This window comes from Mesoplodon densirostris, chromosome 10, assembly GCF_025265405.1.
Source record: "Mesoplodon densirostris isolate mMesDen1 chromosome 10, mMesDen1 primary haplotype, whole genome shotgun sequence".
Classification (NCBI taxonomy): domain Eukaryota; kingdom Metazoa; phylum Chordata; class Mammalia; order Artiodactyla; family Ziphiidae; genus Mesoplodon; species Mesoplodon densirostris.
In genome coordinates this window covers 47,400,824-47,472,280 of record NC_082670.1, presented here as the reverse complement: position 1 = coordinate 47,472,280, position 71,457 = coordinate 47,400,824, and positions in this window count along the sequence as shown.

Here is a 71,457-nt window from a genome sequence, read left to right as displayed (position 1 = left end):
GTGCCTCTGCACTAGGATGCAACATGTAAACAACGGACTGCCTGACACTACTGGGACCTGTAAGCCACTTTGAGTTGAGGACAACTATATGCCAAAAGAAGGGCAATGGAGGCCTTCTTTCCTTAAGCCACTAGAACGGGTAAATGTGAACAGCAATAGTATCTCCCTTCTACCGCATCTGGGAAGTACAAAACTCAAAAGGAAAGTGCAGGGAGAATGCTCTGTGTTCCCTTTGGAAAAGAGAGCTTGAAGGGAACCTTTTTTCCTCACTGGGATTTAGAGCGTTGCAGGCTCAATTGTGGCAGGGAAACACTGTTGTTCCATATCTTCTCTTCTTAACACAATGCATTTCTCGTCACAGTAATAGGCAGGCCCCAGATCCAAGGCAGCCTGTGTCAAAGCGGTGCCTAAACTCCAGCAAGCGTTTATGGTGTCATAGGCCACTAGGCTGTGCACTAGATTCTAAGATGTAGGCGAAGGACTGCCTGTCAGTTCTGGGACCTGTAAGCCACGTTCAGTTGAGGAGAATTATATGCCAGAACAAGCGCAATGGAGTCCTTCTTTCCTTAAGCCACTAGAACGTGTAAATGTGAACAGCATATGTATCTCCCTTCTACCGCACCTGGGAAGTACAAAACTCAAAGGGAAAGTGCAGGGAGAATGCTCTGTGTCCCCTATGGAAAAGAGCTTGAAAGGAAACATTGTTTTCCTCACTGGAATTTACAGCGTTGCAGGCTCAATTGTGGCAGGGAAACACTGTTGTTCCATATCTTCTCTTCTTAACACAATCCATTTCTCGTCACAGAAATAGGCATGCCCCAGATCAAAGACAGCCTGTGTCAAAGCGGTGCTTAAACTCCAACAAGCGTTTATGGTGTCATAGGCCACTAGGCTGTGCACTAGATTCTAAGATGTAGGCGAAGGACTGCCCGTCAGTTCTGGGACCTGTAAGCCACGTTCAGTTGAGGAGAACTATATGCCAGGAGAAGCGCAATGGAGTCCTTCTTTCCTTAAGCCACTAGAACGTGTAAATGTGAACAGCAGATGTATCTCCCTTCTACCGCACCGGGGAAGTACAAAACTCAAAGGGAAAGTGCAGGGAGAATGCTCTGTGTCCCCTATGGAAAAGAGCTTGAAGGGAAACGTTGTTTTCCTCACTGGAATTTACAGCGTTGCAGGCTCAATGGTGGCAGGGAAACACTGTTGTTCCATATCTTCTCTTCTTAACACAATCCATTTCTCGTCAGAGAAACAGGCAGGCCCCAGGTCCAAGGCAGCCTGTGTCAATGCGGTTCTTAAACTCCAGCAAGCGTTTATGATGTCATAGGCCACTAGGCTGTGCACTAGATTCTAAGATGTAGGCGACGGGTGCCCGACACTTCTGGGCCGTGTAAGCCTGTTCAGTTGAGGAGAACTATATGCCAAAAGAAGGGCAATGGAGACCTTCTTTTCTTAAGCCACTAGAAGCTGTAAATGTGAACAGCAGATGTATCTCCCTTCTACCGCACCTGGGAAGTACAAAACACAGAACGAAGGCGCAGGGGGAATGCTCTGTGGTCCTTGTGGAGAAGAGGGCTTGAAAAGTGACCTGAAAACTTTCAGTGTTTTCGGAAGCCACCTGAAGGTGTCAATGTGAACAACACAAGTATCTATCTTCTACAGCACCCGGAAGCCCCAAAGACCACAGGAAGGCAAAGGGAGAGTGCTTTGTGGTCCCTTTGGAAAACAGGGTTTGAAGGGATTCACTAAGGATTGTTAGGGAATAGGTAAAACACATGGGACGACTAGCATCGAGCTCAAGCTCTCTGTTTCTCGTCACACAGAGAGGCAGGCCGCAGGTCCAAGGCAGCGTGTGTCAAAGCGGTGCTATAAATGCAGGAAGCTTTTACGGTGTCTTAGGCCATGTGCCTCTGCACTAGGATGCAACATGTAAACGACGGACTGCCTGACACTACTGGGACCTGTTAGCCACTTTGAGTTGAGGACAACTATATGCCAAAAGAAGGGCAATGGAGGCCTTCTTTCCTTAAGCCACTAGAACGGGTAAATGTGAACAGCAATAGTATCTCCCTTCTACCGCATCTGGGAAGTACAAAACTCAAAAGGAAAGTGCAGGGAGAATGCTCTGTGTTCCCTTTGGAAAAGAGAGCTTGAAGGGAAACTTTTTTCCTCACTGGGATTTAGAACGTTGCAGGCTCAATTGTGGCAGGGAAACACTGTTGTTCCATATCTTCTCTTCTAAACACAATGCATTTCTCGTCACAGTAATAGGCAGGCCCCAGATCCAAGGCAGCCTGTGTCAAAGCGCTGCCTAAACTCCAGCAAGCGTTTATGGTGTCATAGGACACAGGCTGTTCACTAGATTCTAAGATGTAGGCAAAGGACTGCCCGTCAGTTCTGGGACCTGTAAGCCACGTTCAGTTGAGGAGAAATATATGCCAGGAGAAGCGCAATGGAGTCCTTCTTTCCTTAAGCCACTAGAACGTGTAAATGTGAACAGCAGATGTATCTCTCTTCTTCCGCACCTGGGAAGTACAAAACTCAAAGGGAAAGTGCAGGGAGAATGCTCTGTGTTCCCTTTGGAAAAGAGCTTGAAGGGAAACGTTGTTTTCCTCACTGGAATTTACAGCGTTGCAGGCTCAATGGTGGCAGGGAAACACTGTTGTTCCATATCTTCTCTTCTTAACACAATCCATTTCTCGTCAGAGAAACAGGCAGGCCCCAGGTCCAAGGCAGCCTGTGTCAATGCGGTGCTTAAACTCCAGCAAGCGTTTATGATGTCATAGGCCACTAGGCTGTGCACTAGATTCTAAGATGTAGGCGACGGAGTGCCCGACACTTCTGGGACCTGTAAGCCTGTTGAGTTGAGGATAACTATATGCCAAAAGAAGGGCAATGGAGACCTTCTTTTCTTAAGCCACTAGAAGCTGTAAATGTGAACATCAGATGTATCTCCCTTCTACCGCACCTGGGAACTACAAAACACACAACGAAGGCGCAGGGGGAATGCTCTGGGTCCTTGTGGAGAAGAGGGCTTGAAAAGTGACCTGAAAATGTTCAGCGTTTTCGGAAGCCACCTGAAGGTGTCAATGTGAACAACAGAAGTATCTATCTTCTACAGCACCCGGAAGCCCCAAAGACCACAGGAAGGCAAAGGGAGAGTGCTTTGTGGTCCCTTTGGAAAACAGGGTTTGAAGGGATTCACTAAGGATTGTTAGGGAATAGGTAAAACACATGGGACGACAAGCATCGAGCTCAAGCTCTCTGTTTCTCGTCACACAGAGAGGCAGGCCGCAGGTCCAAGGCAGCGTGTGTCAAAGCGGTGCTATAAATGCAGGAAGCTTTTACGGTTTCTTAGGCCATGTGCCTCTGCACTAGGATGCAACATGTAAACGACGGACTGCCTGACACTACTGGGACCTGTAAGCCACTTTGAGTTGAGGACAACTATATGCCAAAAGAAGGGCAATGGAGGCCTTCTTTCCTTAAGCCACTAGAACGGGTAAATGTGAACAGCAATAGTATCTCCCTTCTACCGCATCTGGGAAGTACAAAACTTCAAAGGAAAGTGCAGGGAGAATGCTCTGTGTTCCCTTTGGAAAAGAGAGCTTGAAGGGAAACTTTTTTCCTCACTGGGATTTAGAGCGTTGCAGGCTCAATTGTGGAAGGGAAACACTGTTGTTCCATATCTTCTCTTCTTAACACAATGCATTTCTCGTCACAGTAATAGGCAGGCCCCAGATCCAAGGCAGCCTGTGTCAAAGCGGTGCCTAAACTCCAGCAAGCGTTTATGGTGTCATAGGCCACAGGCTGTGCACTAGATTCTAAGATGTAGGCGAAGGACTGCCCGTCCGTTCTGGGACCTGTAAGCCACGTTCAGTTGAGGAGAATTATATGGCAGAAGTAGCGCAATGGAGTCCTTCTTTCCTTAAGCCAGTAGAACGTGTAAATGTGAACAGCAGATGTATCTCCCTTCTTCCGCACCTGGGAAGTACAAAACTCAAAGGGAAAGTGCAGGGAGAATGCTCTGTGTCCCCTATGGAAAAGACCTTGAAGGGAAACGTTGTTTTCCTCACTGGAATTTACAGCGTTGCAGGCTCAATGGTGGCAGGGAAACACTGTTGTTCCATATCTTCTCTTCTTAACACAATCCATTTCTCGTCACAGAAATAGGCAGGCCCCAGATCAAAGACAGCCTGTGTCAAAGCAGTGCTTAAACTCCAGCAAGCGTTTATGATGTCATAGGCCACTAGGCTGTGCACTAGATTCTAAGATGTAGGCGACGGGTGCCCGACACTTCTGGGCCGTGTAAGCCTGTTCAGTTGAGGAGAACTATATGCCAAAAGAAGGGCAATGGAGACCTTCTTTTCTTAAGCCACTAGAAGCTGTAAATGTGAACAGCAGATGTATCTCCCTTCTACCGCACCTGGGAAGTACAAAACACAGAACGAAGGCGCAGGGGGAATGCTCTGTGGTCCTTGTGGAGAAGAGGGCTTGAAAAGTGACCTGAAAACTTTCAGCGTTTTCGGAAGCCACCTGAAGGTGTCAATGTGAACAACAGAAGTATCTATCTTCTACAGCACCCGGAAGCCCCAAAGACCACAGGAAGGCAAAGGGAGAGTGCTTTGTGGTCCCTTTGGAAAACAGGGTTTGAAGGGATTCACTAAGGATTGTTAGGGAATAGGTAAAACACATGGGACGACAAGCATCGAGCTCAAGCTCTCTGTTTCTCGTCACACAGAGAGGCAGGCCGCAGGTCCAAGGCAGCGTGTGTCAAAGCGGTGCTATAAATGCAGGAAGCTTTTACGGTGTCTTAGGCCATGTGCCTCTGCACTAGGATGCAACATGTAAACAACGGACTGCCTGACACTACTGGGACCTGTAAGCCACTTTGAGTTGAGGACAACTATATGCCAAAAGAAGGGCAATGGAGGCCTTCTTTCCTTAAGCCACTAGAACGGGTAAATGTGAACAGCAATAGTATCTCCCTTCTACCGCATCTGGGAAGTACAAAACTCAAAAGGAAAGTGCAGGGAGAATGCTCTGTGTTCCCTTTGGAAAAGAGAGCTTGAAGGGAACCTTTTTTCCTCACTGGGATTTAGAGCGTTGCAGGCTCAATTGTGGCAGGGAAACACTGTTGTTCCATATCTTCTCTTCTTAACACAATGCATTTCTCGTCACAGTAATAGGCAGGCCCCAGATCCAAGGCAGCCTGTGTCAAAGCGGTGCCTAAACTCCAGCAAGCGTTTATGGTGTCATAGGCCACTAGGCTGTGCACTAGATTCTAAGATGTAGGCGAAGGACTGCCTGTCAGTTCTGGGACCTGTAAGCCACGTTCAGTTGAGGAGAATTATATGCCAGAACAAGCGCAATGGAGTCCTTCTTTCCTTAAGCCACTAGAACGTGTAAATGTGAACAGCATATGTATCTCCCTTCTACCGCACCTGGGAAGTACAAAACTCAAAGGGAAAGTGCAGGGAGAATGCTCTGTGTCCCCTATGGAAAAGAGCTTGAAAGGAAACATTGTTTTCCTCACTGGAATTTACAGCGTTGCAGGCTCAATTGTGGCAGGGAAACACTGTTGTTCCATATCTTCTCTTCTTAACACAATCCATTTCTCGTCACAGAAATAGGCATGCCCCAGATCAAAGACAGCCTGTGTCAAAGCGGTGCTTAAACTCCAACAAGCGTTTATGGTGTCATAGGCCACTAGGCTGTGCACTAGATTCTAAGATGTAGGCGAAGGACTGCCTGTCAGTTCTGGGACCTGTAAGCCACGTTCAGTTGAGGAGAACTATATGCCAGGAGAAGCGCAATGGAGTCCTTCTTTCCTTAAGCCACTAGAACGTGTAAATGTGAACAGCAGATGTATCTCCCTTCTACCGCACCGGGGAAGTACAAAACTCAAAGGGAAAGTGCAGGGAGAATGCTCTGTGTCCCCTATGGAAAAGAGCTTGAAGGGAAACGTTGTTTTCCTCACTGGAATTTACAGCGTTGCAGGCTCAATGGTGGCAGGGAAACACTGTTGTTCCATATCTTCTCTTCTTAACACAATCCATTTCTCGTCAGAGAAACAGGCAGGCCCCAGGTCCAAGGCAGCCTGTGTCAATGCGGTTCTTAAACTCCAGCAAGCGTTTATGATGTCATAGGCCACTAGGCTGTGCACTAGATTCTAAGATGTAGGCGACGGGTGCCCGACACTTCTGGGCCGTGTAAGCCTGTTCAGTTGAGGAGAACTATATGCCAAAAGAAGGGCAATGGAGACCTTCTTTTCTTAAGCCACTAGAAGCTGTAAATGTGAACAGCAGATGTATCTCCCTTCTACCGCACCTGGGAAGTACAAAACACAGAACGAAGGCGCAGGGGGAATGCTCTGTGGTCCTTGTGGAGAAGAGGGCTTGAAAAGTGACCTGAAAACTTTCAGTGTTTTCGGAAGCCACCTGAAGGTGTCAATGTGAACAACACAAGTATCTATCTTCTACAGCACCCGGAAGCCCCAAAGACCACAGGAAGGCAAAGGGAGAGTGCTTTGTGGTCCCTTTGGAAAACAGGGTTTGAAGGGATTCACTAAGGATTGTTAGGGAATAGGTAAAACACATGGGACGACTAGCATCGAGCTCAAGCTCTCTGTTTCTTGTCACACAGAGAGGCAGGCCGCAGGTCCAAGGCAGCGTGTGTCAAAGCGGTGCTATAAATGCAGGAAGCTTTTACGGTGTCTTAGGCCATGTGCCTCTGCACTAGGATGCAACATGTAAACGACGGACTGCCTGACACTACTGGGACCTGTTAGCCACTTTGAGTTGAGGACAACTATATGCCAAAAGAAGGGCAATGGAGGCCTTCTTTCCTTAAGCCACTAGAACGGGTAAATGTGAACAGCAATAGTATCTCCCTTCTACCGCATCTGGGAAGTACAAAACTCAAAAGGAAAGTGCAGGGAGAATGCTCTGTGTTCCCTTTGGAAAAGAGAGCTTGAAGGGAAACTTTTTTCCTCACTGGGATTTAGAACGTTGCAGGCTCAATTGTGGCAGGGAAACACTGTTGTTCCATATCTTCTCTTCTAAACACAATGCATTTCTCGTCACAGTAATAGGCAGGCCCCAGATCCAAGGCAGCCTGTGTCAAAGCGCTGCCTAAACTCCAGCAAGCGTTTATGGTGTCATAGGACACAGGCTGTTCACTAGATTCTAAGATGTAGGCAAAGGACTGCCCGTCAGTTCTGGGACCTGTAAGCCACGTTCAGTTGAGGAGAAATATATGCCAGGAGAAGCGCAATGGAGTCCTTCTTTCCTTAAGCCACTAGAACGTGTAAATGTGAACAGCAGATGTATCTCTCTTCTTCCGCACCTGGGAAGTACAAAACTCAAAGGGAAAGTGCAGGGAGAATGCTCTGTGTTCCCTTTGGAAAAGAGCTTGAAGGGAAACGTTGTTTTCCTCACTGGAATTTACAGCGTTGCAGGCTCAATGGTGGCAGGGAAACACTGTTGTTCCATATCTTCTCTTCTTAACACAATCCATTTCTCGTCAGAGAAATAGGCAGGCCCCAGATCCAAGGCAGCCTGTGTCAAAGTGGTGCTTAAACTCCAGCAAGCGTTTATGATGTCATAGGCCACTAGGCTGTTCACTAGATTCTAAGATGTAGGCGAAGGACTGCCCGTCAGTTCTGGGCCCTGTAAGCCACGTTCAGTTGAGGAGAATTATATGCCAGAAGTAGCGCAATGGAGTCCATCTTTCCTTAAGCAAGTAGAACGAGTAAATATGAACAGCAGATGTATCTCTCTTCTTCCGCAGCTGGGAAGTACAAAACTCAAAGGGAAAGTGCAGGGAGAATGCTCTGTGTCCCCTATGGAAAAGAGCTTGAAGGGAAACGTTGTTTTCCTCACTGGAATTTACAGCGTTGCAGGCTCAATGGTGGCAGGGAAACACTGTTGTTCCATATCTTCTCTTCTTAACACAATCCATTTCTCGTCACAGAAACAGGCAGGCCCCAGGTCCAAGGCAGCCTGTGTCAATGCGGTGCTTAAACTCCAGCAAGCGTTTATGATGTCATAGGCCACTAGGCTGTGCACTAGATTCTAAGATGTAGGCGACGGCGTGCCCGACACTTCTCTGACCTGTAAGCCCGTTCAGTTGAGGAGAACTATATGCCAAAAGAAGGGCAATGGAGACCTTCTTTTCTTAAGCCACTAGAAGCTGTAAATGTGAACAGCAGATGTATCTCCCTTCTACCGCACCTGGGAAGTACAAAACACAGAACGAAGGCGCAGGGGGAATGCTCTGTGGTCCTTGTGGAGAAGAGGGCTTGAAAAGTGACCTGAAAACGTTCAGCGTTTTCGGAAGCCACCTGAAGGTGTCAATGTGAACAACAGAAGTATCTATCTTCTACAGCACCCGGAAGCCCCAAAGACCACACAGGAAGGCAAAGGGAGAGTGGTTTGTGGTCCCTTTGGAAAACAGGGTTTGAAGGGATTCACTAAGGATTGTTAAGGAATAGGTAAAACACATGGGACGACTAGCATCGAGCTCAAGCTCTCTGTTTCTCGTCACACAGAGAGGCAGGCCGCAGGTCCAAGGCAGCGTGTGTCAAAGCGGTGCTATAAATGCAGGAAGCTTTTACGGTGTCTTAGGCCATGTGCCTCTGCACTAGGATGCAACATGTAAACAACGGACTGCCTGACACTACTGGGACCTGTAAGCCACTTTGAGTTGAGGACAACTATATGCCAAAAGAAGGGCAATGGAGGCCTTCTTTCCTTAAGCCACTAGAACGGGTAAATGTGAACAGCAATAGTATCTCCCTTCTACCGCATCTGGGAAGTACAAAACTCAAAAGAAAAGTGCAGGGAGAACGCTCTGTGTTCCCTTTGGAAAAGAGAGCTTGAAGGGAAACTTTTTTTCCTCACTGGGATTTAGAGCGTTGCAGGCTCAATTGTGGCAGGGAAACACTGTTGTTCCATATCTTCTCTTCTTAACACAATGCATTTCTCGTCACAGTAATAGGCAGGCCCCAGATCCAAGGCAGCCTCTGTCAAAGGGGTGCCTAAACTCCAGCAAGCGTTTATGGTGTCATAGGCCACTAGGCTGTGCACTAGATTCTAAGATGTAGGCGAAGGACTGCCTGTCAGTTCTGGGACCTGTAAGCCACGTTCAGTTGAGGAGAATTATATGCCACAACAAGCGCAATGGAGTCCTTCTTTCCTTAAGCCACTAGAACGTGTAAATGTGAACAGCATATGTATCTCCCTTCTACCACACCTGGGAAGTACAAAACTCAAAGGGAAAGTGCAGGGAGAATGCTCTGTGTCCCCTATGGAAAAGAGCTTGAAAGGAAACATTATTTTCCTCACTGGAATTTACAGCGTTGCAGGCTCAATTGTGGCAGGGAAACACTGTTGTTCCATATCTTCTCTTCTTAACACAATCCATTTCTCGTCACAGAAATAGGCATGCCCCAGATCAAAGACAGCCTGTGTCAAAGCGGTGCTTAAACTCCAGCAAGTGTTTATGGTGTCATAGGCCACTAGGCTGTGCACTAGATTCTAAGATGTAGGCGAAGGACTGCCCGTCAGTTCTGGGACCTGTAAGCCACGTTCAGTTGAGGAGAACTATATGCCAGGAGAAGCGCAATGGAGTCCTTCTTTCCTTAAGCCACTAGAACGTGTAAATGTGAACAACAGAAGTATCTCCCTTCTACCGCACCGGGGAAGTACAAAACTCAAAGGGAAAGTGCAGGGAGAATGCTCTGTGTTCCCTTTGGAAAGGAGCTTGAAGGGAAACGTTGTTTTCCTCACTGGAATTTACAGCGTTGCAGGCTCAATGGTGGCAGGGAAACACTGTTGTTCCATATCTTCTCTTCTTAACACAATCCAGTTCTCGTCACAGAAATAAGCAGGCCCCAGGTCCAAGGCAGCCTGTGTCAATGCGGTGCTTAAACTCCAGCAAGCGTTTATGATGTCATAGGCCACTAGGCTGTGCACTAGATTCTAAGATGTAGGCGACGGAGTGCCCGACACTTCTGGGACCTGTAAGCCTGTTCAGTTGAGGAGAACTATATGCCACAAGAAGGGCAATGGAGACCTTCTTTTCTTAAGCCACTAGAAACTGTAATTGTGAACAGCAGATGTATCTCCCTTCTACCGCACCTGGGAAGTACAAAACACAGAACGAAGGCGCAGGGGGAATGCTCTGTGGTCCTTGTGGAGAAGAGGGCTTGAAAAGTGACCTGAAAACGTTCAGCGTTTTCGGAAGCCACCTGAAGGTGTCAATGTGAACAACAGAAGTATCTATCTTCTACAGCACCCGGAAGCCCCAAAGACCACAGGAAGGCAAAGGGAGAGTGCTTTGTGGTCCCTTTGGAAAACAGGGTTTGAAGGGATTCACTAAGGATTGTTAGGGAATAGGTAAAACACATGGGACGACAAGCATCGAGCTCAAGCTCTCTGTTTCTCGTCACACAGAGAGGCAGGCCGCAGGTCCAAGGCAGCGTGTGTCAAAGCGGTGCTATAAATGCAGGAAGCTTTTACGGTTTCTTAGGCCATGTGCCTCTGCACTAGGATGCAACATGTAAACGACGGACTGCCTGACACTACTGGGACCTGTAAGCCACTTTGAGTTGAGGACAACTATATGCCAAAAGAAGGGCAATGGAGGCCTTCTTTCCTTAAGCCACTAGAACGGGTAAATGTGAACAGCAATAGTATCTCCCTTCTACCGCATCTGGGAAGTACAAAACTCAAAAGGAAAGTGCAGGGAGAATGCTCTGTGTTCCCTTTGGAAAAGAGAGCTTGAAGGGAAACTTTTTTTCCTCACTGGGATTTAGAGCGTTGCAGGCTCAATTGTGACAGGGAAACACTGTTGTTCCATATCTCCTCTTCTTAACAAAATGCATTTCTCGTCACAGTAATAGGCAGGCCCCAGATCCAAGGCAGCCTGTGTCAAAGCGGTGCCTAAACTCCAGCAAGCGTTTATGGTGTCATAGGCCACAGGCTGTGCACTAGATTCTAAGATGTAGGCGAAGGACTGCCCGTCAGTTCTGGGACCTGTAAGCCACGTTCAGTTGAGGAGAATTATATGCCAGAACAAGCGCAATGGAGTCCTTCTTTCTTAAGCCACTAGAACGTGTAAATGTGAACAGCAGATGTATCTCCCTTCTACCGCACCGGGGAAGTACAAAACTCAAAGGGAAAGTGCAGGGAGAATGCTCTGTGTTCCCTTTGGAAAAGAGCTTGAAGGGAAACGTTGTTTTCCTCACTGGAATTTACAGCGTTGCAGGCTCAATGGTGGCAGGGAAACACTGTTGTTCCATATCTTCTCTTCTTAACACAATCCATTTCTCATCACAGAAATAGGCAGGCCCCAGATCCAAGGCAGCCTGTGTCAAAGCGGTGCTTAAACTCCAGCAAGCGTTTATGGTGTCATAGGCCACTAGGCTGTGCACTAGATTCTAAGATGTAGGCGAAGGACTGCCCGTCAGTTCTGGGCCCTGTAAGCCACGTTCAGTTGAGGAGAATTATATGCCAGAAGTAGCGCAATGGAGTCCTTCTTTCCTTAAGCCAGTAGAACGTGTAAATGTGAACAGCAGATGTATCTCCCTTCTTCCGCACCTGGGAAGTACAAAACTCAAAGGGAAAGTGCAGGGAGAATGCTCTGTGTCCCCTATGGAAAAGAGCTTGAAGGGAAACGTTGTTTTCCTCACTGGAATTTACAGCGTTGCAGGCTCAATGGTGGCAGGGAAACACTGTTGTTCCATATCTTCTCTTCTTAACACAATCCAGTTCTCGTCACAGAAACAGGCAGGCCCCAGGTCCAAGGCAGCCTGTGTCAATGCGGTGCTTAAACTCCAGCAAGCGTTTATGATGTCATAGGCCACTAGGCTGTGCACTAGATTCTAAGATGTAGGCGACGGAGTGCCCGACACTTCTGGGACCTGTAAGCCTGTTGAGTTGAGGAGAACTATATGCCAAAAGAAGGGCAATGGAGACCTTCTTTTCTTAAGCCACTAGATGCTGTAAATGTGAACAGCAGATGTATCTCCCTTCTACCGCACCTGGGAAGTACAAAACACAGAACGAAGGCGCAGGGGGAATGCTCTGTGGTCCTTGTGGAGAAGAGGGCTTGAAAAGTGACCTGAAAATGTTCAGCGTTTTCGGAAGCCACCTGAAGGTGTCAATGTGAACAACAGAAGTATCTATCTTCTACAGCACCCGGAAGCCCCAAAGACCACAGGAAGGCAAAGGGAGAGTGCTTTGTGGTCCCTTTGGAAAACAGGGTTTGAAGGGATTCACTAAGGATTGATAGAGAATAGGTAAAACACATGGGACGACAAGCATCGAGCTCAAGCTCTCTGTTTCTCGTCACACAGAGAGGCAGGCCGCAGGTCCAAGGCAGCGTGTGTCAAAGCGGTGCTATAAATGCAGGAAGCTTTTACGGTTTCTTAGGCCATGTGCCTCTGCACTAGGATGCAACATGTAAACGACGGACTGCCTGACACTACTGGGACCTGTAAGCCACTTTGAGTTGAGGACAACTATATGCCAAAAGAAGGGCAATGGAGGCCTTCTTTCCTTAAGCCACTAGAACGGGTAAATGTGAACAGCAATAGTATCTCCCTTCTACCGCATCTGGGAAGTACAAAACTTCAAAGGAAAGTGCAGGGAGAATGCTCTGTGTTCCCTTTGGAAAAGAGAGCTTGAAGGGAAACTTTTTTCCTCACTGGGATTTAGAGCGTTGCAGGCTCAATTGTGGCAGGGAAACACTGTTGTTCCATATCTCCTCTTCTTAACACAATGCATTTCTCGTCACAGTAATAGGCAGGCCCCAGATCCAAGGCAGCCTGTGTCAAAGCGGTGCTTAAACTCCAGCAAGCGTTTATGGTGTCATAGGACACAGGCTGTGCACTAGATTCTAAGATGTAAGCGAAGGACTGCCCGTCAGTTCTGGGACCTGTAAGCCACGTTCAGTTGAGGAGAACTATATGCCAGGAGAAGCGCAATGGAGTCCTTCTTTCCTTAAGCCACTAGAACGTGTAAATGTGAACAGCAGATGTATCTCCCTTCTACCGCACCAAGGAAGTACAAAACTCAAAGGGAAAGTGCAGGGAGAATGCTCTGTGTTCCCTTTGGAAAAGAGCTTGAAGGGAAACGTTGTTTTCCTCACTGGAATTTACAGCGTTGCAGGCTCAATGGTGGCAGGGAAACACTGTTGTTCCATATCTTCTCTTCTTAACACAATCCATTTCTCGTCACAGAAATAGGCAGGCCCCAGATCCAAGGCAGCCTGTGTCAAAGCGGTGCCTAAACTCCAGCAAGCGTTTATGGTGTCATAGGCCACTAGGCTGTGCACTAGATTCTAAGATGTAGGCGAAGGACTGCCCGTCAGTTCTGGGCCCTGTAAGCCACGTTCAGTTGAGGAGAATTATATGCCAGAAGTAGCGCAATGGAGTCCTTCTTTCCTTAAGCAAGTAGAACATGTAAATATGAACAGCAGATGTATCTCTCTTCTTCCGCACCTGGGAAGTACAAAACTCAAAGGGAAAGTGCAGGGAGAATGCTCTGTGTCCCCTATGGAAAAGAGCTTGAAGGGAAACGTTGTTTTCCTCCCTGGAATTTACAGCGTTGCAGGCTCAATGGTGGCAGGGAAACACTGTTGTTCCATAACTTCTCTTCTTAACACAATCCATTTCTCGTCACAGAAACAGGCAGGCCCCAGGTCCAAGGCAGCCTGTGTCAATGCGGTGCTTAAACTCCAGCAAGCGTTTATGATGTCATAGAGCACTAGGCTGTGCACTAGATTCTAAGATGTAGGCGACGGCGTGCCCGACACTTCTGGGACCTGTAAGCCCGTTCAGTTGAGGAGAACTATATGCCAAAAGAAGGGCAATGGAGACCGTCTTTTCTTAAGCTACTAGAAGCTGTAAATGTGAACAGCAGATGTATCTCCCTTCTACCGCACCTGGGAAGTGCAAAACTCAAAGGGAAAGTGCAGGGAGAATGCTCTGTGTTCCCTTTGGGAAAGAGCTTGAAGGGAAACGTTGTTTTCCTCATTGGAATTTACAGGGTTGCAGGCTCAATTGTGGCAGGGAAACACTGTTGTTCCATATCTTCTCTTCTTAACACAATCCATTTCTCGTCACAGAAAGAGGCAGGCCTCAGATCCAAGGCAGCCTGTGTCAAAGCGGTGCTTAAACTCCAGCAAGCGTTTATGGTGTCATAGGCCACTAGGCTGTGCACTAGATTCTAAGATGTAGGCGACGGACTGCCCGTCAGTTCTGGGACCTGTAAGCCACGTTCAGTTGAGGAGAACTATATGCCAAAAGAAGGGCAATGGAGACCTTCTTTTCTTAAGCCACTAGAAGCTGTAAATGTGAACAGCAGATGTATCTCCCTTCTACCGCACCTGGGAAGTACAAACCACAGAACGAAGGCGCAGGGGGAATGCTCTGTGGTCCTTGTGGAGAAGAGGGCTTGAAAAGTGACCTGAAAACGTTCAGCGTTTTCGGAAGCCACCTGAAGGTGTCAATGTGAACAACAGAAGTATCTATCTTCTACAGCACCCGGAAGCCCCAAAGACCACAGGAAGGCAAAGGGAGAGTGCTTTGTGGTCCCTTTGGAAAACAGGGTTTGAAGGGATTCACTAAGGATTGTTAGGGAATAGGTAAAACACATGGGACGACTAGCATCGAGCTCAAGCTCTCTGTTTCTCATCACACAGAGAGGCAGGCCGCAGGTCCAAGGCAGCGTGTGTCAAAGCGGTGCTATAAATGCAGGAAGCTTTTACGGTGTCTTAGGCCATGTGCCTCTGCACTAGGATGCAACATGTAAACAACGGACTGCCTGACACTACTGGGACCTATAAGCCACTTTGAGTTGAGGACAACTATATGCCAAAAGAAGGGCAATGGAGGCCTTCTTTCCTTAAGCCACTAGAACGGGTAAATGTGAACAGCAATAGTATCTCCCTTCTACCGCATCTGGGAAGTACAAAACTCAAAAGGAAAGTGCAGGGAGAATGCTCTGTGTTCCCTTTGGAAAAGAGAGCTTGAAGGGAAACTTTTTTTACTCACTGGGATTTAGAGCGTTGCAGGCTCAATGGTGGCAGGGAAACACTGTTGTTCCATATCTTCTCTTCTTAACACAATCCATTTCTCGTCACAGAAAGAGGCAGGCCCCAGATCAAAGACAGCCTGTGTCAAAGCGGTGCTTAAACTCCAGCAAGCGTTTATGGTGTCATAGGCCACTAGGCTGTGCACTAGATTCTAAGATGTAGGCGAAGGACTGCCCGTCAGTTCTGGGACCTGTAAGCCACGTTCAGTTGAGGAGAACTATATGCCAGGAGAAGCGCAATGGAGTCCTTCTTTCCTTAAGCCACTAGAACGTGTAAATGTGAACAGCAGATGTATCTCCCTTCTACCGCACCGGGGAAGTACAAAACTCAAAGGGAAAGTGCAGGGAGAATGCTCTGTGTTCCCTTTGGAAAAGAGCTTGAAGGGAAATGTTGTTTTCCTCACTGGAATTTACAGCGTTGCAGGCTCAATGGTGGCAGGGAAACACTGTTGTTCCATATCTTCTCTTCTTAACACAATCCATTTCTCGTCACAGAAATAGGCAGGCCCCAGATCCAAGATAGCCTGTGTCAAAGCGGTGCTTATACTCCAGCAAGCGTTTATGGTGTCATAGGCCACTAGGCTGTGCACTAGATTCTAAGATGTAGGCGAAGGACTGCCCGTCAGTTCTGGGCCCTGTAAGCCACGTATAGTTGAGGAGAATTATATGCCAGAAGTAGCGCAATGGAGTCCTTCTTTCCTTAAGCCAGTAGAACGTGTAAATGTGAACAGCAGATGTACCTCCCTTCTTCCGCACCTGGGAAGTACAAAACTCAAAGGGAAAGTGCAGGGAGAATGCTCTGTGTCTCCTATGGAAAAGAGCTTGAAGGGAAACGTTGTTTTCCTCACTGGAATTTACAGCGTTGCAGGCTCAATGGTGGCAGGGAAACACTGTTGTTCCATATCTTCTCTTCTTAACACAATCCATTTCTCGTCAGAGAAACAGGCAGGCCCCAGGTCCAAGGCAGCCTGTGTCAATGCGGTGCTTAAACTCCAGCAAGCGTTTATGATGTCATAGGCCACTAGGCTGTGCACTAGATTCTAAGATGTAGGCGACGGACTGCCCGTCAGTTCTGGGACCTGTAAGCCACGTTCAGTTGAGGAGAACTATATGCCAAAAGAAGGGCAATGGAGACCTTCTTTTCTTAAGCCACTAGAAGCTGTAAAGGTGAACAGCAGATGTATCTCCCTTCTACCGCACCTGGGAAGTACAAAACACAGAACGAAGGCGCAGGGGGAATGCTCTGTGGTCCTTGTGGAGAAGAGGGCTTGAAAAGTGACCTGAAAATGTTCAGCGTTTTCGGAAGCCACCTGAAGGTGTCAATGTGAACAACAGAAGTATCTATCTTCTACAGCACCCGGAAGCCCCAAAGACCACAGGAAGGCAAAGGGAGAGTGCTTTGTGGTCCCTTTGGAAAACAGGGTTTGAAGGGATTCACTAAGGATTGATAGAGAATAGGTAAAACACATGGGACGACAAGCATCGAGCTCAAGCTCTCTGTTTCTCGTCACACAGAGAGGCAGGCCGCAGGTCCAAGGCAGCGTGTGTCAAAGCGGTGCTATAAATGCAGGAAGCTTTTACGGTTTCTTAGGCCATGTGCCTCTGCACTAGGATGCAACATGTAAACGACGGACTGCCTGACACTACTGGGACCTGTAAGCCACTTTGAGTTGAGGACAACTATATGCCAAAAGAAGGGCAATGGAGGCCTTCTTTCCTTAAGCCACTAGAACGGGTAAATGTGAACAGCAATAGTATCTCCCTTCTACCGCATCTGGGAAGTACAAAACTTCAAAGGAAAGTGCAGGGAGAATGCTCTGTGTTCCCTTTGGAAAAGAGAGCTTGAAGGGAAACTTTTTTCCTCACTGGGATTTAGAGCGTTGCAGGCTCAATTGTGGCAGGGAAACACTGTTGTTCCATATCTCCTCTTCTTAACACAATGCATTTCTCGTCACAGTAATAGGCAGGCCCCAGATCCAAGGCAGCCTGTGTCAAAGCGGTGCCTAAACTCCAGCAAGCGTTTATGGTGTCATAGGACACAGGCTGTGCACTAGATTCTAAGATGTAGGCGAAGGACTGCCCGTCAGTTCTGGGACCTGTAAGCCACGTTCAGTTGAGGAGAACTATATGCCAGGAGAAGCGCAATGGAGTCCTTCTTTCCTTAAGCCACTAGAACGTGTAAATGTGAACAGCAGATGTATCTCCCTTCTACCGCACCAAGGAAGTACAAAACTCAAAGGGAAAGTGCAGGGAGAATGCTCTGTGTTCCCTTTGGAAAAGAGCTTGAAGGGAAACGTTGTTTTCCTCACTGGAATTTACAGCGTTGCAGGCTCAATGGTGGCAGGGAAACACTGTTGTTCCATATCTTCTCTTCTTAACACAATCCATTTCTCGTCACAGAAATAGGCAGGCCCCAGATCCAAGGCAGCCTGTGTCAAAGCGGTGCCTAAACTCCAGCAAGCGTTTATGGTGTCATAGGCCACTAGGCTGTGCACTAGATTCTAAGATGTAGGCGAAGGACTGCCCGTCAGTTCTGGGCCCTGTAAGCCACGTTCAGTTGAGGAGAATTATATGCCAGAAGTAGCGCAATGGAGTCCTTCTTTCCTTAAGCAAGTAGAACATGTAAATATGAACAGCAGATGTATCTCTCTTCTTCCGCACCTGGGAAGTACAAAACTCAAAGGGAAAGTGCAGGGAGAATGCTCTGTGTCCCCTATGGAAAAGAGCTTGAAGGGAAACGTTGTTTTCCTCCCTGGAATTTACAGCGTTGCAGGCTCAATGGTGGCAGGGAAACACTGTTGTTCCATAACTTCTCTTCTTAACACAATCCATTTCTCGTCACAGAAACAGGCAGGCCCCAGGTCCAAGGCAGCCTGTGTCAATGCGGTGCTTAAACTCCAGCAAGCGTTTATGATGTCATAGAGCACTAGGCTGTGCACTAGATTCTAAGATGTAGGCGACGGCGTGCCCGACACTTCTGGGACCTGTAAGCCCGTTCAGTTGAGGAGAACTATATGCCAAAAGAAGGGCAATGGAGACCGTCTTTTCTTAAGCTACTAGAAGCTGTAAATGTGAACAGCAGATGTATCTCCCTTCTACCGCACCTGGGAAGTGCAAAACTCAAAGGGAAAGTGCAGGGAGAATGCTCTGTGTTCCCTTTGGGAAAGAGCTTGAAGGGAAACGTTGTTTTCCTCATTGGAATTTACAGGGTTGCAGGCTCAATTGTGGCAGGGAAACACTGTTGTTCCATATCTTCTCTTCTTAACACAATCCATTTCTCGTCACAGAAAGAGGCAGGCCCCAGATCCAAGGCAGCCTGTGTCAAAGCGGTGCTTAAACTCCAGCAAGCGTTTATGGTGTCATAGGCCACTAGGCTGTGCACTAGATTCTAAGATGTAGGCGACGGACTGCCCGTCAGTTCTGGGACCTGTAAGCCACGTTCAGTTGAGGAGAACTATATGCCAAAAGAAGGGCAATGGAGACCTTCTTTTCTTAAGCCACTAGAAGCTGTAAATGTGAACAGCAGATGTATCTCCCTTCTACCGCACCTGGGAAGTACAAAACACAGAACGAAGGCGCAGGGGGAATGCTCTGTGGTCCTTGTGGAGAAGAGGGCTTGAAAAGTGACCTGAAAACGTTCAGCGTTTTCGGAAGCCACCTGAAGGTGTCAATGTGAACAACAGAAGTATCTATCTTCTACAGCACCCGGAAGCCCCAAAGACCACAGGAAGGCAAAGGGAGAGTGCTTTGTGGTCCCTTTGGAAAACAGGGTTTGAAGGGATTCACTAAGGATTGTTAGGGAATAGGTAAAACACATGGGACGACTAGCATCGAGCTCAAGCTCTCTGTTTCTCATCACACAGAGAGGCAGGCCGCAGGTCCAAGGCAGCGTGTGTCAAAGCGGTGCTATAAATGCAGGAAGCTTTTACGGTGTCTTAGGCCATGTGCCTCTGCACTAGGATGCAACATGTAAACAACGGACTGCCTGACACTACTGGGACCTATAAGCCACTTTGAGTTGAGGACAACTATATGCCAAAAGAAGGGCAATGGAGGCCTTCTTTCCTTAAGCCACTAGAACGGGTAAATGTGAACAGCAATAGTATCTCCCTTCTACCGCATCTGGGAAGTACAAAACTCAAAAGGAAAGTGCAGGGAGAATGCTCTGTGTTCCCTTTGGAAAAGAGAGCTTGAAGGGAAACTTTTTTTCCTCACTGGGATTTAGAGCGTTGCAGGCTCAATGGTGGCAGGGAAACACTGTTGTTCCATATCTTCTCTTCTTAACACAATCCATTTCTCGTCACAGAAAGAGGCAGGCCCCAGATCAAAGACAGCCTGTGTCAAAGCGGTGCTTAAACTCCAGCAAGCGTTTATGGTGTCATAGGCCACTAGGCTGTGCACTAGATTCTAAGATGTAGGCGAAGGACTGCCCGTCAGTTCTGGGACCTGTAAGCCACGTTCAGTTGAGGAGAACTATATGCCAGGAGAAGCGCAATGGAGTCCTTCTTTCCTTAAGCCACTAGAACGTGTAAATGTGAACAGCAGATGTATCTCCCTTCTACCGCACCGGGGAAGTACAAAACTCAAAGGGAAAGTGCAGGGAGAATGCTCTGTGTTCCCTTTGGAAAAGAGCTTGAAGGGAAATGTTGTTTTCCTCACTGGAATTTACAGCGTTGCAGGCTCAATGGTGGCAGGGAAACACTGTTGTTCCATATCTTCTCTTCTTAACACAATCCATTTCTCGTCACAGAAATAGGCAGGCCCCAGATCCAAGATAGCCTGTGTCAAAGCGGTGCTTATACTCCAGCAAGCGTTTATGGTGTCATAGGCCACTAGGCTGTGCACTAGATTCTAAGATGTAGGCGAAGGACTGCCCGTCAGTTCTGGGCCCTGTAAGCCACGTATAGTTGAGGAGAATTATATGCCAGAAGTAGCGCAATGGAGTACTTCTTTCCTTAAGCCAGTAGAACGTGTAAATGTGAACAGCAGATGTACCTCCCTTCTTCCGCACCTGGGAAGTACAAAACTCAAAGGGAAAGTGCAGGGAGAATGCTCTGTGTCTCCTATGGAAAAGAGCTTGAAGGGAAACGTTGTTTTCCTCACTGGAATTTACAGCGTTGCAGGCTCAATGGTGGCAGGGAAACACTGTTGTTCCATATCTTCTCTTCTTAACACAATCCATTTCTCGTCAGAGAAACAGGCAGGCCCCAGGTCCAAGGCAGCCTGTGTCAATGCGGTGCTTAAACTCCAGCAAGCGTTTATGATGTCATAGGCCACTAGGCTGTGCACTAGATTCTAAGATGTAGGCGACGGACTGCCCGTCAGTTCTGGGACCTGTAAGCCACGTTCAGTTGAGGAGAACTATATGCCAAAAGAAGGGCAATGGAGACCTTCTTTTCTTAAGCCACTAGAAGCTGTAAAGGTGAACAGCAGATGTATCTCCCTTCTACCGCACCTGGGAAGTACAAAACACAGAACGAAGGCGCAGGGGGAATGCTCTGTGGTCCTTGTGGAGAAGAGGGCTTGAAAAGTGACCTGAAAACGTTCAGCGTTTTCGGAAGCCACCTGAAGGTGTCAATGTGAACAACAGAAGTATCTATCTTCTACAGCACCCGGAAGCCCCAAAGACCACAGGAAGGCAAAGGGAGAGTGCTTTGTGGTCCCTTTGGAAAACAGGGTTTGAAGGGATTCACTAAGGATTGTTAGGGAATAGGTAAAACACATGGGACGACTAGCATCGAGCTCAAGCTCTCTGTTTCTCGTCACACAGAGAGGCAGGCCGCAGGTCCAAGGCAGCGTGTGTCAAAGCGGTGCTATAAATGCAGTAAGCTTTTACGGTGTCTTAGGCCATGTGCCTCTGCACTAGGATGCAACATGTAAACAACGGACTGCCTGACACTACTGGGACCTGTAAGCCACTTTGAGTTGAGGACAACTATATGCCAAAAGAAGGGCAATGGAGGCCTTCTTTCCTTAAGCCACTAGAACGTGTAAATGTGAACAGCAGATGTATCTCCCTTCTACCGCACCGGGGAAGTACAAAACTCAAAGGGAAAGTGCAGGGAGAATGCTCTGTGTTCCCTTTGGAAAGGAGCTTGAAGGGAAACGTTGTTTTCCTCACTGGAATTTACAGCGTTGCAGGCTCAATGGTGGCAGGGAAACACTGTTGTTCCATATCTTCTCTTCTTAACACAATGCATTTCTCGTCACAGAAATAGGCAGGCCCCAGATCCAAGGCAGCCTGTGTCAAAGCGGTGCTTAAACTCCAGCAAGCGTTTATGGTGTCATAGGCCACTAGGCTGTGCACTAGATTCTAAGATGTAGGCGAAGGACTGCCCATCAGTTCTGTGCCCTGTAAGCCACGTTCAGTTGAGGAGAATTATATGCCAGAAGTAGCGCAATGGAGTCCTTCTTTCCTTAAGCCAGTAGAACGTGTAAATGTGAACAGCAGATGTATCTCCCTTCTTCCGCACCTGGGAAGTACAAAACTCAAAGGGAAAGTGCAGGGAGAATGCTCTGTGTCCCATATGGAAAAGAGCTTGAAGGGAAACGTTGTTTTCCTAACTGGAATTTACAGCGTTGCAGGCTCAATGGTGCAGGGAAACACTGTTGTTCCATATCTTCTCTTCTTAACACAATCCAGTTCTCGTCACAGAAATAGGCAGGCCCCAGGTCCAAGGCAGCCTGTGTCAATGCGGTGCTTAAACTCCAGCAAGCGTTTATGATGTCATAGGCCACTAGGCTGTGCACTAGATTCTAAGATGTAGGCGACGGAGTGCCCGACACTTCTGGGACCTGTAAGCCTGTTGAGTTGAGGAGAACTATATGCCAAAAGAAGGGCAATGGAGACCTTCTTTTCTTAAGCCACTAGAAGCTGTAAATGTGAACAGCAGATGTATCTCCCTTCTACCGCACCTGGGAAGTACAAAACACAGAACGAAGGCGCAGGGGGAATGCTCTGTGGTCCTTGTGGAGAAGAGGGATTGAAAAGTGACCTGAAAACCTTCAGCGTTTTCGGAAGCCACCTGAAGGTGTCAATGTGAACAACAGAAGTATCTACCTTCTACAGCACCCGGAAGCCCCAAAGACCACAGGAAGGCAAAGGGAGAGTGCTTTGTGGTCCCTTTGGAAAACAGGGTTTGAAGGGATTCACTAAGGATTGTTAGGGAATAGGTAAAACACATGGGACGACAAGCATCGAGCTCAAGCTCTCTGTTTCTCGTCACACAGAGAGGCAGGCCGCAGGTCCAAGGCAGCGTGTGTCAAAGCGGTGCTATAAATGCAGGAAGCTTTTACGGTTTCTTAGGCCATGTGCCTCTGCACTAGGATGCAACATGTAAACGACGGACTGCCTGACACTACTGGGACCTGTAAGCCACTTTGAGTTGAGGACAACTATATGCCAAAAGAAGGGCAATGGAGGCCTTCTTTCCTTAAGCCACTAGAACGGGTAAATGTGAACAGCAATAGTATCTCCCTTCTACCGCATCTGGGAAGTACAAAACTCAAAAGGAAAGTGCAGGGAGAATGCTCTGTGTTCCCTTTGGAAAAGAGAGCTTGAAGGGAAACTTTTTTTCCTCACTGGGATTTAGAGCGTTGCAGGCTCAATTGTGGCAGGGAAACACTGTTGTTCCATATCTCCTCTTCTTAACACAATGCATTTCTCGTCACAGTAATAGGCAGGCCCCAGATCCAAGGCAGCCTGTGTCAAAGCGGTGCCTAAACTCCAGCAAGCGTTTATGGTGTCATAGGCCACAGGCTGTGCACTAGATTCTAAGATGTAGGCGAAGGACTGCCCGTCAGTTCTGGGACCTGTAAGCCACGTTCAGTTGAGGAGAACTATATGCCAGGAGAAGCGCAATGGAGTCCTTCTTTCCTTAAGCCACTAGAACGTGTAAATGTGAACAGCAGATGTATCTCCCTTCTACGGCACCAAGGAAGTACAAAACTCAAAGGGAAAGTGCAGGGAGAATGCTCTGTGTTCCCTTTGGAAAAGAGCTTGAAGGGAAACGTTGTTTTCCTCACTGGAATTTACAGCGTTGCAGGCTCAATGGTGGCAGGGAAACACTGTTGTTCCATATCTTCTCTTCTTAACACAATCCATTTCTCGTCAGAGAAATAGGCAGGCCCCAGATCCAAGGCAGCCTGTGTCAAAGTGGTGCTTAAACTCCAGCAAGCGTTTATGGTGTCATAGGCCACTAGGCTGTGCACTAGATTCTAAGATGTAGGCGAAGGACTGCCCGTCAGTTCTGGGACCTGTAATCCACGTTCAGTTGAGGAGAACTATATGCCAGGAGAAGCGCAATGGAGTCCTTCTTTCCTTAAGCCAGTAGAACGTGTAAATGTGAACAGCAGATGTATCTCCCTTCTTCCGCACCTGGGAAGTACAAAACTCAAAGGGAAAGTGCAGGGAGAATGCTCTGTGTCCCCTATGGAAAAGAGCTTGAAGGGAAACGTTGTTTTCCTCACTGGAATTTACAGCGTTGCAGGCTCAATGGTGGCAGGGAAACACTGTTGTTCCATATCTTCTCTTCTTAACACAATCCATTTCTCGTCACAGAAATAGGCATGCCCCAGATCAAAGACAGCCTGTGTCAAAGCGGTGCTTAAACTCCAGCAAGCGTTTATGGTGTCATAGGCCACTAGGCTGTGCACTAGATTCTAAGATGTAGGCGAAGGACTGCCCGTCAGTTCTGGGACCTGTAAGCCACGTTCAGTTGAGGAGAACTATATGCCAGGAGAAGCGCAATGGAGTCCTTCTTTCCTTAAGCCACTAGAACGTGTAAATGTGAACAGCAGATGTATCTCCCTTCTTCCGCACCTGGGAAGTACAAAACTCAAAGGGAAAGTGCAGGGAGAATGCTCTGTGTCCCCTATGGAAAAGAGCTTGAAGGGAAACGTTGTTTTCCTCACTGGAATTTACAGCGTTGCAAGCTCAATGGTGGCAGGGAAACACTGTTGTTCCATATCTTCTCTTCTTAACACAATCCATTTCTCGTCACAGAAAGAGGCAGGCCCCAGGTCCAAGGCAGCCTGTGTCAATGCGGTGCTTAAACTCCAGCAAGCGTTTATGATGTCATAGGCCACTAGGCTGTGCACTAGATTCTAAGATGTAGGCGACGGCGTGCCCGCCACTTCTGGGACCTGTAAGACCGTTCAGTTGAGGAGAACTATATGCCAAAAGAAGGGCAATGGAGACCTTCTTTTCTTAAGCCACTAGAAGCTGTAAATGTGAACAGCAGATGTATCTCCCTTCTACCGCACCTGGGAAGTACAAAACTCAAAGGGAAAGTGCAGGGAGAATGCTCTGTGTTCCCTTTGGAAAAGAGCTTGAAGGGAAACGTTGTTTTCCTCAGTGGAATTTACACCATTGCAGGCTCAATTGTGGCAGGGAAACACTGTTGTTCCATATCTACTCTTCTTAACACAATCCATTTCTCGTCACAGAAACAGGCAAGCCCCAGATCCAAGGCAGCCTGTGTCAAAGCGGTGCTTAAACTCCAGCAAGCGTTTATGGTGTCATAGGCCACTAGGCTGTGCACTAGATTCTAAGATGTAGGCGAAGGACTGCCCGTCAGTTCTGGGACCTGTAAGCCACGTTCAGTTGAGGAGAACTATATGCCAAAAGAAGGGCAATGGAGACCTTCTTTTCTTAAGCCACTAGAAGCTGTAAATGTGAACAGCAGATGTATCTCCCTTCTACCGCACCTGGGAAGTACAAAACACAGAACGAAGGCGCAGGGGTAAAGCTCTGTGGTCCTTGTGGAGAAGAGGGCTTGAAAAGTGACCTGAAAACGTTCAGCGTTTTCGGAAGCCACCTGAAGGTGTCAATGTGAACAACAGAAGTATCTATCTTCTACAGCACCCGGAAGCCCCAAAGACCACAGGAAGGCAAAGGGAGAGTGCTTTGTGGTCCCTTTGGAAAACAGGGTTTGAAGGGATTCACTAAGGATTGTTAGGGAATAGGTAAAACACATGGGACGACTAGCATCGAGCTCAAGCTCTCTGTTTCTCGTCACACAGAGAGGCAGGTCGCAGGTCCAAGGCAGCGTGTGTCAAAGCGGTGCTATAAATGCAGGAAGCTTTTGCGGTGTCTTAGGCCATGTGCCTCTGCACTAGGATGCAACATGTAAACAACGGACTGCCTGACACTACTGGGACCTGTAAGCCACTTTGAGTTGAGGACAACTATATGCCAAAAGAAGGGCAATGGAGGCCTTCTTTCCTTAAGCCACTAGAACGGGTAAATGTGAACAGCAATAGTATCTCCCTTCTACCGCATCTGGGAAGTACAAAACTCAAAACGAAAGTGCAGGGAGAACGCTCTGTGTTCCGTTTGGAAAAGAGAGCTTGAAGGGAAACTTTTTTTCCTCACTGGGATTTAGAGCGTTGCAGGCTCAATTGTGGCAGGGAAACACTGTTGTTCCATATCTTCTCTTCTTAACACAATGCATTTCTCGTCACAGTAATAGGCAGGCCCCAGATCCAAGGCAGCCTCTGTCAAAGGGGTGCCTAAACTCCAGCAAGCGTTTATGGTGTCATAGGCCACTAGGCTGTGCACTAGATTCTAAGATGTAGGCGAAGGACTGCCTGTCAGTTCTGGGACCTGTAAGCCACGTTCAGTTGAGGAGAATTATATGCCAGAACAAGCGCAATGGAGTCCTTCTTTCGTAAGCCACTAGAACGTGTAAATGTGAACAGCATATGTATCTCCCTTCTACCGCACCTGGGAAGTACAAAACTCAAAGGGAAAGTGCAGGGAGAATGCTCTGTGTCCCCTATGGAAAAGAGCTTGAAAGGAAACATTGTTTTCCTCACTGGAATTTACAGCGTTGCAGGCTCAATTGTGGCAGGGAAACACTGTTGTTCCATATCTTCTCTTCTTAACACAATCCATTTCTCGTCACAGAAATAGGCAGGCCCCAGATCAAAGACAGCCTGTGTCAAAGCGGAGCTTAAACTCCAGCAAGCGTTTATGGTGTCATAGGCCACTAGGCTGTGCACTAGATTCTAAGATGTAGGCGAAGGACTGCCCGTCAGTTCTGGGACCTGTAAGCCACGTTCAGTTGAGGAGAACTATATGCCAGGAGAAGCGCAATGGAGTCCTTCTTTCCTTAAGCCACTAGAACGTGTAAATGTGAACAGCAGATGTATCTCCCTTCTACCGCACCGGGGAAGTACAAAACTCAAAGGGAAAGTGCAGGGAGAATGCTCTGTGTTCCCTTTGGAAAAGAGCTTGAAGGGAAACGTTGTTTTCCTCACTGGAATTTACAGCGTTGCAGGCTCAATGGTGGCAGGGAAACACTGTTGTTCCATATCTTCTCTTCTTAAAACAATCCATTTCTCGTCACAGAAATAGGCAGGCCCCAGATCAAAGACAGCCTGTGTCAAAGCGGTGCTTAAACTCCAGCAAGCGTTTATGGTGTCATAGGCCACTAGGCTGTGCACTAGATTCTAAGATGTAGGCGAAGGACTGCCCGTCAGTTCCGGGCCCTGTAAGCCACGTTCAGTTGAGGAGAATTATATGCCAGAAGTAGCGCAATGGAGTCCTTCTTTCCTTAAGCCAGTAGAACGTGTAAATGTGAACAGCAGATGTATCTCCCTTCTTCCGCACCTTGGAAGTACAAAACTCAAAGGGAAAGTGCAGGGAGAATGCTCTGTGTCCCCTATGGAAAAGAGCTTGAAGGGAAACGTTGTTTTCCTCAATGGAATTTACAGCGTTGCAGGCTCAATGGTGGCAGGGAAACACTGTTGTTCCATATCTTCTCTTCTTAACACAATCCATTTCTCGTCACAGAAACAGGCAGGCCCCAGGTCCAAGGCAGCCTGTGTCAATGCGGTGCTTAAACTCCAGCTAGCGTTTATGATGTCATAGGCCACTAGGCTGTGCACTAGATTCTAAGATGTAGGCGACGGAGTGCCCGACAATTCTGGGCCCTGTAAGCCTGTTCAGTTGAGGAGAACTATATGCCAAAAGAAGGGCAATGGAGACCTTCTTTTCTTAAGCCACTAGAAACTGTAAAAGTGAACAGCAGATGTATCTCCCTTCTACCGCACCTGGGAAGTACAAAACCCAGAACGAAGGCGCAGGGGGAATGCTCTGTGGCCCTTGTGGAGAAGAGGGCTTGAATAGTGACCTGAAAACGTTCAGCGTTTTCGGAAGCCACCTAAAGGTGTTAATGTGAACAACAGAAGTATCTACCTTCTACAGCACCCGGAAGCCCCAAAGACCACAGGAAGGCAAAGGGAGAGTGCTTTGTGGTCCCTTTGGAAAACAGGGTTTGAAGGGATTCACTAAGGATTGTTAGGGAATAGGTAAAACACATGGGACGACTAGCATCGAGCTCAAGCTCTCTGTTTCTCGTCACACAGAGAGGCAGGCCGCAGGTCCAAGGCAGCGTGTGTCAAAGCGGTGCTATAAATGCAGGAAGCTTTTATGGTGTCTTAGGCCATGTGCCTCTGCACTAGGATGCAACATGTAAACAACGGACTGCCTGACACTACTGGGACCTGTAAGCCACTTTGAGTTGAGGACAACTATATGCCAAAAGAAGGGCAATGGAGGCCTTCTTTCCTTAAGCCACTAGAACGGGTAAATGTGAACAGCAATAGTATCTCCCTTCTACCGCATCTGGGAAGTACAAAACTCAAAAGGAAAGTGCAGGGAGAATGCTCTGTGTTCCCTTTGGAAAAGAGAGCTTGAAGGGAAACTTTTTTTCCTCACTGGGATTTAGAGCGTTGCAGGCTCAATTGTGGCAGGGAAACACTGTTGTTCCATATCTTCTCTTCTTAACACAATGCATTTCTCGTCACAGTAATAGGCAGGCCCCAGATCCAAGGCAGCCTCTGTCAAAGGGGTGCCTAAACTCCAGCAAGCGTTTATGGTGTCATAGGCCACTAGGCTGTGCACTAGATTCTAAGATGTAGGCGAAGGACTGCCTGTCAGTTCTGGGACCTGTAAGCCACGTTCAGTTGAGGAGAATTATATGCCAGAAGAAGCGCAATGGAGTCCTTCTTTCCTTAAGCCACTAGAACGTGTAAATGTGAACAGCAGATGTATCTCCCTTCTACCGCACCTGGGAAGTACAAAATTCAAAGGGAAAGTGCAGGGAGAATGCTCTGTGTCCCCTATGGAAAAGAGCTTGAAAGGAAACATTGTTTTCCTCACTGGAATTTACAGCGTTGCAGGCTCAATTGTGGCAGGGAAACACTGTTGTTCCATATCTTCTCTTCTTAACACAATCCATTTCTCGTCACAGAAATAGGCAGGCCCCAGATCAAAGACAGCCTGTGTCAAAGCGGTGCTTAAACTCCAGCAAGCGTTTATGGTGTCATAGGCCACTAGGCTGTGCACTAGATTCTAAGATGTAGGCGAAGGACTGCCCGTCAGTTCTGGGACCTGTAATCCACGTTCAGTTGAGGAGAACTATATGCCAGGAGAAGCGCAATGGAGACCTTCTTTCCTTAAGCCAGTAGAACGTGTAAATGTGAACAGCAGATGTATCTCCCTTCTTCCGCACCTGGGAAGTACAAAACTCAAAGGGAAAGTGCAGGGAGAATGCTCTGTGTCCCCTATGGAAAAGAGCTTGAAGGGAAACGTTGTTTTCCTCACTGGAATTTACAGCGTTGCAAGCTCAATGGTGGCAGGGAAACACTGTTGTTCCATATCTTCTCTTCTTAACACAATCCATTTCTCGTCACAGAAACAGGCAGGCCCCAGGTCCAAGGCAGCCTGTGTCAATGCGGTGCTCAAACTCCAGCAAGCGTTTATGATGTCATAGGCCACTAGGCTGTGCACTAGATTCTAAGATGTAGGCGACGGCGTGCCCGCCACTTCTGGGACCTGTAAGACCGTTCAGTTGAGGAGAACTATATGCCAAAAGAAGGGCAATGGAGACCTTCTTTTCTTAAGCCACTAGAAGCTGTAAATGTGAACAGCAGATGTATCTCCCTTCTACCGCACCTGGGAAGTACAAAACTCAAAGGGAAAGTGCAGGGAGAATGCTCTGTGTTCCCTTTGGAAAAGAGCTTGAAGGGAAACGTTGTTTTCCTCATTGGAATTTACAGGGTTGCAGGCTCAATTGTGGCAGGGAAACACTGTTGTTCCATATCTTCTCTTCTTAACACAATCCATTTCTCGTCACAGAAAGAGGCAGGCCCTAGGTCCAAGGCAGCCTGTGTCAAAGCGGTGCTTAAACTCCAGCAAGCGTTTATGGTGTCATAGGCCACTAGGCTGTGCACTAGATTCTAAGATGTAGGCGACGGACTGCCCGTCAGTTCTGGGACCTGTAAGCCACGTTCAGTTGAGGAGAACTATATGCCAAAAGAAGGGCAATGGAGACCTTCTTTTCTTAAGCCACTAGAAGCTGTAAATGTGAACAGCAGATGTATCTCCCTTCTACCGCACCTGGGAAGTACAAAACACAGAACGAAGGCGCAGGGGGAATGCTCTGTGGTCCTTGTGGAGAAGAGGGCTTGAAAATTGACCTGAAAATGTTCAGCGTTTTCGGAAGCCACCTGAAGGTGTCAATGTGAACAACAGAAGTATCTATCTTCTACAGCACCCGGAAGCCCCAAAGACCACAGGAAGGCAAAGGGAGAGTGCTTTGTGGTCCCTTTGGAAAACAGGGTTTGAAGGGATTCACTAAGGATTGTTAGGGAATAGGTAAAACACATGGGACGACTAGCATCGAGCTCAAGCTCTCTGTTTCTCGTCACACAGAGAGGCAGGCCGCAGGTCCAAGGCAGCGTGTGTCAAAGCGGTGCTATAAATGCAGGAAGCTTTTACGGTGTCTTAGGCCATGTGCCTCTGCACTAGGATGCAACATGTAAACGACGGACTGCCTGACACTACTGGGACCTGTAAGCCACTTTGAGTTGAGGACAACTATATGCCAAAAGAAGGGCAATGGAGGCCTTCTTTCCTTAAGCCACTAGAACGGGTAAATGTGAACAGCAATAGTATCTCCCTTCTACCGCATCTGGGAAGTACAAAACTCAAAAGGAAAGTGCAGGGAGAATGCTCTGTGTTCCCTTTGGAAAAGAGAGCTTGAAGGGAAACTTTTTTTCCTCACTGGGATTTAGAGCGTTGCAGGCTCAATTGTGGCAGGGAAACACTGTTGTTCCATATCTCCTCTTCTTAACACAATGCATTTCTCGTCACAGTAATAGGCAGTCCCCAGATCCAAGGCAGCCTCTGTCAAAGGGGTGCCTAAACTCCAGCAAGCGTTTATGGTGTCATAGGCCACTAGGCTGTGCACTAGATTCTAAGATGTAGGTGAAGGACTGCCTGTCAGTTCTGGGACCTGTAAGCCACGTTCAGTTGAGGAGAATTATATGCCAGAAGAAGCGCAATGGAGTCCTTCTTTCCTTAAGGCACTAGAACGTGTAAATGTGAACAGCATATGTATCTCCCTTCTACCGCACCGGGGAAGTACAAAACTCAAAGGGAAAGTGCAGGGAGAATGCTCTGTGTCCCCTATGGAAAAGAGCTTGAAGGGAAACGTTGTTTTCCTCACTGGAATTTACAGCGTTGCAGGCTCAATGGTGGCAGGGAAACACTGTTGTTCCATATCTTCTCTTCTTAACACAATCCATTTCTCGTCACAGAAAGAGGCAGGCCCCAGATCAAAGACAGCCTGTGTCAAAGCGGTGCTTAAACTCCAGCAAGCGTTTATGGTGTCATAGGCCACTAGGCTGTGCACTAGATTCTAAGATGTAGGCGAAGGACTGCCCGTCAGTTCTGGGACCTGTAAGCCACGTTCAGTTGAGGAGAACTGTATGCCAGGAGAAGCGCAATGGAGTCCTTCTTTCCTTAAGCCACTAGAACGTGTAAATGTGAACAGCAGATGTATCTCCCTTCTACCGCACCGGGGAAGTACAAAACTCAAAGGGAAAGTGCAGGGAGAATGCTCTGTGTTCCCTTTGGAAAAGAGCTTGAAGGGAAATGTTTTTTTCCTCACTGGAATTTACAGCGTTGCAGGCTCAATGGTGGCAGGGAAACACTGTTGTTCCATATCTTCCCTTCTTAACACAATCCATTTCTCGTCACAGAAATAGGCAGGCCCCAGATCCAAGATAGCCTGTGTCAAAGCGGTGCTTAAACTCCAGCAAGCGTTTATGGTGTCATAGGCCACTAGGCAGTGCACTAGATTCTAAGATGTAGGCGAAGGACTGCCCGTCAGTTCTGGGACCTGTAAGCCACGTATAGTTGAGGAGAATTATATGCCAGAAGTAGCGCAATGGAGTCCTTCTTTCCTTAAGCCAGTAGAACGTGTAAATGTGAACAGCAGATGTACCTCCCCTCTTCCGCACCTAGGAAGTACAAAACTCAAAGGGAAAGTGCAGGGAGAATGCTCTGTGTCTCCTATGGAAAAGAGCTTGAAGGGAAACGTTGTTTTCCTCACTGGAATTTACAGCGTTGCAGGCTCAATGGTGGCAGGGAAACACTGTTGTTCCATATCTTCTCTTCTTAACACAATCAATTTCTCGTCAGAGAAACAGGCAGGCCCCAGGTCCAAGGCAGCCTGTGTCAATGCGGTGCTTAAACTCCAGCAAGCGTTTATGATGTCATAGGCCACTAGGCTGTGCACTAGATTCTAAGATGTAGGCGGCGGAGTGCCCGACAATTCTGGGCCCTGTAAGCCTGTTCAGTTGAGGAGAACTATATGCCAAAAGAAGGGCAATGGAGACCTTCTTTTCTTAAGCCACTAGAAGCTGTAAATGTGAACAGCAGATGTATCTCCCTTCTACCGCACCTGGGAAGTACAAAACACAGAACGAAGGCGCAGGGGGAATGCTCTGTGGTCCTTGTGGAGAAGAGGGCTTGAAAAGTGACCTGAAAATGTTCAGCGTTTTCGGGAGCCACCTGAAGGTGTCAATGTGAACAACAGAAGTATCTATCTTCTACAGCACCCGGAAGCCCCAAAGACCACAGGAAGGCAAAGGGAGAGTGCTTTGTGGTCCCTTTGGAAAACAGGGTTTGAAGGGATTCACTAAGGATTGTTAGGGAATAGGTAAAACACATGGGACGACAAGCATCGAGCTCAAGCTCTCTGTTTCTCGTCACACAGAGAGGCAGGCCGCAGGTCCAAGGCAGCGTGTGTCAAAGCGGTGCTATAAATGCAGGAAGCTTTTACGGTTTCTTAGGCCATGTGCCTCTGCACTAGGATGCAACATGTAAACGACGGACTGCCTGACACTACTGGGACCTGTAAGCCACTTTGAGTTGAGCACAACTATATGCCAAAAGAAGGGCAATGGAGGCCTTCTTTCCTTAAGCCACTAGAACGGGTAAATGTGAACAGCAATAGTATCTCCCTTCTACCGCATCTGGGAAGTACAAAACTCAAAAGGAAAGTGCAGGGAGAATGCTCTGTGTTCCCTTTGGAAAAGAGAGCTTGAAGGGAAACTTTTTTTCCTCACTGGGATTTAGAGCGTTGCAGGCTCAATTGTGGCAGGGAAACACTGTTGTTCCATATCTCCTCTTCTTAACACAATGCATTTCTCGTCACAGTAATAGGCAGGCCCCAGATCCAAGGCAGCCTGTGTCAAAGCGGTGCCTAAACTCCAGCAAGCGTTTATGGTGTCATAGGCCACAGGCTGTGCACTAGATTCTAAGATGTAGGCGAAGGACTGCCCGTCAGTTCTGGGACCTGTAAGCCACGTTCAGTTGAGGAGAACTATATGCCAGGAGAAGCGCAATGGAGTCCTTCTTTCCTTAAGCCACTAGAACGTGTAAATGTGAACAGCAGATGTATCTCCCTTCTACGGCACCAAGGAAGTACAAAACTCAAAGGGAAAGTGCAGGGAGAATGCTCTGTGTTCCATTTGGAAAAGAGCTTGAAGGGAAACGTTGTTTTCCTCACTGGAATTTACAGCGTTGCAGGCTCAATGGTGGCAGGGAAACACTGTTGTTCCATATCTTCTCTTCTTAACACAATCCATTTCTCGTCAGAGAAATAGGCAGGCCCCAGATCCAAGGCAGCCTGTGTCAAAGTGGTGCTTAAACTCCAGCAAGCGTTTATGGTGTCATAGGCCACTAGGCTGTGCACTAGATTCTAAGATGTAGGCGAAGGACTGCCCGTCAGTTCTGGGACCTGTAATCCACGTTCAGTTGAGGAGAACTATATGCCAAGAGAAGCGCAATGGAGTCCTTCTTTCCTTAAGCCAGTAGAACGTGTAAATGTGAACAGCAGATGTATCTCCCTTCTTCCGCACCTGGGAAGTACAAAACTCAAAGGGAAAGTGCAGGGAGAATGCTCTGTGTCCCCTATGGAAAAGAGCTTGAAGGGAAACGTTGTTTTCCTCACTGGAATTTACAGCGTTGCAGGCTCAATGGTGGCAGGGAAACACTGTTGTTCCATATCTTCTCTTCTTAACACAATCCATTTCTCGTCACAGAAATAGGCATGCCCCAGATCAAAGACAGCCTGTGTCAAAGCGGTGCTTAAACTCCAGCAAGCGTTTATGGTGTCATAGGCCACTAGGCTGTGCACTAGATTCTAAGATGTAGGCGAAGGACTGCCCGTCAGTTCTGGGACCTGTAAGCCACGTTCAGTTGAGGAGAACTATATGCCAGGAGAAGCGCAATGGAGTCCTTCTTTCCTTAAGCCACTAGAACGTGTAAATGTGAACAGCAGATGTATCTCCCTTCTTCCGCACCTGGGAAGTACAAAACTCAAAGGGAAAGTGCAGGGAGAATGCTCTGTGTCCCCTATGGAAAAGAGCTTGAAGGGAAACGTTGTTTTCCTCACTGGAATTTACAGCGTTGCAAGCTCAATGGTGGCAGGGAAACACTGTTGTTCCATATCTTCTCTTCTTAACACAATCCATTTCTCGTCACAGAAAGAGGCAGGCCCCAGGTCCAAGGCAGCCTGTGTCAATGCGGTGCTTAAACTCCAGCAAGCGTTTATGATGTCATAGGCCACTAGGCTGTGCACTAGATTCTAAGATGTAGGCGACGGCGTGCCCGCCACTTCTGGGACCTGTAAGACCGTTCAGTTGAGGAGAACTATATGCCAAAAGAAGGGCAATGGAGACCTTCTTTTCTTAAGCCACTAGAAGCTGTAAATGTGAACAGCAGATGTATCTCCCTTCTACCGCACCTGGGAAGTACAAAACTCAAAGGGAAAGTGCAGGGAGAATGCTCTGTGTTCCCTTTGGAAAAGAGCTTGAAGGGAAACGTTGTTTTCCTCAGTGGAATTTACACCATTGCAGGCTCAATTGTGGCAGGGAAACACTGTTGTTCCATATCTTCTCTTCTTAACACAATCCATTTCTCATCACAGAAACAGGCAGGCCCCAGATCCAAGGCAGCCTGTGTCAAAGCGGTGCTTAAACTCCAGCAAGCGTTTATGGTGTCATAGGCCACTAGGCTGTGCACTAGATTCTAAGATGTAGGCGAAGGACTGCCCGTCAGTTCTGGGACCTGTAAGCCACGTTCAGTTGAGGAGAACTATATGCCAAAAGAAGGGCAATGGAGACCTTCTTTTCTTAAGCCACTAGAAGCTGTAAATGTGAACAGCAGATGTATCTCCCTTCTACCGCACCTGGGAAGTACAAAACACAGAACGAAGGAGCAGGGGTAAAGCTCTGTGGTCCTTGTGGAGAAGAGGGCTTGAAAAGTGACCTGAAAACGTTCAGCGTTTTCGGAAGCCACCTGAAGGTGTCAATGTGAACAACAGAAGTATCTATCTTCTACAGCACCCGGAAGCCCCAAAGACCACAGGAAGGCAAAGGGAGAGTGCTTTGTGGTCCCTTTGGAAAACAGGGTTTGAAGGGATTCACTAAGGATTGTTAGGGAATAGGTAAAACACATGGGACGACTAGCATCGAGCTCAAGCTCTCTGTTTCTCGTCACACAGAGAGGCAGGTCGCAGGTCCAAGGCAGCGTGTGTCAAAGCGGTGCTATAAATGCAGGAAGCTTTTGCGGTGTCTTAGGCCATGTGCCTCTGCACTAGGATGCAACATGTAAACAACGGACTGCCTGACACTACTGGGACCTGTAAGCCACTTTGAGTTGAGGACAACTATATGCCAAAAGAAGGGCAATGGAGGCCTTCTTTCCTTAAGCCACTAGAACGGGTAAATGTGAACAGCAATAGTATCTCCCTTCTACCGCATCTGGGAAGTACAAAACTCAAAAGGAAAGTGCAGGGAGAACGCTCTGTGTTCCGTTTGGAAAAGAGAGCTTGAAGGGAAACTTTTTTTCCTCACTGGGATTTAGAGCGTTGCAGGCTCAATTGTGGCAGGGAAACACTGTTGTTCCATATCTTCTCTTCTTAACACAATGCATTTCTCGTCACAGTAATAGGCAGGCCCCAGATCCAAGGCAGCCTCTGTCAAAGGGGTGCCTAAACTCCAGCAAGCGTTTATGGTGTCATAGGCCACTAGGCTGTGCACTAGATTCTAAGATGTAGGCGAAGGACTGCCTGTCAGTTCTGGGACCTGTAAGCCACGTTCAGTTGAGGAGAATTATATGCCAGAACAAGCGCAATGGAGTCCTTCTTTCGTAAGCCACTAGAACGTGTAAATGTGAACAGCATATGTATCTCCCTTCTACCGCACCTGGGAAGTACAAAACTCAAAGGGAAAGTGCAGGGAGAATGCTCTGTGTCCCCTATGGAAAAGAGCTTGAAAGGAAACATTGTTTTCCTCACTGGAATTTACAGCGTTGCAGGCTCAATTGTGGCAGGGAAACACTGTTGTTCCATATCTTCTCTTCTTAACACAATCCATTTCTCGTCACAGAAATAGGCAGGCCCCAGATCAAAGACAGCCTGTGTCAAAGCGGAGCTTAAACTCCAGCAAGCGTTTATGGTGTCATAGGCCACTAGGCTGTGCACTAGATTCTAAGATGTAGGCGAAGGACTGCCCGTCAGTTCTGGGACCTGTAAGCCACGTTCAGTTGAGGAGAACTATATGCCAGGAGAAGCGCAATGGAGTCCTTCTTTCCTTAAGCCACTAGAACGTGTAAATGTGAACAGCAGATGTATCTCCCTTCTACCACACCGGGGAAGAACAAAACTCAAAGGGAAAGTGCAGGGAGAATGCTCTGTGTTCCCTTTGGAAAAGAGCTTGAAGGGAAACGTTGTTTTCCTCACTGGAATTTACAGCGTTGCAGGCTCAATGGTGGCAGGGAAACACTGTTGTTCCATATCTTCTCTTCTTAACACAATCCATTTCTCGTCACAGAAATAGGCAGGCCCCAGATCAAAGACAGCCTGTGTCAAAGCGGTGCTTAAACTCCAGCAAGCGTTTATGGTGTCATAGGCCACTAGGCTGTGCACTAGATTCTAAGATGTAGGCGAAGGACTGCCCGTCAGTTCCGGGCCCTGTAAGCCACGTTCAGTTGAGGAGAATTATATGCCAGAAGTAGCGCAATGGAGTCCTTCTTTCCTTAAGCCAGTAGAACGTGTAAATGTGAACAGCAGATGAATCTCCCTTCTTCCGCACCTGGGAAGTACAAAACTCAAAGGGAAAGTGCAGGGAGAATGCTCTGTGTCCCCTATGGAAAAGAGCTTGAAGGGGAACGTTGTTTTCCTCAATGGAATTTACAGCGTTGCAGGCTCAATGGTGGCAGGGAAACACTGTTGTTCCATATCTTCTCTTCTTAACACAATCCATTTCTCGTCACAGAAACAGGCAGGCCCCAGGTCCAAGGCAGCCTGTGTCAATGCGGTGCTTAAACTCCAGCTAGCGTTTATGATGTCATAGGCCACTAGGCTGTGCACTAGATTCTAAGATGTAGGCGACGGAGTGCCCGACAATTCTGGGCCCTGTAAGCCTGTTCAGTTGAGGAGAACTATATGCCAAAAGAAGGGCAATGGAGACCTTCTTTTCTTAAGCCACTAGAAACTGTAAAAGTGAACAGCAGATGTATCTCCCTTCTACCGCACCTGGGAAGTACAAAACCCAGAACGAAGGCGCAGGGGGAATGCTCTGTGGCCCTTGTGGAGAAGAGGGCTTGAATAGTGACCTGAAAACGTTCAGCGTTTTCGGAAGCCACCTAAAGGTGTTAATGTGAACAACAGAAGTATCTACCTTCTACAGCACCCGGAAGCCCCAAAGACCACAGGAAGGCAAAGGGAGAGTGCTTTGTGGTCCCTTTGGAAAACAGGGTTTGAAGGGATTCACTAAGGATTGTTAGGGAATAGGTAAAACACATGGGACGACTAGCATCGAGCTCAAGCTCTCTGTTTCTCGTCACACAGAGAGGCAGGCCGCAGGTCCAAGGCAGCGTGTGTCAAAGCGGTGCTATAAATGCAGGAAGCTTTTACGGTGTCTTAGGCCATGTGCCTCTGCACTAGGATGCAACATGTAAACAACGGACTGCCTGACACTACTGGGACCTGTAAGCCACTTTGAGTTGAGGACAACTATATGCCAAAAGAAGGGCAATGGAGGCCTTCTTTCCTTAAGCCACTAGAACGGGTAAATGTGAACAGCAATAGTATCTCCCTTCTACCGCATCTGGGAAGTACAAAACTCAAAAGGAAAGTGCAGGGAGAATGCTCTGTGTTCCCTTTGGAAAAGAGAGCTTGAAGGGAAACTTTTTTTCCTCACTGGGATTTAGAGCGTTGCAGGCTCAATTGTGGCAGGGAAACACTGTTGTTCCATATCTTCTCTTCTTAACACAATGCATTTCTCGTCACAGTAATAGGCAGTACCCAGATCCAAGGCAGCCTCTGTCAAAGGGGTGCCTAAACTCCAGCAAGCGTTTATGGTGTCATAGGCCACTAGGCTGTGCACTAGATTCTAAGATGTAGGCAAAGGACTGCCTGTCAGTTCTGGGACCTGTAAGCCACGTTCAGTTGAGGAGAATTATATGCCAGAAGAAGCGCAATGGAGTCCTTCTTTCCTTAAGGCACTAGAACGTGTAAATATGAACAGCATATGTATCTCCCTTCTACCGCACCTGGGAAGTACAAAACTCAAAGGGAAAGTGCAGGGAGAATGCTCTGTGTCCCCTATGGAAAAGAGCTTGAAGGGAAACGTTGTTTTCCTCACTGGAATTTACAGCGTTGCAGGCTCAATGGTGGCAGGGAAACACTGTTGTTCCATATCTTCTCTTCTTAACACAATCCATTTCTCGTCACAGAAAGAGGCAGGCCCCAGATCAAAGACAGCCTGTGTCAAAGCGGTGCTTAAACTCCAGCAAGCGTTTATGGTGTCATAGGCCACTAGGCTGTGCACTAGATTCTAAGATGTAGGCGAAGGACTGCCCGTCAGTTCTGGGACCTGTAAGCCACGTTCAGTTGAGGAGAACTGTATGCCAGGAGAAGCGCAATGGAGTCCTTCTTTCCTTAAGCCACTAGAACGTGTAAATGTGAACAGCAGATGTATCTCCCTTCTACCGCACCGGGGAAGTACAAAACTCAAAGGGAAAGTGCAGGGAGAATGCTCTGTTTTCCCTTTGGAAAAGAGCTTGAAGGGAAATGTTGTTTTCCTCACTGGAATTTACAGCGTTGCAGGCTCAATGGTGGCAGGGAAACACTGTTGTTCCATATCTTCTCTTCTTAACACAATCCATTTCTCGTCACAGAAATAGGCAGGCCCCAGATCCAAGATAGCCTGTGTCACAGCGGTGCTTAAACTCCAGCAAGCGTTTATGGTGTCATAGGCCACTAGGCTGTGCACTAGATTCTAAGATGTAGGCGAAGGACTGCCCGTCAGTTCTGGGCCCTGTAAGCCACGTATAGTTGAGGAGAATTATATGCCAGAAGTAGCGCAATGGAGTCCTTCTTTCCTTAAGCCAGTAGAACGTGTAAATGTGAACAGCAGATGTACCTCCCTTCTTCCGCACCTGGGAAGTACAAAACTCAAAGGGAAAGTGCAGGGAGAATGCTCTGTGTCTCCTATGGAAAAGAGCTTGAAGGGAAACGTTGTTTTCCTCACTGGAATTTACAGCGTTGCAGGCTCAATGGTGGCAGGGAAACACTGTTGTTCCATATCTTCTCTTCTTAACACAATCCATTTCTCGTCAGAGAAACAGGCAGGCCCCAGGTCCTAGGCAGCCTGTGTCAATGCGGTGCTTAAACTCCAGCAAGCGTTTATGATGTCATAGGCCACTAGGCTGTGCACTAGATTCTAAGATGTAGGCGACGGAGTGCCCGACACTTCTGGGCCCTGTAAGCCTGTTCAGTTGAGGAGAACTATATGCCAAAAGAAGGGCAATGGAGACCTTCTTGTCTTAAGCCACTAGAAGCTGTAAATGTGAACAGCAGATGTATCTCCCTTCTACCGCACCTGGGAAGTACAAAACACAGAACGAAGGCGCAGGGGGAATGCTCTGTGTTCCTTGTGGAGAAGAGGGCTTGAAAAGTGACCTGAAAACGTTCAGCGTTTTCGGAAGCCACCTGAAGGTGTCAATGTGAACAACAGAAGTATCTACCTTCTACAGCACCCGGAAGCCCCAAAGACCACAGGAAGGCAAAGGGAGAGTGCTTTGTGGTCCCTTTGGAAAACAGGGTTTGAAGAGATTCACTAAGGATTGTTAGGGAATAGGTAAAACACATGGGATGACTAGCATCCAGCTCAAGCTCTCTGTTTCTCGTCACACAGAGAGGCAGGCCGCAGGTCCAAGGCAGCGTGTGTCAAAGCGGTGCTATAAATGCAGGAAGCTTTTACGGTGTCTTAGGCCATGTGCCTCTGCACTAGGATGCAACATGTAAACAACGGACTGCCTGACACTACTGGGACCTGTAAGCCACTTTGAGTTGAGGACAACTATATGCCAAAAGAAGGGCAATGGAGGCCTTCTTTCCTTAAGCCACTAGAACGGGTAAATGTGAACAGCAATAGTATCTCCCTTCTACCGCATCTGGGAAGTACAAAACTCAAAAGAAAAGTCCAGGGAGAATGCTCTGTGTTCCCTTTGGAAAAGAGAGCTTGAAGGGAAACTTTTTTCCTCACTGGGATTTAGAGCGTTGCAGGCTCAATTTTGGCAGGGAAACATTGTTGTTCCATATCTTCTCTTCTTAACACAATGCATTTCTCGTCACAGTAATAGGCAGGCCCCAGATCCAAGGCAGCCTGTGTCAAAGCGGTGCCTAAACTCCAGCAAGCGTTTATGGTGTCATAGGCCACTAGGCTGTGCACTAGGTTCTAAGATGTAGGCGAAGGACTGCCCGTCAGTTCTGGGCCCTGTAAGCCACGTTTAGTTGAGGAGAATTATATGCCAGAAGTAGCGCAATGGAGTCCTTCTTTCCTTAAGCAAGTAGAACGTGTAAATATGAACAGCAGATGTATCTCTCTTCTTCCGCACCTGGGAAGTACAAAACTCAAAGGGAAAGTGCAGGGAGAATGCTCTGTGTCCCCTATGGAAAAGAGCTTGAAGGGAAACGTTGTTTTCCTCACTGGAATTTACAGCGTTGCAGGCTCAATGGTGGCAGGGAAACACTGTTGTTCCATATCTTCTCTTCTTAACACAATCCATTTCTCGTCACAGAAATAGGCAGGCCCCAGATCCAAGGCAGCCTGTGTCAAAGCGGTGCTTAAACTCCAGCAAGCGTTTATGGTGTCATAGGCCACTAGGCTGTGCACTAGACTCTAAGATGTAGGCGAAGGACTGCCCGTCAGTTCTGGGCCCTGTAAGCCACGTTCAGTTGACGAGAATTATATGCCAGAAGTAGCGCAATGGAGTCCTTCTTTCCTTAAGCCAGTAGAACGTGTAAATGTGAACAGCAGATGTATCTCCCTTCTTCCGCACCTGGGAAGTACAAAACTCAAAGGGAAAGTGCAGGGAGAATGCTCTGTGTCCCCTATGGAAAAGAGCTTGAAGGGAAACGTTGTTTTCCTCACTGGAATTTACAGCGTTGCAGGCTCAATGGTGGCAGGGAAACACTGTTGTTCCATATCTTCTCTTCTTAACACAATCCATTTCTCGTCAGAGAAACAGGCAGGCCCCAGGTCCAAGGAAGCCTGTGTCAATGCGGTGCTTAAACTCCAGCAAGCGTTTATGATGTCATAGGCCACTAGGCTGTGCACTAGATTCTAAGATGTAGGCGACGGAGTGCCCGACACTTCTGGGACCTGTAAGCCTGTTCAGTTGAGGATAACTATATGCCAAAAGAAGGGCAATGGAGACCTTCTTTTCTTAAGCCACTAGAATCTGTAAATGTGAACAGCAGATGTATCTCCCTTCTACCGCACCTGGGAAGTACAAAACACAGAACGAAGGCGCTGGGGGAATGCTCTGTGGTCCTTGTGGAGAAGAGGGCTTGAAAAGTGACCTGAAAATGTTCAGCGTTTTAGGAAGCCACCTGAAGGTGTCAGTGTGAACAACAGAAGTATCTATCTTCTACAGCACCCGGAAGCCCCAAAGACCACAGGAAGGCAAAGGGAGAGTGCTTTGTGGTCCCTTTGGAAAACAGGGTTTGAAGGGATTCACTAAGGATTGTTAGGGAATAGGTAAAACACATGGGACGACAAGCATCGAGCTCAAGCTCTCTGTTTCTCGTCACACAGAGAGGCAGGCCGCAGGTCCAAGGCAGCGTGTGTCAAAGCGGTGCTATAAATGCAGGAAGCTTTTACGGTTTCTTAGGCCATGTGCCTCTGCACTAGGATGCAACATGTAAACGACGGACTGCCTGACACTACTGGGACCTGTAAGCCACTTTGAGTTGAGGACAACTATATGCCAAAAGAAGAGCAATGGAGGCCTTCTTTCCTTAAGCCACTAGAACGGGTAAATGTGAACAGCAATAGTATCTCCCTTCTACCGCATCTGGGAAGTACAAAACTTCAAAGGAAAGTGCAGGGAGAATGCTCTGTGTTCCCTTTGGAAAAGAGAGCTTGAAGGGAAACTTTTTTCCTCACTGGGATTTAGAGCGTTGCAGGCTCAATTGTGGCAGGGAAACACTGTTGTTCCATATCTTCTCTTCTTAACACAATGCATTTCTCGTCACAGTAATAGGCAGGCCTCAGATCCAAGGCAGCCTGTGTCAAAGCGGTGCCTAAACTCCAGCAAGCGTTTATGGTGTCATAGGCCACAGGCTGTGCACTAGATTCTAAGATGTAGGCGAAGGACTGCCCGTCCGTTCTGGGACCTGTAAGCCACGTTCAGTTGAGGAGAATTATATGCCAGAAGTAGCGCAATGGAGTCCTTCTTTCCTTAAGCCAGTAGAACGTGTAAATGTGAACAGCAGATGTATCTCCCTTCTTCCGCACCTGGGAAGTACAAAACTCAAAGGGAAAGTGCAGGGAGAATGCTCTGTGTCCCCTATGGAAAAGAGCTTGAAGGGAAACGTTGTTTTCCTCACTGGAATTTACAGCGTTGCAGGCTCAATGGTGGCAGGGAAACACTGTTGTTCCATATCTTCTCTTCTTAACACAATCCATTTCTCGTCACAGAAATAGGCAGGCCCCAGATCAAAGACAGCCTGTGTCAAAGCAGTGCTTAAACTCCAGCAAGCGTTTATGATGTCATAGGACACTAGGCTGTGCACTAGATTCTAAGATGTAGGCGACGGGTGCCCGACACTTCTGGGACCTGTAAGCCTGTTCAGTTGAGGAGAACTATATGCCAAAAGAAGGGCAATGGAGACCTTCTTTTCTTAAGCCACTAGAAGCTGTAAATGTGAACAGCAGATGTATCTCCCTTCTACCGCACCTGGGAAGTACAAAACACAGAACGAAGGCGCAGGGGGAATGCTCTGTGGTCCTTGTGGAGAAGAGGGCTTGAAAAGTGACCTGAAAACGTTCAGCGTTTTCGGAAGCCACCTGAAGGTGTCAATGTGAACAACAGAAGTATCTATCTTCTACAGCACCCGGAAGCCCCAAAGACCACAGGAAGGCAAAGGGAGAGTGCTTTGTGGTCCCTTTGGAAAACAGGGTTTGAAGGGATTCACTAAGGATTGTTAGGGAATAGGTAAAACACATGGGACGACAAGCATCGAGCTCAAGCTCTCTGTTTCTCGTCACACAGAGAGGCAGGCCGCAGGTCCAAGGCAGCGTGTGTCAAAGCGGTGCTATAAATGCAGGAAGCTTTTACGGTGTCTTAGGCCATGTGCCTCTGCACTAGGATGCAACATGTAAACAACGGACTGCCTGACACTACTGGGACCTGTAAGCCACTTTGAGTTGAGGACAACTATATGCCAAAAGAAGGGCAATGGAGGCCTTCTTTCCTTAAGCCACTAGAACGGGTAAATGTGAACAGCAATAGTATCTCCCTTCTACCGCATCTGGGAAGTACAAAACTCAAAAGGAAAGTGCAGGGAGAATGCTCTGTGTTCCCTTTGGAAAAGAGAGATTGAAGGGAACCTTTTTTCCTCACTGGGATTTAGAGCGTTGCAGGCTCAATTGTGGCAGGGAAACACTGTTGTTCCATATCTTCTCTTCTTAACACAATGCATTTCTCGTCACAGTAATAGGCAGGCCCCAGATCCAAGGCAGCCTGTGTCAAAGCGGTGCCTAAACTCCAGCAAGCGTTTATGGTGTCATAGGCCACTAGGCTGTGCACTAGATTCTAAGATGTAGGCGAAGGACTGCCTGTCAGTTCTGGGACCTGTAAGCCACGTTCAGTTGAGGAGAATTATATGCCAGAACAAGCGCAGTGGAGTCCTTCTTTCCTTAAGCCACTAGAACGTGTAAATGTGAACAGCATATGTATCTCCCTTCTACCGCACCTGGGAAGTACAAAACTCAAAGGGAAAGTGCAGGGAGAATGCTCTGTGTCCCCTATGGAAAAGAGCTTGAAAGGAAACATTGTTTTCCTCACTGGAATTTACAGCGTTGCAGGCTCAATTGTGGCAGGGAAACACTGTTGTTCCATATCTTCTCTTCTTAACACAATCCATTTCTCGTCACAGAAGTAGGCATGCCCCAGATCAAAGACAGCCTGTGTCAAAGCGGTGCTTAAACTCCAGCAAGCGTTTATGGTGTCATAGGCCACTAGGCTGTGCACTAGATTCTAAGATGTAGGCGAAGGACTGCCCGTCAGTTCTGGGACCTGTAAGCCACGTTCAGTTGAGGAGAACTATATGCCAGGAGAAGCGCAATGGAGTCCTTCTTTCCTTAAGCCACTAGAACGTGTAAATGTGAACAGCAGATGTATCTCCCTTCTACCGCACCAAGGAAGTACAAATCTCAAAGGGAAAGTGCAGGGAGAATGCTCTGTGTCCCCTATGGAAAAGAGCTTGAAGGGAAACGTTGTTTTCCTCACTGGAATTTACAGCGTTGCAGGCTCAATGGTGGCAGGGAAACACTGTTGTTCCATATCTTCTCTTCTTAACACAATCCATTTCTCGTCAGAGAAACAGGCAGGCCCCAGGTCCAAGGCAGCCTGTGTCAATGCGGTGCTTAAACTCCAGCAAGCGTTTATGATGTCATAGGCCACTAGGCTGTGCACTAGATTCTAAGATGTAGGCGACGGGTGCCCGACACTTCTGGGCCGTGTAAGCCTGTTCAGTTGTGGAGAACTATATGCCAAAAGAAGGGCAATGGAGACCTTCTTTTCTTAAGCCACTAGAAGCTGTAAATGTGAACAGCAGATGTATCTCCCTTCTACCGCACCTGGGAAGTACAAAACACAGAACGAAGGCGCAGGGGGAATGCTCTGTGGTCCTTGTGGAGAAGAGGGCTTGAAAAGTGACCTGAAAACGTTCAGTGTTTTCGGAAGCCACCAGAAGGTGTCAATGTGAACAACAGAAGTATCTATCTTCTACAGCACCCGGAAGCCCCAAAGACCACAGGAAGGCAAAGGGAGAGTGCTTTGTGGTCCCTTTGGAAAACAGGGTTTGAAGGGATTCACTAAGGATTGTTAGGGAATAGGTAAAACACATGGGACGACTAGCATCGAGCTCAAGCTCTCTGTTTCTCGTCACACAGAGAGGCAGGCCGCAGGTCCAAGGCAGCGTGTGTCAAAGCGGTGCTATAAATGCAGGAAGCTTTTACGGTGTCTTAGGCCATGTGCCTCTGCACTAGGATGCAACATGTAAACGACGGACTGCCTGACACTACTGGGACCTGTTAGCCACTTTGAGTTGAGGACAACTATATGCCAAAAGAAGGGCAATGGAGGCCTTCTTTCCTTAAGCCACTAGAACGGGTAAATGTGAACAGCAATAGTATCTCCCTTCTACCGCATCTGGGAAGTACAAAACTCAAAAGGAAAGTGCAGGGAGAATGCTCTGTGTTCTCTTTGGAAAAGAGAGCTTGAAGGGAAACTTTTTTCCTCACTGGGATTTAGAACGTTGCAGGCTCAATTGTGGCAGGGAAACACTGTTGTTCCATATCTTCTCTTCTAAACACAATGCATTTCTCGTCACAGTAATAGGCAGGCCCCAGATCCAAGGCAGCCTGTGTCAAAGCGGTGCTAAACTCCAGCAAGCGTTTATGGTGTCATAGGACACAGGCTGTTCACTAGATTCTAAGATGTAGGCAAAGGACTGCCCGTCAGTTCTGGGACCTGTAAGCCACGTTCAGTTGAGGAGAAATATATGCCAGGAGAAGCGCAATGGAGTCCTTCTTTCCTTAAGCCACTAGAACGTGTAAATGTGAACAGCAGATGTATCTCCCTTCTACCGCACCAAGGAAGTACAAAACTCAAAGGGAAAGTGCAGGGAGAATGCTCTGTGTCCCCTATGGAAAAGAGCTTGAAGGGAAACGTTGTTTTCCTCACTGGAATTTACAGCGTTGCAGGCTCAATGGTGGCAGGGAAACACTGTTGTTCCATATCTTCTCTTCTTAACACAATCCAATTCTCGTCACAGAAACAGGCAGGCCCCAGGTCCAAGGCAGCCTGTGTCAATGCGGTGCTTAAACTCCAGCAAGCGTTTATGATGTCATAGGCCACTAGGCTGTGCACTAGATTCTAAGATGTAGGCGACGGCGTGCCCGACACTTCTGGGACCTATAAGCCCGTTCAGTTGAGGAGAACTATATGCCAAAAGAAGGGCAATGGAGACCTTCTTTTCTTAAGCCACTAGAAGCTGTAAATGTGAACAGCAGATGTATCTCCCTTCTACCACACCTGGGAAGTACAAAACACAGAACGAAGGCGCAGGGGGAATGCTCTGTGGTCCTTGTGGAGAAGAGGGCTTGAAAAGTGACCTGAAAACGTTCAGCGTTTTCGGAAGCCACCTGAAGGTGTCAATGTGAACAACAGAAGTATCTATCTTCTACAGCACCCGGAAGCCCCAAAGACCACACAGGAAGGCAAAGGGAGAGTGCTTTGTGGTCCCTTTGGAAAACAGGGTTTGAAGGGATTCACTAAGGATTGTTAAGGAATAGGTAAAACACATGGGACGACTAGCATCGAGCTCAAGCTCTCTGTTTCTCGTCACACAGAGAGGCAGGCCGCAGGTCCAAGGCAGCGTGTGTCAAAGCGGTGCTATAAATGCAGGAAGCTTTTACGGTGTCTTAGGCCATGTGCCTCTGCACTAGGATGCAACATGTAAACAACGGACTGCCTGACACTACTGGGACCTGTAAGCCACTTTGAGTTGAGGACAACTATATGCCAAAAGAAGGGCAATGGAGGCCTTCTTTCCTTAAGCCACTAGAACGGGTAAATGTGAACAGCAATAGTATCTCCCTTCTACCGCATCTGGGAAGTACAAAACTCAAAAGAAAAGTGCAGGGAGAACGCTCTGTGTTCCCTTTGGAAAAGAGAGCTTGAAGGGAAACTTTTTTTCCTCACTGGGATTTAGAGCGTTGCAGGCTCAATTGTGGCAGGGAAACACTGTTGTTCCATATCTTCTCTACTTAACACAATGCATTTCTCGTCACAGTAATAGGCAGGCCCCAGATCCAAGGCAGCCTCTGTCAAAGGGGTGCCTATACTCCAGCAAGCGTTTATGGTGTCATAGGCCACTAGGCTGTGCACTAGATTCTAAGATGTAGGCGAAGGACTGCCCGTCAGTTCTGGGCCCTGTAAGCCACGTTCAGTTGACGAGAATTATATGCCAGAAGTAGCGCAATGGAGTCCTTCTTTCCTTAAGCCAGTAGAACGTGTAAATGTGAACAGCAGATGTATCTCCCTTCTTCCGCACCTGGGAAGTACAAAACTCAAAGGGAAAGTGCAGGGAGAATGCTCTGTGTCCCCTATGGAAAAGAGCTTGAAGGGAAACGTTGTTTTCCTCACTGGAATTTACAGCGTTGCAGGCTCAATGGTGGCAGGGAAACACTGTTGTTCCATATCTTCTCTTCTTAACACAATCCATTTCTCGTCAGAGAAACAGGCAGGCCCCAGGTCCAAGGAAGCCTGTGTCAAAGGGGTGCCTAAACTCCAGCAAGCGTTTATGGTGTCATAGGCCACTAGGCTGTGCACTAGATTCTAAGATGTAGGCGACGGAGTGCCCGACACTTCTGGGACCTGTAAGCCCGTTCAGTTGAGGAGAACTATATGCCAAAAGAAGGGCAATGGAGACCTTCTTTTCTTAAGCCACTAGAATCTGTAAATGTGAACAGCAGATGTATCTCCCTTCTACCGCACCTGGGAAGTACAAAACACAGAACGAAGGCGCTGGGGGAATGCTCTGTGGTCCTTGTGGAGAAGAGGGCTTGAAAAGTGACCTGAAAATGTTCAGCGTTTTAGGAAGCCACCTGAAGGTGTCAATGTGAACAACAGAAGTATCTATCTTCTACAGCACCCGGAAGCCCCAAAGACCACAGGAAGGCAAAGGGAGAGTGCTTTGTGGTCCCTTTGGAAAACAGGGTTTGAAGGGATTCACTAAGGATTGTTAGGGAATAGGTAAAACACATGGGACGACAAGCATCGAGCTCAAGCTCTCTGTTTCTCGTCACACAGAGAGGCAGGCCGCAGGTCCAAGGCAGCGTGTGTCAAAGCGGTGCTATAAATGCAGGAAGCTTTTACGGTTTCTTAGGCCATGTGCCTCTGCACTAGGATGCAACATGTAAACGACGGACTGCCTGACACTACTGGGACCTGTAAGCCACTTTGAGTTGAGGACAACTATATGCCAAAAGAAGAGCAATGGAGGCCTTCTTTCCTTAAGCCACTAGAACGGGTAAATGTGAACAGCAATAGTATCTCCCTTCTACCGCATCTGGGAAGTACAAAACTTCAAAGGAAAGTGCAGGGAGAATGCTCTGTGTTCCCTTTGGAAAAGAGAGCTTGAAGGGAAACTTTTTTCCTCACTGGGATTTAGAGCGTTGCAGGCTCAATTGTGGCAGGGAAACACTGTTGTTCCATATCTTCTCTTCTTAACACAATGCATTTCTCGTCACAGTAATAGGCAGGCCTCAGATCCAAGGCAGCCTGTGTCAAAGCGGTGCCTAAACTCCAGCAAGCGTTTATGGTGTCATAGGCCACAGGCTGTGCACTAGATTCTAAGATGTAGGCGAAGGACTGCCCGTCCGTTCTGGGACCTGTAAGCCACGTTCAGTTGAGGAGAATTATATGCCAGAAGTAGCGCAATGGAGTCCTTCTTTCCTTAAGCCAGTAGAACGTGTAAATGTGAACAGCAGATGTATCTCCCTTCTTCCGCACCTGGGAAGTACAAAACTCAAAGGGAAAGTGCAGGGAGAATGCTCTGTGTCCCCTATGGAAAAGAGCTTGAAGGGAAACGTTGTTTTCCTCACTGGAATTTACAGCGTTGCAGGCTCAATGGTGGCAGGGAAACACTGTTGTTCCATATCTTCTCTTCTTAACACAATCCATTTCTCGTCACAGAAATAGGCAGGCCCCAGATCAAAGACAGCCTGTGTCAAAGCAGTGCTTAAACTCCAGCAAGCGTTTATGATGTCATAGGCCACTAGGCTGTGCACTAGATTCTAAGATGTAGGCGACGGGTGCCCGACACTTCTGGGCCGTGTAAGCCTGTTCAGTTGAGGAGAACTATATGCCAAAAGAAGGGCAATGGAGACCTTCTTTTCTTAAGCCACTAGAAGCTGTAAATGTGAACAGCAGATGTATCTCCCTTCTACCGCACCTGGGAAGTACAAAACACAGAACGAAGGCGCAGGGGGAATGCTCTGTGGTCCTTGTGGAGAAGAGGGCTTGAAAAGTGACCTGAAAACGTTCAGCGTTTTCGGAAGCCACCTGAAGGTGTCAATGTGAACAACAGAAGTATCTATCTTCTACAGCACCCGGAAGCCCCAAAGACCACAGGAAGGCAAAGGGAGAGTGCTTTGTGGTCCCTTTGGAAAACAGGGTTTGAAGGGATTCACTAAGGATTGTTAGGGAATAGGTAAAACACATGGGACGACAAGCATCGAGCTCAAGCTCTCTGTTTCTCGTCACACAGAGAGGCAGGCCGCAGGTCCAAGGCAGCGTGTGTCAAAGCGGTGCTATAAATGCAGGAAGCTTTTACGGTGTCTTAGGCCATGTGCCTCTGCACTAGGATGCAACATGTAAACAACGGACTGCCTGACACTACTGGGACCTGTAAGCCACTTTGAGTTGAGGACAACTATATGCCAAAAGAAGGGCAATGGAGGCCTTCTTTCCTTAAGCCACTAGAACGGGTAAATGTGAACAGCAATAGTATCTCCCTTCTACCGCATCTGGGAAGTACAAAACTCAAAAGGAAAGTGCAGGGAGAATGCTCTGTGTTCCCTTTGGAAAAGAGAGATTGAAGGGAACCTTTTTTCCTCACTGGGATTTAGAGCGTTGCAGGCTCAATTGTGGCAGGGAAACACTGTTGTTCCATATCTTCTCTTCTTAACACAATGCATTTCTCGTCACAGTAATAGGCAGGCCCCAGATCCAAGGCAGCCTGTGTCAAAGCGGTGCCTAAACTCCAGCAAGCGTTTATGGTGTCATAGGCCACTACGCTGTGCACTAGATTCTAAGATGTAGGCGAAGGACTGCCTGTCAGTTCTGGGACCTGTAAGCCACGTTCAGTTGAGGAGAATTATATGCCAGAACAAGCGCAATGGAGTCCTTCTTTCTTAAGCCAGTAGAACGTGTAAATATGAACAGCAGATGTATCTCCCTTCTACCGCACCTGGGAAGTACAAAACTCAAAGGGAAAGTGCAGGGAGAATGCTCTGTGTCCCCTATGGAAAAGAGCTTGAAGGGAAACGTTGTTTTCCTCACTGGAATTTACAGCGTTGCAGGCTCAATGGTGGCAGGGAAACACTGTTGTTCCATATCTTCTCTTCTTAACACAATCCATTTCTCGTCACAGAAAGAGGCAGGCCCCAGATCAAAGACAGCCTGTGTCAAAGCGGTGATTAAACTCCAGCAAGCGTTTATGGTGTCATAGGCCACTAGGCTGTGCACTAGATTCTAAGATGTAGGCGAAGGACTGCCCGTCAGTTCTGGGACCTGTAAGCCACGTTCAGTTGAGGAGAACTATATGCCAGGAGAAGCGCAATGGAGTCCTTCTTTCCTTAATCCACTAGAACGTGTAAATGTGAACAGCAGATGTATCTCCCTTCTACCGCACCAAGGAAGTACAAAACTCAAAGGGAAAGTGCAGGGAGAATGCTCTGTGTCCCCTATGGAAAAGAGCTTGAAGGGAAACGTTGTTTTCCTCACTGGAATTTACAGCGTTGCAGGCTCAATTGTGGCAGGGAAACACTGTTGTTCCATATCTTCTCTTCTTAACACAATCCATTTCTCGTCAGAGAAACAGGCAGGCCCCAGGTCCAAGGCAGCCTGTGTCAATGCGGTGCTTAAACTCCAGCAAGCGTTTATGATGTCATAGGCCACTAGGCTGTGCACTAGATTCTAAGATGTAGGCGACGGGTGCCCGAGACTTCTGGGCCGTGTAAGCCTGTTCAGTTGTGGAGAACTATATGCCAAAAGAAGGGCAATGGAGACCTTCTTTTCTTAAGCCACTAGAAGCTGTAAATGTGAACAGCAGATGTATCTCCCTTCTACCGCACCTGGGAAGTACAAAACACAGAACGAAGGCGCAGGGGGAATGCTCTGTGGTCCTTGTGGAGAAGAGGGCTTGAAAAGTGACCTGAAAACGTTCAGTGTTTTCGGAAGCCACCTGAAGGTGTCAATGTGAACAACAGAAGTATCTATCTTCTACAGCACCCGGAAGCCCCAAAGACCACAGGAAGGCAAAGGGAGAGTGCTTTGTGGTCCCTTTGGAAAACAGGGTTTGAAGGGATTCACTAAGGATTGTTAGGGAATAGGTAAAACACATGGGACGACTAGCATCGAGCTCAAGCTCTCTGTTTCTCGGCACACAGAGAGGCAGGCCGCAGGTCCAAGGCAGCGTGTGTCAAAGCGGTGCTATAAATGCAGGAAGCTTTTACGGTGTCTTAGGCCATGTGCCTCTGCACTAGGATGCAACATGTAAACGACGGACTGCCTGACACTACTGGGACCTGTTAGCCACTTTGAGTTGAGGACAACTATATGCCAAAAGAAGGGCAATGGAGGCCTTCTTTCCTTAAGCCACTAGAACGGGTAAATGTGAACAGCAATAGTATCTCCCTTCTACCGCATCTGGGAAGTACAAAACTCAAAAGGAAAGTGCAGGGAGAATGCTCTGTGTTCCCTTTGGTAAAGAGAGCTTGAAGGGAAACTTTTTTCCTCACTGGGATTTAGAACGTTGCAGGCTCAATTGTGGCAGGGAAACACTGTTGTTCCATATCTTCTCTTCTAAACACAATGCATTTCTCGTCACAGTAATAGGCAGGCCCCAGATCCAAGGCAGCCTGTGTCAAAGCGGTGCCTAAACTCCAGCAAGCGTTTATGGTGTCATAGGACACAGGCTGTTCACTAGATTCTAAGATGTAGGCAAAGGACTGCCCGTCAGTTCTGGGACCTGTAAGCCACGTTCAGTTGAGGAGAAATATATGCCAGGAGAAGCGCAATGGAGTCCTTCTTTCCTTAAGCCACTAGAACGTGTAAATGTGAACAGCAGATGTATCTCCCTTCTACCGCACCAAGGAAGTACAAAACTCAAAGGGAAAGTGCAGGGAGAATGCTCTGTGTCCCCTATGGAAAAGAGCTTGAAGGGAAACGTTGTTTTCCTCACTGGAATTTACAGCGTTGCAGGCTCAATGGTGGCAGGGAAACACTGTTGTTCCATATCTTCTCTTCTTAACACAATCCAATTCTCGTCACAGAAACAGGCAGGCCCCAGGTCCAAGGCAGCCTGTGTCAAAGCGGTGCTTAAACTCCAGCAAGCGTTTATGATGTCATAGGCCACTAGGCTGTGCACTAGATTCTAAGATGTAGGCGACGGCGTGCCCGACACTTCTGGGACCTATAAGCCCGTTCAGTTGAGGAGAACTATATGCCAAAAGAAGGGCAATGGAGACCTTCTTTTCTTAAGCCACTAGAAGCTGTAAATGTGAACAGCAGATGTATCTCCCTTCTACCACACCTGGGAAGTACAAAACACAGAACGAAGGCGCAGGGGGAATGCTCTGTGGTCCTTGTGGAGAAGAGGGCTTGAAAAGTGACCTGAAAACGTTCAGCGTTTTCGGAAGCCACCTGAAGGTGTCAATGTGAACAACAGAAGTATCTATCTTCTACAGCACCCGGAAGCCCCAAAGACCACACAGGAAGGCAAAGGGAGAGTGCTTTGTGGTCCCTTTGGAAAACAGGGTTTGAAGGGATTCACTAAGGAGTGTTAAGGAATAGGTAGAACACATGGGACGACTAGCATCGAGCTCAAGCTCTCTGTTTCTCGTCACACAGAGAGGCAGGCCGCAGGTCCAAGGCAGCGTGTGTCAAAGCGGTGCTATAAATGCAGGAAGCTTTTACGGTGTCTTAGGCCATGTGCCTCTGCACTAGGATGCAACATGTAAACAACGGACTGCCTGACACTACTGGGACCTGTAAGCCACTTTGAGTTGAGGACAACTATATGCCAAAAGAAGGGCAATGGAGGCCTTCTTTCCTTAAGCCACTAGAACGGGTAAATGTGAACAGCAATAGTATCTCCCTTCTACCGCATCTGGGAAGTACAAAACTCAAAAGAAAAGTGCAGGGAGAACGCTCTGTGTTCCCTTTGGAAAAGAGAGCTTGAAGGGAAACGTTTTTTCCTCACTGGGATTTAGAGCGTTGCAGGCTCAATTGTGGCAGGGAAACACTGTTGTTCCATATCTTCTCTACTTAACACAATGCATTTCTCGTCACAGTAATAGGCAGGCCCCAGATCCAAGGCAGCCTCTGTCAAAGGGGTGCCTAAACTCCAGCAAGCGTTTATGGTGTCATAGGCCACTAGGCTGTGCACTAGATTCTAAGATGTAGGCGAAGGACTGCCTGTCAGTTCTGGGACCTGTAAGCCACGTTCAGTTGAGGAGAATTATATGCCAGAACAAGCGCCATGGAGTCCTTCTTTCCTTAAGCCACTAGAACGTGTAAATGTGAACAGCATATGTATCTCCCTTCTACCACACCTGGGAAGTACAAAACTCAAAGGGAAAGTGCAGGGAGAATGCTCTGTGTCCCCTATGGAAAAGAGCTTGAAAGGAAACATTGTTTTCCTCACTGGAATTTACAGCGTTGCAGGCTCAATTGTTGCAGGGAAACACTGTTGTTCCATATCTTCTCTTCTTAACACAATCCATTTCTCGTCACAGAAATAGGCATGCCCCAGATCAAAGACAGCCTGTGTCAAAGCGGTGCTTAAACTCCAGCAAGTGTTTATGGTGTCATAGGCCACTAGGCTGTGCACTAGATTCTAAGATGTAGGCGAAGGACTGCCCGTCAGTTCTGGGACCTGTAAGCCACGTTCAGTTGAGGAGAACTATATGCCAGGAGAAGCGCAATGGAGTCCTTCTTTCCTTAAGCCACTAGAACGTGTAAATGTGAACAGCAGAAGTATCTCCCTTCTACCGCACCGGGGAAGTACAAAACTCAAAGGGAAAGTGCAGGGAGAATGCTCTGTGTTCCCTTTGGAAAGGAGCTTGAAGGGAAACGTTGTTTTCCTCACTGGAATTTACAGCGTTGCAGGCTCAATGGTGGCAGGGAAACACTGTTGTTCCATATCTTCTCTTCTTAACACAATCCAGTTCTCGTCACAGAAATAAGCAGGCCCCAGGTCCAAGGCAGCCTGTGTCAATGCGGTGCTTAAACTCCAGCAAGCGTTTATGATGTCATAGGCCAGTAGGCTGTGCACTAGATTCTAAGATGTAGGCGACGGAGTGCCCGACACTTCTGGGACCTGTAAGCCTGTTCAGTTGAGGAGAACTATATGCCAAAAGAAGGGCAATGGAGACCTTCTTTTCTTAAGCCACTAGAAACTGTAATTGTGAACAGCAGATGTATCTCCCTTCTACCGCACCTGGGAAGTACAAAACACAGAACGAAGGCGCAGGGGGAATGCTCTGTGGTCCTTGTGGAGAAGAGGGCTTGAAAAGTGACCTGAAAACGTTCAGCGTTTTCGGAAGCCACCTGAAGGTGTCAATGTGAACAACAGAAGTATCTATCTTCTACAGCACCCGGAAGCCCCAAAGACCACAGGAAGGCAAAGGGAGAGTGCTTTGTGGTCCCTTTGGAAAACAGGGTTTGAAGGGATTCACTAAGGATTGTTAGGGAATAGGTAAAACACATGGGACGACAAGCATCGAGCTCAAGCTCTCTGTTTCTCGTCACACAGAGAGGCAGGCCGCAGGTCCAAGGCAGCGTGTGTCAAAGCGGTGCTATAAATGCAGGAAGCTTTTACGGTTTCTTAGGCCATGTGCCTCTGCACTAGGATGCAACATGTAAACGACGGACTGCCTGACACTACTGGGACCTGTAAGCCACTTTGAGTTGAGGACAACTATATGCCAAAAGAAGGGCAATGGAGGCCTTCTTTCCTTAAGCCACTAGAACGGGTAAATGTGAACAGCAATAGTATCTCCCTTCTACCGCATCTGGGAAGTACAAAACTCAAAAGTAAAGTGCAGGGAGAATGCTCTGTGTTCCCTTTGGAAAAGAGAGCTTGAAGGGAAACTTTTTTTCCTCACTGGGATTTAGAGCGTTGCAGGCTCAATTGTGGCAGGGAAACACTGTTGTTCCATATCTCCTCTTCTTAACACAATGCATTTCTCGTCACAGTAATAGGCAGGCCCCAGATCCAAGGCAGCCTGTGTCAAAGCGGTGCCTAAACTCCAGCAAGCGTTTATGGTGTCATAGGCCACAGGCTGTGCACAAGATTCTAAGATGTAGGCGAAGGACTGCCCGTCAGTTCTGGGACCTGTAAGCCACGTTCAGTTGAGGAGAATTATATGCCAGAACAAGCGCAATGGAGTCCTTCTTTCTTAAGCCACTAGAACGTGTAAATGTGAACAGCATATGTATCTCCCTTCTACCGCACCGGGGAAGTACAAAACTCAAAGGGAAAGTGCAGGGAGAATGCTCTGTGTCCCCTATGGAAAAGAGCTTGAAAGGAAACATTGTTTTCCTCACTGGAATTTACAGCGTTGCAGGCTCAATTGTGGCAGGGAAACACTGTTGTTCCATATCTTCTCTTCTTAACACAATGCATTTCTCGTCACAGAAATAGGCAAGCCCCAGATCAAAGACAGCCTGTGTCAAAGCGGAGCTTAAACTCCAGCAAGCGTTTATGGTGTCATAGGCCACTAGGCTGTGCACACTAGATTCTAAGATGTAGGCGAAGGACTGCCCGTCAGTTCTGGGACCTGTAAGCCACGTTCAGTTGAGGAGAACTATATGCCAGGAGAAGCGCAATGGAGTCCTTCTTTCCTTAAGCCACTAGAACGTGTAAATGTGAACAGCAGATGTATCTCCCTTCTACCGCACCAAGGAAGTACAAAACTCAAAGGGAAAGTGCAGGGAGAATGCTCTGTGTTCCCTTTGGAAAAGAGCTTGAAGGGAAACGTTGTTTTCCTCACTGGAATTTACAGCGTTGCAGGCTCAATGGTGGCAGGGAAACACTGTTGTTCCATATCTTCTCTTCTTAACACAATCCATTTCTCGTCACAGAAATAGGCAGGCCCCAGATCCAAGGCAGCCTGTGTCAAAGCGGTGCCTAAACTCCAGCAAGCGTTTATGGTGTCATAGGCCACTAGGCTGTGCACTAGATTCTAAGATGTAGGCGAAGGACTGCCCGTCAGTTCTGGGCCCTGTAAGCCACGTTCAGTTGAGGAGAATTATATGCCAGAAGTAGCGCAATGGAGTCCTTCTTTCCTTAAGCAAGTAGAACATGTAAATATGAACAGCAGATGTATCTCTCTTCTTCCGCACCTGGGAAGTACAAAACTCAAAGGGAAAGTGCAGGGAGAATGCTCTGTGTCCCCTATGGAAAAGAGCTTGAAGGGAAACGTTGTTTTCCTCCCTGGAATTTACAGCGTTGCAGGCTCAATGGTGGCAGGGAAACACTGTTGTTCCATATCTTCTCTTCTTAACACAATCCATTTCTCGTCACAGAAACAGGCAGGCCCCAGGTCCAAGGCAGCCTGTGTCAATGCGGTGCTTAAACTCCAGCAAGCGTTTATGATGTCATAGAGCACTAGGCTGTGCACTAGATTCTAAGATGTAGGCGACGGTGTGCCCGACACTTCTGGGACCTGTAAGCCCGTTCAGTTGAGGAGAACTATATGCCAAAAGAAGGGCAATGGAGACCGTCTTTTCTTAAGCCACTAGAAGCTGTAAATGTGAACAGCAGATGTATCTCCCTTCTACCGCACCTGGGAAGTACAAAACTCAAAGGGAAAGTGCAGGGAGAATGCTCTGTGTTCCCTTTGGAAAAGAGCTTGAAGGGAAACGTTGTTTTCCTCAGTGGAATTTACACCATTGCAGGCTCAATTGTTGCAGGGAAACACTGTTGTTCCATATCTTCTCTTCTTAACACAATCCATTTCTCGTCACAGAAACAGGCAGGCCCCAGATCCAAGGCAGCCTGTGTCAAAGCAGTGCTTAAAATCCAGCAAGCGTTTATGGTGTCATAGGCCACTAGGCTGTGCACTAGATTCTAAGATGTAGGCGAAGGACTGCCCGTCAGTTCTGGGACCTGTAAGCCACGTTCAGTTGAGGAGAACTATATGCCAAAAGAAGGGCAATGGAGACCTTCTTTTCTTAAGCCACTAGAAGCTGTAAATGTGAACAGCAGATGTATCTCCCTTCTACCGCACCTGGGAAGTACAAAACACAGAACGAAGGCGCAGGGGGAATGCTCTGTGGTCCTTGTGGAGAAGAGGGCTTGAAAAGTGACCTGAAAACGTTCAGCGTTTTCGGAAGCCACCTGAAGGTGTCAATGTGAACAACAGAAGTATCTATCTTCTACAGCACCCGGAAGCCCCAAAGACCACAGGAAGGCAAAGGGAGAGTGCTTTGTGGTCCCTTTGGAAAACAGGGTTTGAAGGGATTCACTAAGGATTGTTAGGGAATAGGTAAAACATATGGGACGACTAGCATCGAGCTCAAGCTCTCTGTTTCTCGTCACACAGAGAGGCAGGCCGCAGGTCCAAGGCAGCGAGTGTCAAAGCGGTGCTATAAATGCAGGAAGCTTTTACGGTGTCTTAGGCCATGTGCCTCTGCACTAGGATGCAACATGTAAACAACGGACTGCCTGACACTACTGGGACCTGTAAGCCACTTTGAGTTGAGGACAACTATATGCCAAAAGAAGGGCAATGGAGGCCTTCTTTCCTTAAGCCACTAGAACGGGTAAATGTGAACAGCAATAGTATCTCCCTTCTACCGCATCTGGGAAGTACAAAACTCAAAAGTAAAGTGCAGGGAGAATGCTCTGTGTTCCCTTTGGAAAAGAGAGCTTGAAGGGAAACTTTTTTTCCTCACTGGGATTTAGAGTGTTGCAGGCTCAATTGTGGCAGGGAAACACTGTTGTTCCATATCTTCTCTTCTTAACACAATGCATTTCTCGTCACAGTAATAGGCAGGCCCCAGATCCAAGGCAGCCTGTGTCAAAGGTGTGCCTAAACTCCAGCAAGAGTTTATGGTGTCATAGGCCACTAGGCTGTGCACTAGATTCTAAGATGTAGGCGAAGGACTGCCTGTCAGTTCTGGGACCTGCAAGCCACGTTCAGTTGAGGAGAATTATATGCCAGAACAAGCGCAATGGAGTCCTTCTTTCCTTAAGCCACTAGAACGTGTAAATGTGAACAGCATATGTATCTCCCTTCTACCGCACCTGGGAAGTACAAAACTCAAAGGGAAAGTGCAGGGAGAATGCTCTGTGTCCCCTATGGAAAAGAGCTTGAAAGGAAACATTGTTTTCCTCACTGGAATTTACAGCGTTGCAGGCTCAATTGTGGCAGGGAAACACTGTTGTTCCATATCTTCTCTTCTTAACACAATCCATTTCTCGTCACTGAAATAGGCAGGCCCCAGATCAAAGACAGCCTGTGTCAAAGCGGTGCTTAAACTCCAGCAAGCGTTTATGGTGTCATAGGCCACTAGGCTGTGCACTAGATTCTAAGATGTAGGCGAAGGACTGCCTGTCAGTTCTGGGACCTGTAAGCCACGTTCAGTTGAGGAGAACTATATGCCAGGAGAAGCACAATGGAGTCCTTCTTTCCTTAAGCCACTAGAACGTGTAAATGTGAACAGCAGATGTATCTCCCTTCTACCGCACCGGGGAAGTACAAAACTCCAAGGGAAAGTGCAGGGAGAATGCTCTGTGTTCCCTTTGGAAAAGAGCTTGAAGGGAAACGTTGTTTTCCTCACTGGAATTTACAGCGTTGCAGGCTCAATGGTGGCAGGGAAACAGTGTTGTTCCATATCTTCTCTTCTTAACACAATCCATTTCTCGTCACAGAAACAGGCAGGCCCCAGGTCCAAGGCAGCCTGTGTCAATGCGGTGCTTAAACTCCAGCAAGCGTTTATGATGTCATAGGCCACTAGGCTGTGCACTAGATTCTAAGATGTAGGCGACGGCGTGCCCGACACTTCTGGGACCTGTAAGCCCGTTCAGTTGAGGAGAACTATATGCCAAAAGAAGGGCAATGGAGACCTTCTTTTCTTAAGCCACTAGAAGCTGTAAATGTGAACAGCAGATGTATCTCCCTTCTACCGCACCTGGGAAGTACAAAACACAGAACGAAGGCGCAGGGGGAATGCTCTGTGGTCCTTGTGGAGAAGAGGGCTTTAAAAGTGACCTGAAAACGTTCAGCGTTTTCGGAAGCCACCTGAAGGTGTCAATGTGAACAACAGAAGTATCTATCTTCTACAGCACCCGGAAGCCCCAAAGACCAGAGGAAGGCAAAGGCAGAGTGCTTTGTGGTCCCTTTGGAAAACAGGGTTTGAAGGGATTCACTAAGGATTGTTAGGGAATAGGTAAAACATATGGGACGACTAGCATCGAGCTCAAGCTCTCTGTTTCTCGTCACACAGAGAGGCAGGCCGCAGGTCCAAGGCAGCGAGTGTCAAAGCGGTGCTATAAATGCAGGAAGCTTTTACGGTGTCTTAGGCCATGTGCCTCTGCACTAGGATGCAACATGTAAACAACGGACTGCCTGACACTACTGGGACCTGTAAGCCACTTTGAGTTGAGGACAACTATATGCCAAAAGAAGGGCAATGGAGGCCTTCTTTCCTTAAGCCACTAGAACGGGTAAATGTGAACAGCAATAGTATCTCCCTTCTACCGCATCTGGGAAGTACAAAACTCAAAAGGAAAGTGCAGGGAGAATGCTCTGTGTTCCCTTTGGAAAAGAGAGCTTGAAGGGAAACTTTTTTCCTCACTGGGATTTAGAGCGTTGCAGGCTCAATTTTGGCAGGGAAACATTGTTGTTCCATATCTTCTCTTCTTAACACAATGCATTTCTCGTCACAGTAATAGGCAGGCCCCAGATCCAAGGCAGCCTGTGTCAAAGCGGTGCCTAAACTCCAGCAAGCGTTTATGGTGTCATAGGCCACTAGGCTGTGCACTAGATTCTAAGATGTAGGCGAAGGACTGCCCGTCAGTTCTGGGACCTGTAAGCCACGTTTAGTTGAGGAGAATTATATGCCAGAAGTAGCGCAATGGAGTCCTTCTTTCCTTAAGAAAGTAGAAAGTGTAAATATGAACAGCAGATGTATCTCTCTTCTTCCGCACCTGGGAAGTACAAAACTCAAAGGGAAAGTGCAGGGAGAATGCTCTGTGTCCCCTATGGAAAAGAGCTTGAAGGGAAACGTTGTTTTCCTCACTGGAATTTACAGCGTTGCAGGCTCAATGGTGGCAGGGAAACAGTGTTGTTCCATATCTTCTCTTCTTAACACAATCCATTTCTCGTCACAGAAACAGGCAGGCCCCAGGTCCAAGGCAGCCTGTGTCAATGCGGTGCTTAAACTCCAGCAAGCGTTTATGATGTCATAGGCCACTAGGCTGTGCACTAGATTCTAAGATGTAGGCGACGGCGTGCCCGACACTTCTGGGACCTGTAAGCCCGTTCAGTTGAGGAGAACTATATGCCAAAAGAAGGGCAATGGAGACCTTCTTTTCTTAAGCCACTAGAAGCTGTAAATGTGAACAGCAGATGTATCTCCCTTCTACCGCACCTGGGAAGTACAAAACACAGAACGAAGGCGCAGGGGGAATGCTCTGTGGTCCTTGTGGAGAAGAGGGCTTGAAAAGTGACCTGAAAACGTTCAGCGTTTTCGGAAGCCACCTGAAGGTGTCAATGTGAACAACAGAAGTATCTATCTTCTACAGCACCCGGAAGCCCCAAAGACCACAGGAAGGCAAAGGGAGAGTGCTTTGTGGTCCCTTTGGAAAACAGGGTTTGAAGGGATTCACTAAGGATTGTTAGGGAATAGGTAAAACATATGGGACGACTAGCATCGAGCTCAAGCTCTCTGTTTCTCGTCACACAGAGAGGCAGGCCGCAGGTCCAAGGCAGCGAGTGTCAAAGCGGTGCTATAAATGCAGGAAGCTTTTACGGTGTCTTAGGCCATGTGCCTCTGCACTAGGATGCAACATGTAAACAACGGACTGCCTGACACTACTGGGACCTGTAAGCCACTTTGAGTTGAGGACAACTATATGCCAAAAGAAGGGCAATGGAGGCCTTCTTTCCTTAAGCCACTAGAACGGGTAAATGTGAACAGCAATAGTATCTCCCTTCTACCGCATCTGGGAAGTACAAAACTCAAAAGTAAAGTGCAGGGAGAATGCTCTGTGTTCCCTTTGGAAAAGAGAGCTTGAAGGGAAACTTTTTTTCCTCACTGGGATTTAGAGTGTTGCAGGCTCAATTGTGGCAGGGAAACACTGTTGTTCCATATCTTCTCTTCTTAACACAATGCATTTCTCGTCACAGTAATAGGCAGGCCCCAGATCCAAGGCAGCCTGTGTCAAAGGGGTGCCTAAACTCCAGCAAGAGTTTATGGTGTCATAGGCCACTAGGCTGTGCACTAGATTCTAAGATGTAGGCGAAGGACTGCCTGTCAGTTCTGGGACCTGCAAGCCACGTTCAGTTGAGGAGAATTATATGCCAGAACAAGCGCAATGGAGTCCTTCTTTCCTTAAGCCACTAGAACGTGTAAATGTGAACAGCATATGTATCTCCCTTCTACCGCACCTGGGAAGTACAAAACTAAAAGGGAAAGTGCAGGGAGAATGCTCTGTGTCCCCTATGGAAAAGAGCTTGAAAGGAAACATTGTTTTCCTCACTGGAATTTACAGCGTTGCAGGCTCAATTGTGGCAGGGAAACACTGTTGTTCCATATCTTCTCTTCTTAACACAATCCATTTCTCGTCACTGAAATAGGCAGGCCCCAGATCAAAGACAGCCTGTGTCAAAGCGGTGCTTAAACTCCAGCAAGCGTTTATGGTGTCATAGGCCACTAGGCTGTGCACTAGATTCTAAGATGTAGGCGAAGGACTGCCTGTCAGTTCTGGGACCTGTAAGCCACGTTCAGTTGAGGAGAACTATATGCCAGGAGAAGCACAATGGAGTCCTTCTTTCCTTAAGCCACTAGAACGTGTAAATGTGAACAGCAGATGTATCTCCCTTCTACCGCACCGGGGAAGTACAAAACTCCAAGGGAAAGTGCAGGGAGAATGCTCTGTGTTCCCTTTGGAAAAGAGCTTGAAGGGAAACGTTGTTTTCCTCACTGGAATTTACAGCGTTGCAGGCTCAATGGTGGCAGGGAAACAGTGTTGTTCCATATCTTCTCTTCTTAACACAATCCATTTCTCGTCACAGAAACAGGCAGGCCCCAGGTCCAAGGCAGCCTGTGTCAATGCGGTGCTTAAACTCCAGCAAGCGTTTATGATGTCATAGGCCACTAGGCTGTGCACTAGATTCTAAGATGTAGGCGACGGCGTGCCCGACACTTCTGGGACCTGTAAGCCCGTTCAGTTGAGGAGAACTATATGCCAAAAGAAGGGCAATGGAGACCTTCTTTTCTTAAGCCACTAGAAGCTGTAAATGTGAACAGCAGATGTATCTCCCTTCTACCGCACCTGGGAAGTACAAAACACAGAACGAAGGCGCAGGGGGAATGCTCTGTGGTCCTTGTGGAGAAGAGGGCTTTAAAAGTGACCTGAAAACGTTCAGCGTTTTCGGAAGCCACCTGAAGGTGTCAATGTGAACAACAGAAGTATCTATCTTCTACAGCACCCGGAAGCCCCAAAGACCAGAGGAAGGCAAAGGCAGAGTGCTTTGTGGTCCCTTTGGAAAACAGGGTTTGAAGGGATTCACTAAGGATTGTTAGGGAATAGGTAAAACATATGGGACGACTAGCATCGAGCTCAAGCTCTCTGTTTCTCGTCACACAGAGAGGCAGGCCGCAGGTCCAAGGCAGCGAGTGTCAAAGCGGTGCTATAAATGCAGGAAGCTTTTACGGTGTCTTAGGCCATGTGCCTCTGCACTAGGATGCAACATGTAAACAACGGACTGCCTGACACTACTGGGACCTGTAAGCCACTTTGAGTTGAGGACAACTATATGCCAAAAGAAGGGCAATGGAGGCCTTCTTTCCTTAAGCCACTAGAACGGGTAAATGTGAACAGCAATAGTATCTCCCTTCTACCGCATCTGGGAAGTACAAAACTCAAAAGGAAAGTGCAGGGAGAATGCTCTGTGTTCCCTTTGGAAAAGAGAGCTTGAAGGGAAACTTTTTTCCTCACTGGGATTTAGAGCGTTGCAGGCTCAATTTTGGCAGGGAAACATTGTTGTTCCATATCTTCTCTTCTTAACACAATGCATTTCTCGTCACAGTAATAGGCAGGCCCCAGATCCAAGGCAGCCTGTGTCAAAGCGGTGCCTAAACTCCAGCAAGCGTTTATGGTGTCATAGGCCACTAGGCTGTGCACTAGATTCTAAGATGTAGGCGAAGGACTGCCCGTCAGTTCTGGGACCTGTAAGCCACGTTTAGTTGAGGAGAATTATATGCCAGAAGTAGCGCAATGGAGTCCTTCTTTCCTTAAGAAAGTAGAAAGTGTAAATATGAACAGCAGATGTATCTCTCTTCTTCCGCACCTGGGAAGTACAAAACTCAAAGGGAAAGTGCAGGGAGAATGCTCTGTGTCCCCTATGGAAAAGAGCTTGAAGGGAAACGTTGTTTTCCTCACTGGAATTTACAGCGTTGCAGGTTCAATGGTGGCAGGGAAACACTGTTGTTCCATATCTTCTCTTCTTAACACAATCCATTTCTCGTCAGAGAAACAGGCAGGCCCCAGGTCCAAGGCAGCCTGTGTCAATGCGGTGCTTAAACTCCAGCAAGCGTTTATGATGTCATAGGCCACTAGGCTGTGCACTAGATTCTAAGATGTAGGCGACGGCGTGCCCGACACTTCTGGGACCTGTAAGCCCGTTCAGTTGAGGAGAACTATATGCCAAAAGAAGGGCAATGGAGACCTTCTTTTCTTAAGCCACTAGAAGCTGTAAATGTGAACAGCAGATGTATCTCCCTTCTACCGCACCTGGGAAGTACAAAACACAGAACGAAGGCGCAGGGGGAATGCTCTGTGGTCCTTGTGGAGAAGAGGGCTTGAAAAGTGACCTGAAAACATTCAGCGTTTTCGGAAGCCACCTGAAGGTGTCAATGTGAACAACAGAAGTATCTATCTTCTACAGCACCCGGAAGCCCCAAAGACCACACAGGAAGGCAAAGGGAGAGTGCTTTGTGGTCCCTTTGGAAAACAGGGTTTGAAGGGATTCACTAAGGATTGTTAGGGAATAGGTAAAACCCATGAGACGACTAGCATCGAGCTCAAGCTCTCTGTTTCTCGTCACACAGAGAGGCAGGCCGCAGGTCCAAGGCAGCGTGTGTCAAAGCGGTGCTATAAATGCAGGAAGCTTTTACGGTGTCTTAGGCCATGTGCCTCTGCACTAGGATGCAACATGTAAACAACGGACTGCCTGACACTACTGGGACCTGTAAGCCACTTTGAGTTGAGGACAACTATATGCCAAAAGAAGGGCAATGGAGGCCTTCTTTCCTTAAGCCACTAGAACGGGTAAATGTGAACAGCAATAGTATCTCCCTTCTACCGCATCTGGGAAGTACAAAACTCAAAAGAAAAGTGCAGGGAGAACGCTCTGTGTTCCCTTTGGAAAAGAGAGCTTGAAGGGAAACTTTTTTTCCTCACTGGGATTTAGAGCGTTGCAGGCTCAATTGTGGCAGGGAAACACTGTTGTTCCATATCTTCTCTTCTTAACACAATGCATTTCTCGTCACAGTAATAGGCAGGCCCCAGATCCAAGGCAGCCTCTGTCAAAGGGATGCCTAAACTCCAGCAAGCGATTAAGGTGTCATAGGCCACTAGGCTGTGCACTAGATTCTAAGATGTAGGCGAAGGACTGCCTGTCAGTTCTGGGACCTGTAAGCCACGTTCAGTTGAGGAGAATTATATGCCAGAACAAGCGCAATGGAGTCCTTCTTTCCTTAAGCCACTAGAACGCGTAAATGTGAACAGCATATGTATCTCCCTTCTACCGCACCTGGGAAGTACAAAACTAAAAGGGAAAGTTCAGGGAGAATGCTCTGTGTCCCCTATGGAAAAGAGCTTGAAAGGAAACATTGTTTTCCTCACTGGAATTTACAGCGTTGCAGGCTCAATGGTGGCAGGGAAACACTGTTGTTTCATATCTTTTCTTCTTAACACAATCCATTTCTCGTCACAGAAATAGGCATGCCCCAGATCAAAGACAGCCTGTGTCAAAGCGGTGCTTAAACTCCAGCAAGCGTTTATGGTGTCATAGGCCACTAGGCTGTGCACTAGATTCTAAGATGTAGGCGAAGGACTGCCCGTCAGTTCTGGGACCTGTAAGCCACGTTCAGTTGAGGAGAACTGTATGCCAGGAGAAGCGCAATGGAGTCCTTCTTTCCTTAAGCCACTAGAACGTGTAAATGTGAACAGCAGAAGTATCTCCCTTCTACCGCACCGGGGAAGTACAAAACTCAAAGGGAAAGTGCAGGGAGAATGCTCTGTGTTCCCTTTGGAAAGGAGCTTGAAGGGAAACGTTGTTTTCCTCACTGGAATTTACAGCGTTGCAGGCTCAATGGTGGCAGGGAAACACTGTTGTTCCATATCTTCTCTTCTTAACACAATCCAGTTCTCGTCACAGAAATAAGCAGGCCCCAGGTCCAAGGCAGCCTGTGTCAATGCGGTGCTTAAACTCCAGCAAGCGTTTATGATGTCATAGGCCAGTAGGCTGTGCACTAGATTCTAAGATGTAGGCGACGGAGTGCCCGACACTTCTGGGACCTGTAAGCCTGTTCAGTTGAGGAGAACTATATGCCAAAAGAAGGGCAATGGAGACCTTCTTTTCTTAAGCCACTAGAAACTGTAATTGTGAACAGCAGATGTATCTCCCTTCTACCGCACCTGGGAAGTACAAAACACAGAACGAAGGCGCAGGGGGAATGCTCTGTGGTCCTTGTGGAGAAGAGGGCTTGAAAAGTGACCTGAAAATCGTTCAGCGTTTTCGGAAGCCACCTGAAGGTGTCAATGTGAACAACAGAAGTATCTATCTTCTACAGCACCCGGAAGCCCCAAAGACCACAGGAAGGCAAAGGGAGAGTGCTTTGTGGTCCCTTTGGAAAACAGGGTTTGAAGGGATTCACTAAGGATTGTTAGGGAATAGGTAAAACACATGGGACGACAAGCATCGAGCTCAAGCTCTCTGTTTCTCGTCACACAGAGAGGCAGGCCGCAGGTCCAAGGCAGCGTGTGTCAAAGCGGTGCTATAAATGCAGGAAGCTTTTACGGTTTCTTAGGCCATGTGCCTCTGCACTAGGATGCAACATGTAAACGACGGACTGCCTGACACTACTGGGACCTGTAAGCCACTTTGAGTTGAGGACAACTATATGCCAAAAGAAGGGCAATGGAGGCCTTCTTTCCTTAAGCCACTAGAACGGGTAAATGTGAACAGCAATAGTATCTCCCTTCTACCGCATCTGGGAAGTACAAAACTCAAAAGTAAAGTGCAGGGAGAATGCTCTGTGTTCCCTTTGGAAAAGAGAGCTTGAAGGGAAACTTTTTTTCCTCACTGGGATTTAGAGCGTTGCAGGCTCAATTGTGGCAGGGAAACACTGTTGTTCCATATCTCCTCTTCTTAACACAATGCATTTCTCGTCACAGTAATAGGCAGGCCCCAGATCCAAGGCAGCCTGTGTCAAAGCGGTGCCTAAACTCCAGCAAGCGTTTATGGTGTCATAGGCCACAGGCTGTGCACTAGATTCTAAGATGTAGGCGAAGGACTGCCCGTCAGTTCTGGGACCTGTAAGCCACGTTCAGTTGAGGAGAATTATATGCCAGAACAAGCGCAATGGAGTCCTTCTTTCTTAAGCCACTAGAACGTGTAAATGTGAACAGCATATGTATCTCCCTTCTACCGCACCGGGGAAGTACAAAACTCAAAGGGAAAGTGCAGGGAGAATGCTCTGTGTCCCCTATGGAAAATAGCTTGAAAGGAAACATTGTTTTCCTCACTGGAATTTACAGCGTTGCAGGCTCAATTGTGGCAGGGAAACACTGTTGTTCCATATCTTTTCTTCCTAACACAATGCATTTCTCGTCACAGAAATAGGCAAACCCCAGATCAAAGACAGCCTGTGTCAAAGCGGAGCTTAAACTCCAGCAAGCGTTTATGGTGTCATAGGCCACTAGGCTGTGCACACTAGATTCTAAGATGTAGGCGAAGGACTGCCCGTCAGTTCTGGGACCTGTAAGCCACGTTCAGTTGAGGAGAACTATATGCCAGGAGAAGCGCAATGGAGTCCTTCTTTCCTTAAGCCACTAGAACGTGTAAATGTGAACAGCAGATGTATCTCCCTTCTACCGCACCAAGGAAGTACAAAACTCAAAGGGAAAGTGCAGGGAGAATGCTCTGTGTTCCCTTTGGAAAAGAGCTTGAAGGGAAACGTTGTTTTCCTCACTGGAATTTACAGCGTTGCAGGCTCAATGGTGGCAGGGAAACACTGTTGTTCCATATCTTCTCTTCTTAACACAATCCATTTCTCGTCACAGAAATAGGCAGGCCCCAGATCCAAGGCAGCCTGTGTCAAAGCGGTGCCTAAACTCCAGCAAGCGTTTATGGTGTCATAGGCCACTAGGCTGTGCACTAGATTCTAAGATGTAGGCGAAGGACTGCCCGTCAGTTCTGGGCCCTGTAAGCCACGTTCAGTTGAGGAGAATTATATGCCAGAAGTAGCGCAATGGAGTCCTTCTTTCCTTAAGCAAGTAGAACATGTAAATATGAACAGCAGATGTATCTCTCTTCTTCCGCACCTGGGAAGTACAAAACTCAAAGGGAAAGTGCAGGGAGAATGCTCTGTGTCCCCTATGGAAAAGAGCTTGAAGGGAAACGTTGTTTTCCTCCCTGGAATTTACAGCGTTGCAGGCTCAATGGTGGCAGGGAAACACTGTTGTTCCATATCTTCTCTTCTTAACACAATCCATTTCTCGTCACAGAAACAGGCAGGCCCCAGGTCCAAGGCAGCCTGTGTCAATGCGGTGCTTAAACTCCAGCAAGCGTTTATGATGTCATAGAGCACTAGGCTGTGCACTAGATTCTAAGATGTAGGCGACGGTGTGCCCGACACTTCTGGGACCTGTAAGCCCGTTCAGTTGAGGAGAACTATATGCCAAAAGAAGGGCAATGGAGACCGTCTTTTCTTAAGCCACTAGAAGCTGTAAATGTGAACAGCAGATGTATCTCCCTTCTACCGCACCTGGGAAGTACAAAACTCAAAGGGAAAGTGCAGGGAGAATGCTCTGTGTTCCCTTTGGAAAAGAGCTTGAAGGGAAACGTTGTTTTCCTCAGTGGAATTTACACCATTGCAGGCTCAATTGTTGCAGGGAAACACTGTTGTTCCATATCTTCTCTTCTTAACACAATCCATTTCTCGTCACAGAAACAGGCAGGCCCCAGATCCAAGGCAGCCTGTGTCAAAGCAGTGCTTAAACTCCAGCAAGCGTTTATGGTGTCATAGGCCACTAGGCTGTGCACTAGATTCTAAGATGTAGGCGAAGGACTGCCCGTCAGTTCTGGGACCTGTAAGCCACGTTCAGTTGAGGAGAACTATATGCCAAAAGAAGGGCAATGGAGACCTTCTTTTCTTAAGCCACTAGAAGCTGTAAATGTGAACAGCAGATGTATCTCCCTTCTACCGCACCTGGGAAGTACAAAACACAGAACGAAGGCGCAGGGGGAATGCTCTGTGGTCCTTGTGGAGAAGAGGGCTTGAAAAGTGACCTGAAAACGTTCAGCGTTTTCGGAAGCCACCTGAAGGTGTCAATGTGAACAACAGAAGTATCTATCTTCTACAGCACCCGGAAGCCCCAAAGACCACAGGAAGGCAAAGGGAGAGTGCTTTGTGGTCCCTTTGGAAAACAGGGTTTGAAGGGATTCACTAAGGATTGTTAGGGAATAGGTAAAACATATGGGACGACTAGCATCGAGCTCAAGCTCTCTGTTTCTCGTCACACAGAGAGGCAGGCCGCAGGTCCAAGGCAGCGAGTGTCAAAGCGGTGCTATAAATGCAGGAAGCTTTTACGGTGTCTTAGGCCATGTGCCTCTGCACTAGGATGCAACATGTAAACAACGGACTGCCTGACACTACTGGGACCTGTAAGCCACTTTGAGTTGAGGACAACTATATGCCAAAAGAAGGGCAATGGAGGCCTTCTTTCCTTAAGCCACTAGAACGGGTAAATGTGAACAGCAATAGTATCTCCCTTCTACCGCATCTGGGAAGTACAAAACTCAAAAGTAAAGTGCAGGGAGAATGCTCTGTGTTCCCTTTGGAAAAGAGAGCTTGAAGGGAAACTTTTTTTCCTCACTGGGATTAAGAGTGTTGCAGGCTCAATTGTGGCAGGGAAACACTGTTGTTCCATATCTTCTCTTCTTAACACAATGCATTTCTCGTCACAGTAATAGGCAGGCCCCAGATCCAAGGCAGCCTGTGTCAAAGGGGTGCCTAAACTCCAGCAAGAGTTTATGGTGTCATAGGCCACTAGGCTGTGCACTAGATTCTAAGATGTAGGCGAAGGACTGCCTGTAGTTCTGGGACCTGTAATCCACGTTCAGTTGAGGAGAACTATATGCCAGGAAAAGCACAATGGAGTCCTTCTTTCCTTAAGCCACTAGAACGTGTAAATGTGAACAGCAGATGTATCTCCCTTCTACCGCACCGGGGAAGTACAAAACTCCAATGGAAAGTGCAGGGAGAATGCTCTGTGTTCCCTTTGGAAAAGAGCTTGAAGGGAAACGTTGTTTTCCTCACTGGAATTTACAGCGTTGCAGGCTCAGTGGTGGCAGGGAAACAGTGTTGTTCCATATCTTCTCTTCTTAACACAATCCATTTCTCGTCACAGAAACAGGCAGGCCCCAGGTCCAAGGCAGCCTGTGTCAATGCGGTGCTTAAACTCCAGCAAGCGTTTATGATGTCATAGGCCACTAGGCTGTGCACTAGATTCTAAGATGTAGGCGACGGCGTGCCCGACACTTCTGGGACCTGTAAGCCTGTTCAGTTGAGGAGAACTATATGCCAAAAGAAGGGCAATGGAGACCTTCTTTTCTTAAGCCACTAGAAACTGTAATTGTGAACAGCAGATGTATCTCCCTTCTACCGCACCTGGGAAGTACAAAACACAGAACGAAGGCGCAGGGGGAATGCTCTGTGGTCCTTGTGGAGAAGAGGGCTTGAAAAGTGACCTGAAAACGTTCAGCGTTTTCGGAAGCCACCTGAAGGTGTCAATGTGAACAACAGAAGTATCTATCTTCTACAGCACCCGGAAGCCCCAAAGACCAGAGGAAGGCAAAGGCAGAGTGCTTTGTGGTCCCTTTGGAAAACAGGGTTTGAAGGGATTCACTAAGGATTGTTAGGGAATAGGTAAAACACATGGGACGACTAGCATCGAGCTCAAGCTCTCTGTTTCTCGTCACACAGAGAGGCAGGCCGCAGGTCCAAGGCAGCGTGTGTCAAAGCGGTGCTATAAATGCAGGAAGCTTTTACGGTGTCTTAGGCCATGTGCCTCTGCACTAGGATGCAACATGTAAACGACGGACTGCCTGACACTACTGGGACCTGTAAGCCACTTTGAGTTGAGGACAACTATATGCCAAAAGAAGGGCAATGGAGGCCTTCTTTCCTTAAGCCACTAGAACGGGTAAATGTGAACAGCAATAGTATCTCCCTTCTACCGCATCTGGGAAGTACAAAACTCAAAAGGAAAGTGCAGGGAGAATGCTCTGTGTTCCCTTTGGAAAACAGAGCTTGAAAGGAAACTTTTTTCCTCACTGGGATTTAGAGCGTTGCAGGCTCAATTTTGGCAGGGAAACATTGTTGTTCCATATCTTCTCTTCTTAACACAATGCATTTCTCGTCACAGTAATAGGCAGGCCCCAGATCCAAGGCAGCCTGTGTCAAAGCGGTGCCTAAACTCCAGCAAGCGTTTATGGTGTCATAGGCCACTAGGCTGTGCACTAGATTCTAAGATGTAGGCGAAGGACTGCCCGTCAGTTCTGGGACCTGTAAGCCACGTTTAGTTGAGGAGAATTATATGCCAGAAGTAGCGCAATGGAGTCCTTCTTTCCTTAAGAAAGTAGAACGTGTAAATATGAACAGCAGATGTATCTCTCTTCTTCCGCACCTGGGAAGTACAAAACTCAAAGGGAAAGTGCAGGGAGAATGCTCTGTGTCCCCTATGGAAAAGAGCTTGAAGGGAAACGTTGTTTTCCTCACTGGAATTTACAGCGTTGCAGGCTCAATGGTGGCAGGGAAACACTGTTGTTCCATATCTTCTCTTCTTAACACAATCCAGTTCTCGTCAGAGAAACAGGCAGGCCCCAGGTCCAAGGCAGCCTGTGTCAATGCGGTGCTTAAACTCCAGCAAGCGTTTATGATGTCATAGGCCACTAGGCTGTGCACTAGATTCTAAGATGTAGGCGACGGCGTGCCCGACACTTCTGGGACCTGTAAGCCCGTTCAGTTGAGGAGAACTATATGCCAAAAGAAGGGCAATGGAGACCTTCTTTTCTTAAGCCACTAGAAGCTGTAAATGTGAACAGCAGATGTATCTCCCTTCTACCGCACCTGGGAAGTACAAAACACAGAACGAAGGCGCAG